The sequence below is a fragment of the Rosa chinensis genome, chromosome 6 (genome assembly GCF_002994745.2).
Source record: "Rosa chinensis cultivar Old Blush chromosome 6, RchiOBHm-V2, whole genome shotgun sequence".
Lineage (NCBI taxonomy): Eukaryota > Viridiplantae > Streptophyta > Magnoliopsida > Rosales > Rosaceae > Rosa > Rosa chinensis.
In genome coordinates, this window is record NC_037093.1 from 415,588 (window position 1) to 477,770 (window position 62,183).

General features: G+C 37.5%; 4 protein-coding genes and 2 long non-coding RNA genes across 7 annotated transcripts; 4 read left to right on the forward strand and 2 right to left on the reverse strand.

The window, feature by feature from the left end:
* Positions 1–4,773: 4,773 nt before the first annotated feature.
* Positions 4,774–7,354, reverse strand: LOC112173977. Its single transcript, XM_024311663.2, has one exon. The coding sequence runs from the start codon at positions 6,924–6,926 to the stop codon at positions 4,980–4,982; it is 1,947 nt and encodes a 648-aa protein (XP_024167431.1). The 5' UTR covers positions 6,927–7,354; the 3' UTR covers positions 4,774–4,979.
* Positions 7,355–23,752: 16,398 nt separating this feature from the next.
* Positions 23,753–24,747, forward strand: LOC121049862. The gene is made up of 3 exons (XR_005801463.1): positions 23,753–23,853; positions 24,004–24,167; positions 24,555–24,747. It is a non-coding gene; the product is annotated as an uncharacterized LOC121049862 (long non-coding RNA).
* Positions 24,748–25,409: 662 nt separating this feature from the next.
* LOC121049740 lies at positions 25,410–26,499 on the forward strand. Its single transcript, XR_005801196.1, has 3 exons — positions 25,410–26,031; positions 26,122–26,159; positions 26,265–26,499. It is a non-coding gene; the product is annotated as an uncharacterized LOC121049740 (long non-coding RNA).
* Positions 26,500–42,704: 16,205 nt separating this feature from the next.
* On the forward strand, positions 42,705–46,050 carry LOC121050255. Of its 2 annotated transcripts, XR_005802491.1 has the most exons (8): positions 42,705–42,820; positions 42,950–43,010; positions 43,463–43,529; positions 44,206–44,242; positions 44,678–44,731; positions 44,982–45,391; positions 45,501–45,629; positions 45,733–46,050. XR_005802491.1 is itself a non-coding variant. In XM_040509780.1 (3 exons), exons 1-3 carry the CDS (start codon positions 45,344–45,346, stop codon positions 45,946–45,948), a joined length of 393 nt encoding a protein of 130 aa, XP_040365714.1. In that variant the 5' UTR covers positions 44,898–45,343; the 3' UTR covers positions 45,949–46,050. The 2 variants fall into 2 exon arrangements, 1 of the variants encoding a protein (XP_040365714.1); XM_040509780.1 differs by lacking the exons at positions 42,705–42,820; positions 42,950–43,010; positions 43,463–43,529; positions 44,206–44,242; positions 44,678–44,731 and having other exon boundaries at positions 44,898–45,391.
* Positions 46,051–49,479: 3,429 nt separating this feature from the next.
* Positions 49,480–51,132, forward strand: LOC112174462 (ATP-dependent DNA helicase PIF1-like). Its single transcript, XM_024312241.2, has 2 exons — positions 49,480–50,827; positions 50,883–51,132. Exons 1-2 carry the CDS (start codon positions 49,512–49,514, stop codon positions 51,130–51,132), a joined length of 1,566 nt encoding a protein of 521 aa, XP_024168009.1. The 5' UTR covers positions 49,480–49,511.
* A 2,943-nt stretch (positions 51,133–54,075) lies between these two features.
* Positions 54,076–56,331, reverse strand: LOC112169357 (chaperone protein dnaJ 11, chloroplastic). The gene is made up of 2 exons (XM_024306375.1): positions 56,003–56,331; positions 54,076–54,328 (listed from the first exon to the last, which is right to left on the reverse strand). The coding sequence occupies exons 1-2, from the start codon at positions 56,329–56,331 to the stop codon at positions 54,076–54,078; spliced, it is 582 nt and encodes a 193-aa protein (XP_024162143.1).
* Positions 56,332–62,183: the final 5,852 nt, after the last annotated feature.

Genomic DNA, 62,183 nt, shown 5'->3' on the forward strand with positions numbered 1-62,183 from the left:
TATATTTTTTTTCTATTTCTCATTCAACTAGAAATTTACTATGCGAATGTTGTTCATAGTATAATACACTTGCTTGAAATAAGTGAGAGTTGGATGTTCAATAAGTGGTGCTATTCTATGCATTGGCGGACCTAGCTCATGCCTAGTGTGGGCTGCTGCAGTCGCTCAATTTTGCAAACTTACAAATAATTAACGTATTTACCATATATGCTATGAAAAAGTTTAATAGACAGCCCCCACTCAAAATGAAATTCAACACATAGTTATAGCTTTTATACATTATATATATATATATATATATATATATATATTCTTTCTGAATTTCATTGTACTCATCGGGTGCAGAGGCGGCCCTGGGGGTGTTCAAATGGAGCAGCCGCACAAGGCCTCCCGTTTTCGAAGGCCTCTGAATTCAATTTTGTAATGGCTTTAGATAAATATATATGTGAAGAATGTTAAGAGTTATTGAATTGTTATTAAGTTCAGTTGGCCACTTTACCTTAAGTTGTTAGGCTTGATTGGTCTTGGGTTCAGAACCCATGGGTGCCTAGCTCTGTTTAATTTTTTTATTTGCCTTTTTTGTGATCTTCTCTCTTCTTTTAATAATTTTTTTTCTTTTCATTACTAAGGCCTCTCTACTTTCTTCTTCGATCTTCTGTTATGTTTCTTGACTCTCTTTTTTTCCTCTATTTTTCCTTCCTTGTTTATGTTTTTAGGCGTCCACTATTTTTTTCTTGACTGTTTTTTTTCTCTACTTTCTTCTTCGATCTTCTGTTATGTTTCTTGACTTTTTTTTTCCTCTATTTTTCCTTCCTTGTTTATGTTTTTAGGTGTCCACTATTTTTTTCTTCTATTTATACCAAACATTTTTTCGTAGTTCTTCTAATTGAGATCGTGATTAATAAGACAGCATTTAAATTTTTGCACTAGGCCTCTTAATTTTAAAACCGGCCCTGATCGGGTGCAACACATATCAACCAAAAACCTCGCCCTAGGTTCGCCATTGATCCTATGTACTATATTTTCTTATATATCTGGATATGACAGTAAAAAAAGTATGTAATATGTCATTTGACTTAAGTTATAAAACAATCTTTACTTTAAAAAAAGGTTAAATACTATTTACTCCATGAACTTTTACCAAAAAAACATTTCAGTATCTGTCCTTCTAATTTCACACGTTTACTCCCTATACTCTCAATTTTAAACCAATAGGTCCATTCCGTTACTCTCCGTCCAAAAGTTCCGTTAAATAGTTGACATGGCAGTAATTTTGTAGTAAAATGTCTATTCTACCCTTATTTACTCTTTTTTTAATTAATTAATTTAATTTAATTTTTATTTTTTTGATTAATTATTGTATTTTAATATTATTATTATTAGTTTCTGTTTTTTTGTTCTTCCAACGCTCTTATTATTCTTCCAACTCTCTTCACATTCAACCTCTCAGATCTGACTCACCATCCAAATTCACCAAGCCTCGCCTAAATTCAAGGAAGAAGCTCTATCTGTTTCTTCAAACCATGGATGGCCGGCCATTGAAGAACTAGCTATCGTTTTTTAGTCGAGAATTTTAGATGTCCTGCACGCCATGGTCGCAATTTACATCGCCGACTGGTGAGTCTGGTTTTTGATGAATGTTGGGGTGCTGAGGCAAATGCCTCATTATCTCCACCTCATGTCTTACATCCTCGCTATCCACAGCAGTCTAAGTTGACTTTAAAATCCATTTGCTGGAGAATTTCTCACCTGATGACAAATCTATGTAGAAATAGGTGATTCCAAATTCTCCATGGCTGAGCTCCTACCCAGATCATATTGGGCCGAAATATCTTTCCCCGTCAGGTCTTTCAAAACGCACAGGTTTCCCTACCCTCATTGCCATTAACAACACCAAAATCAGTAGCAAATAAAGCAAACCCATAACTCAAATCAAGCCACACAAACATAATATAACCCAAAAATAACTCCTCGGTACCAAGTAATGTTCTGGGCCGATAAAGTCTTGAACTTGGGTCCTTAACTTAGCTTAAGGAACGTTTCCATATTTTGACCACTTTTCGATCACATATTCACATCTTAACCGTTCAGTTTTTAGGTATATATGAGTAGAGATCACTTCTACAAATTTTCAGCCAAATTGATGATCGTTAAGGTATCCAAAACTACAATTTACAAGAACAAACCAAATCTGTCCAACCTGAACTGTTCGTGTAAATTGAAGTTTTGGATGCCTTAACGATCATCAATTTGGCTGAAAATTTGTAGAAGTGATCTACTCATATATACCTAAAAACTGAACGGTTAAGATGTGAATATATGATCGAAAAGTAGTCAAAATATGGAAATCCGTTCCTTAAAGTTAAAGACCTCCTTAGCATAGAAGGCCTATATATATATATATATATATATATATATATATATATATATATATATATATATATATAAAGGAACTGGAGTTTCACCAAACAATCACAATTAATCATTCTTATAAAGAATGGTGTGTTATGGTCTTAGAGGCCTGGTACAAAAAAATTAATTAAGGTACTCAAATAATGACAAAATAATTGGTTGGTTGTTAAATACTTAAATGTATTAGCGGTGACAAAAATATCTTTAATCGATAAAATAGAACTTTTAGTGAGGAAGACTTAGTTGCGTCGCTATTAAATTTGGCGGGTTCAAAAAACTTTCCGCTAAAATTATTGCAGCGCTATTAATAATTTCGCCACTTCTTTATTAGATTATCGCTAAATGTATCAAAGGCGACGAAATCGTTCATCACTATAACTCCTCTTTTAGCAAGGAACATGTACTTTTGTCGCTATAAAATTTAGCGGATTTGACATAAATTCCCACCAAAACTATAGCGTCGAAATTATTATTTTCTTGCTAAATATATCAAAGGCGAGGAAATCATTCATCGCTAAAGGTTCTCTTTTAGCGAGGAAATCATTCATCGATAAAAGCCCTCGTTTAGCAAGGAAATCGTTCATCGTTAAAAGTCATCTATTGGCGAGAAAATCATACTTTTGTCCCTATATAATTTGGCGGTTTTGAGAAAACTTCCCACCAAAACTATAGTGACAAATTAATTATTTTCTCGCAAACTGCATCTTTGCAACCACATGTTTCCTCGTAGAACATTGACATTTAGAGAGAAACCTATAGTTTCGTTGCTACTAGATTTGGCGAGTCTCACAAAATCTTCTGCCAAACCTATAATGAGGAAATCTGTATTTCCTCGCTAAATGTAGCTTTGACGATGAAAAATTTTCTCGCTAACATCTCATATTTCCTCGCTAATAATAGAACAATTGATGCTACTGAATTATGATTTTCTTTAATGAGAAACTTAAAAATTCCTCATAGAAAGTGACATCTAATGAGGAAATTATTTTCCTCGCAAAAAATTCAACACATTTATCGAGAAAGTTAAATATTCCTCGTAGAATGTGACATTTTGAGATGAAAATAAATTTCTCACTAAAAATATGGTCGCTGAAAAACCTTTTTGTTGTAAAGCTCAGAAAAAACAAGGTAAATGTGGAAAGCCACCATCAACTCTCAAAACTCTAATATCAACATATGTCTACCGTGGCGCCACCACATAATCGTAGTACAATAACAAGGTCAATCAACTAAAATTGTGTTATCATTCAACGATATGACAATGATCAAATCCTAACCTTAATGCAAAGTTGGACGTACAAACTTGATTAGTGTGGTCTAAATCCTCATCATTTTTGTTTGCTAGATCCAAAACAGGTTAACTATGCCGATATCCTGTGTGTGCCCCGACACTACATAAACACAAGAAAACGAATACAGAGTTTCCGAGAAAGTGTTGTTGATGGCATGTTCAAATAATTGAGGGATATAAAGGACAGCTGTATCAAAAAATTTGTATTTTACATAAAAAATGGAAGATTGGATGACGTGGCTCTGTCATAAATACAAGTAGGAGTATAGTCATGTCTGATGGGAAAGGTTTAAACAGCTGAGTCCACAATAAGTTTGAATGTGCTCCATACAAAACTGTTTATGATTCTGTCTAATGTGCTATGGGGGTTGCCCATGGATCATTAAGTTTTGTTTTTTGATCTTAAAGGATCCAAATACGTACCAGAAGGAGCTGTTTCTTTCAGACATTAATGGCTTCTGGGACCATCTGTTTCTTGAGGCTGCCTCAAACATGAAAATAATTGATGGCTATGAAGAACCCGTAGAAAGTCAGATTTGCACAAGCTCGAATTGTTGAATCCTCGGTGCGATGCCTCTGCATTTTGAATTCTGTCTTCTCTAGTTCTGAGAAAGTCATGTATTCGGTAATAGGTGCAACCAGCTATGCAAGATGAAAAACATCGTCATATCATATTAAAATGTGTCATATATCTTCCGAGTCTCCGATTAGGGCTGATAAATTGTGCGACTACTCTATCAAACATGATACAAAGTGCTGAAAAGTGAAAACTGGAAGCTGGAACCGGGATCGGATCCCCAAATCCGCTTCTCCTTTAGACTAAGATTAACAAGAGAAAATAAAGAAGCTGCTCGAGTTGAGGTAGTAAGAGCATGAGCTCTGCTGTAAAAATATATCTCAGTACATCTAACATATATAACAATAGTACAAAACAAATCAAGGTTGAAACTCTACTTTGTGAGAATAGGTTTTAATCCTTTTCCCACACCATCTGGGCTTAACCACACTGTTTACAAATAAATAGTTAAATTTCTATAATTTCATTAATCTGAAAAAGAAAATGAACTAGCTAGCTAGAAATGAAAATCTATCAATGTAACACATCGAATTTGGCTTTTTCCTAAACAAAATTGCGACAGATATAGTGATGATCAGAATCACAACAATGCTAACCAACTTAGCTATGTACACCTCAAGAGAATAAAGATAACAAAACATTAACACTGCAAGTATTTAATATTCCCCTAAACAGTTAATATTTTACACCTTGATTACATCAATAAAATCCTCTTGAACCTCTGGATTGGTAAAGCTCCAACCTACTTTTGGCTTCTGGTAATAATGGTTCAATTGATGGTTCATTAGCAAGATGAGCCTGCTTTGTTGACCATTCCAGCACAATAAGCACTTCTTCCTGAGCAAGTGTCTCACTATCTGGAATATGCATGGCAATGTAACATAAAAGAACTAATGAAGGAATCTGCAACATTTGTTCTCCAAAGTAAACCAGCTGAATTAGATGCTTGGTTCCTCCTGCATCTGTAATTGCTTTACAGTGATTGACATGGAGAAAATTGTCGGTGCATGCAAACTTGATGAGTGCAACCACAGCCTCAACAGAAACCTCTGGTTCTCTTTCGTCAAGCAGCTTCACCAATGGCCCGATTAGCCTTGTTTCTGTTGCTCGAAAAGTCCTTGCCAAGTTCCCAATAGACTGTACGCAAGGTATAAGAAGCTCATCATCCGCCTTTTCTATGATTCTCAACAATTGTTCCAGCACAGCCTTGGCAGCAGGGGAAGTAGGCTTGAAGGCATTGCGCCTCAAGTCCGAATTCTGCTCTGCTACCGCAGTGATTTCCGCCAACGCATAAGCCGAATACCTCTTAACATCCTCAGTACCCTTTTCTATCAAAACCGCAAAGCACAAAAGCGCCCTTGACTCTGTGATGCTATGGCAGACAGTGACATTCCCCTTAGCAAGCTTCCACAGCGCCCTTGCCGCCATCGCCTTCATCTCAGCCTTGGTAACCGGGTCTTCGTACTCCCTCCCCTTAAGGCTATTCCCGGACAAAACATTAGCTGGGTTTTGACCGTGGTGGTGCGGCTTTGCATTGCCCTGCGCATTAGGATGATGGTGATGATTGTGAGCTGCTCCCCCTCCAGCATTAGATGGCTTATTCTTTGCCAGAGTCTGCACCAAATTCTGCATCTGATTAGATACCTGATGATTCCCTGTTATCGGATGTGGAACATGACCAGAAGAACTATGCTCAACCATATCGAGCCTGTTACTAGTATTCCCCATCACAATCGAATGAAGCGACATGTTCTGCTTACTAGCGATTGCATACTTGCTATGTTCCTGGATGGTTTCAAACGCGAGATGACTAACCAGCATTCTTATCACATTGTTCTGCGCAAACGGATCCTGGCATTTGGGATGGTGCTCGGCTAGTTCCGAAACCGCCCAGGCCACAACTGCCTGAATCTTCATGTGACCATCTTTGAGTATTTTCGCAAACACCGGGCAAACCCCAGATTGCACAATCTGCTCCACGCTCTCAGGGTCCCGGCCTAGTAAGCCGATCGCACGAGCTGCATTTTCTTGGCCCTCCTTGTTTCCCCCTTCCTTAGCTACCTTCAACAGCGGTGGAACCCCACCTTCCTCGATGATGAGCTTTCCGTATCTGTCATTGTCTCTGGCCAATGAGACCAGAGAGGCTGCCGCATCCGAGCGCTCCTCCAACGAGCCGGTGTAAAGAATAGCTATCTGCTCCCAAATGACGCAGAGGATAGGCTCGTTGGTGGCGATCGGCGGCAGGCCGAGGTACTCGTCGTCTCGGTCGTCGGAGGGGGCCGAGACGCGGAGCAGCCACGACACGTCGCCGATGGAATTCTCGAGCTGCTGCGACGTCTTTCGGAACGCCGTGGCGGGAATGATGGTGAATACGCGCTTCATGATGCCGTTGGCGCGGCACTTGATGACCAGAGAGAGGGCCTTCTCGAGGACTTGCTCGGTGTCGTCGATGATGCGACGTGTTGGACGCTCGTAGAGGTCGTTGCTCGCACGCGCGGCCTGGCGGAGGAGGCCGGCGAGCTTCTCCGTTTTGGATTTGAGCTCCATGCAGTCTTGTCGGAAAGACTGTGCCTCGTCGGCGGCTTTGGTGACTTGGTCGGCCAGCTGGATCGGCCGGGCCAGGATCTCCTTCACAATTGCCGCCATTGAAGCCGAAACAGAAAAGCTGCAAAACCGGATCAAACACCTTCAAACGAAACGAATCCACATTGGAAAATGGAGATGGGTTTTTCGTTTTGTCATGGAATGTGATCAAATACAATGTCACATTTACGTTCGTGTTCCACGTAACAATGACAACAGGCCAACGGCGTCGTAGGTTTCCTTTTCGTTTACGATGGTGGTTGTGGTACAAGCGGTGGCTGTGATGGGTGGCGCCGCCGACAGAACGAGGAGGAGTTATGAGGTATGGTCAAACGGGTTTTTCTCTCGCAGTTTCATGTAAAAAATAACTCCAAGTCTTGTTGACGTTATATATAGCAAATTGAATTGATTGGTGAATAGTAACTTGGTTTCTTTTATCAAAAAAAAAAAATGTTCACTTGTAATATCAAATGCATGAGAAAATAGAATGAATAATGGGCCGTGTAATATTGTCAACTACATTTATATCTAAATCAACGTTATCGTTCGTCATTTCAAGACTCACATCGTACATAATAACATAATTGAAAACATTATTAAAAAATTATGTGGAATGTATTCTTAAAAGAATAAAGATTAATTTCAGTTTACCCCCCTGAGGTTTGGGGGTGTCATCATTTCACCCCCTGTACTTTCAATTTTGAATTTTTACCCCCTAAACTTTCCAATTTCAATCAGCCGTGTCCAATTTCTACTATTCCGTCTAAATTGGACGTTAAGTTTGACTTTTGAGGGCTAAAATAGTCATTTCAACATAAAAAAATTAAAAAAAATTAAATTTTTTATTTTTCTGTTTCTTATTTTTTTTTTTTTTTTCTGTTTCTTCGTTTTATTTTATTTTTTTTATTCTGTCTTCAACCTATACATCACAAGTTATAATAGGTTAATAAAAACAAAAAAATACTCTAGGTAGTTGAAAGCCTCTCGCTGGTCTGCGATATTTGTGACATATCTCCGATAAAGTGAAGAATTTAGGATATATCCCCAATAAAGTGAAGAAATATCTGTAAAAAATAATTTTACACTTTATCTATAAATAAATGTGTAAAAAATGATTTTACACAAATATTTCTTCACTTTATTGGGGATATACAGATATTTACAGATAAAGTGTAAAATCATTTTTTACAGATATTTCTTCACTTTATTGGGGATATATCATAAAATTCTTCAATTTATTGGAGATATATCACAAATATCGGAGACCAAAAATGATTTTACACAGATATTTCTTCACTTTATTGGGGATATATCCTAAAATTTTTCACTTTATCAGAGATATATCACAAATATCGTAGACCAAAAATGATTTTACACAGATATTTCTTCACTTTATTGAGGATATATAGATATTTATTTACAGATAAAGTGTAAAATTATTTTTTACAAATATTTCTTCACTTTATTGGGGATATACAGATATTTATTTACAGATAAAGTGTAAAATTATTTTTTACAAATATTTCTTCACTTTATTGGGGATATATCCTAAAATTCTTCACTTTATCAGAGATATATCACAAATATCGTAGACCAGCGAGCGGCTTTCAACCACCTAGAGTATTTTTTTTATTTTTATAAACCTATTATTACTTGTGGTGTATAGGTTGAAGACAAAAAAAAAAAAAAAACAAAAAAAGGAAGAAACAGAAATTTATTTTTTTTAATTTTTTTATGTTGAAATGACCATTTTAGCCCTCAAAAGTCAAACTTAATGTCAAATTTGGACGGAATAGTAGAAATTGGACACGGCTGATTGAAATTGGAAAGTTTAGGGGGTAAAAATTCAAAATTAAAAGTAGAGGGGGTGAAATGATGACACCCCCAAACCTCAGGGGGGTAAACTGAAATTAATCCAAAGAATATTTGAAGGGCTTATTTTCTCAGAATTTTTCATCATGATATATAGAAGAAGTCTATTCAAGTGTGGGACAACTATCATAAAAGACTTTTCGTGATAGAGAGATCGGACTACAACACAACGAAAGTACTGTTCTTACAGTTCTACTATTGGATCTATTGAGACATGTGCATGAAATAATGCTGAATATATATCAATTAGTTTCTGCACATAGATGCTTCTCTCGGTTCGATCTTTCCTGATTAGTCATGCATGGAATCGAAAGCTCAAATTACATATCATTTTGATTTTTGATATACTATTAAGATATATCAACCCTGTGAATCTGTGATACGAGCCGTTCAGCCGTATTAGCCTAGCTTGATTTGAAGCTTAATGCATGAGTGAAAAAAGCAAAAACAAAAAACAAGACAGAAGGACTAGTTAATTTACTTGACATGTATCAAGCAAAATAGAACCTCAATCGCTAGGATCAGGATTAAGAGACACATTTTTTTACATTTTTTCTCAACCTTTAGAATTTAGCAACATCAAACGGCCATTAATGATGTGAGAATTAAAATATGAATATATTCTTTTTATTAAAAATACAAAACTATATATAAAAAAAAAAATTCTCTCTCTCTCTCTCCCCATCTATATATATTTACAAAATACATCAAACGGCCATTAATGATGTGAGAATTAAAATATGAATATATTCTTTTTATTAAAAATACAAAACTATATATAAAAAAATAATTCTCTCTCTCTCTCTCTCTCTCTCTCTCTCTCTCTCTCTCTCTCTCTCTCTCTCTCTCTCTCTCTCTCTCTCTCTCTCTCTCCCTCTCTCCCCATCTATATATATTTACAAAATACCTCGGTGAATATTGTTAGAGCTCAAAAGTAATTTTGGCAATATCCTTTAAGAAGATTGAGCATAGCAGGCCGATACATGCGGCTAAAAAATAAGCCTACTTAGTTTTGGGTTACAGCTTCGCCTATTCCGGAGTCTATAAGGAAAACGAGCCCTTATAAGATTCGAGTAGCAGAGACTGATTAAGAATCTTCAATCAATAATCATTCTATAGCAAGGAACAACTGAAACCCTAGGTATAAATACTAGGTTTCAAGGGACAACAACACACAACTCTTCAATCAACTAATCGCAAAGATTACCAAAGTCTCTCCGGAGCAACCTACCTTCAACCTAGTTGAAACCAGTGAAGCAAGGGTAACGCCCTCGCAACCCAGCGATGCTAAAGTCACGCATTAGCAAACTCGTGTTTTCTCCTACTTTCCAGTGATTGCTCTGCTTAACCTACAACGTTAAGTATCGATTCGGTGAATGTAAGAGATTACACCACAAGTCCTTATCCGTAAGGCGAAAGTCTTTTTCCGAAAGGCAGAGAAAAGAACCTGGTGACGAGGTTGGTGCTCTCCTTGTCAACAACGTTTGAGAAGAAGTCAAGTCAAGAGACGCTCCGACGACTACACCGCACGGTGTTGGCACACTCACACTCGCACATTCAAAAGAGACTGTTTGCTAGCCGGCCAGACTGGCTTTGGAGCCAAACAATTAATACCAAATTCGTTTATCATTTTCGATGAGATCAAATGAGATAATATGTGGGTGAACTGAATAATTACTATGCGATGATTAGATCATATGAGAAATATAAAAATTCTATGGTACTCAGTAATATGTTGTGCTTCAAAAAAGAAAAAAAATTACTGTTAAATTCGGTGAGAAGTACGTACTAGAAGTACTCAGTCTGCCATCACGCATGTTCTCATTTTTTTTACTGTATGGTTCAATGTACAATCTTCAATTAGAGCAGATAATTAACGGGCGTGAGAGCTCTATAAATATTTATATTTTTTTTACCCAAACCAAAAAATTGGAATCCAAAATCTACCACATTTTCGTCCCACCTCAGTGGAACTTTGGTTAGAGACTTAGAGCTAGTGATAATTAGGGAGCTTGTGCTGAGGACCACAAAATCTGAAATATACATGGATTGAAGAATTAATATTGGTCGGATTTACTTGGTGTTTTTACTAGTTATGATAATGGTTAATTGAGGATATTATGGTTGCATAGGGTATGCGTACGTAGGACGGTAGGAGTTATGTGGGGGGACTTGAAGCAAATTCAATATTCCCCAAAGTGAAATGACTAAAATCTCAAGAATCTATTTCATCATACCATCCAAATCAGTTGACGACAGTAAATTCGTCTTGGTATTATGGGGAAGAAATTCAAGAATATATGATCACGGGTAGTCCGGCCATGAATCACCATCTTAAATTTTGCATACCTGCAGATCTATAGTATAATACAAATCGAATGATGATTGGTGATGGTGTTGCTTTTTTAGGGTTTGTGCATGCTTTCCCTATTTTACATTTGAAATCTCTGGAAAGCGCCGTGAATATTCCAAATCAAAGGCCAAGGTAAACTTCATGTCACTTTAATTTTTTATGGGAACTATCGTCATGGATTCTTCGATTTTCAGTGTGCTAGTTGCTCGGAACAGTCAAGACGTGTCAATCATGGACTTACCAAAATGTTTCAACAATGAATGAAAACAGCGTCTATCGATATTAATTTGCCATCATGATCCATTGTCTATTTGCCTTTGTCTAGGATTCGATCAACAGAAGGATCAAGGATGTTTGATTTGCCTCCTGAAATATTTACCACATGATGAGTGGTTTTAATTACCCTCAGAAATAGGGGAAGTAGATTTTAATTTTTTTTTGAAAGGGGGCTAATGCGGCTGCCCTCAAGTCTTGATTAATGAAATTGCAGAATACAAGGGGGGACGTAGAGCCTGAACCCCAGATTACAATAAGCATAGAAAGAACATCTTGAAATAATACCAAGAATCTCCACCAAATCTATGTATTCTAACAAGCACCAATTAGCAAAGAGTGCACGAAATGCTATTCCATTTGCTTTGACATAGCGGTGACATACTGGAAAGATAACTCTATCACGAAGAAACATCATTACAAATAGTACAGCTTTCCCACTATGTTGCCGCACGGAAATAAATCCGGTGACACTCAATTTCATCATGCCACTAGGAGGTTGCATCCATTTGATCAAGCAAATGGCTCGCCGCCTCGCTAGGCCAGACAAGGCACACAGAGTGTGCATACCGGGACAACGCCCACGTCGCCTTGCTAAAAAACGATAGGGACTTATTACTGGCATAAAGCCACATCCACTTGAAAGTAAAAAACAGTAAAACATAAAAATAACATAATATGGGTCCAAGGCCATAAGCCTGGCCCAATAAGCACCAAGCCCAAACTGGAACTGAAAGCTGTAGATGCAACACCTCCTCCATCTCGCATGCTAGCCTCTTGTCAGGCCACCACCAACTGCAGCTCCACCATCACCTACTCCGAACGCTGGCCGTCTCTCCTGCCCTCCAACATCCCAGTCATGCCAGCAAGGACCGTGGCCCATCCTAACCAACCCCCTCCCCAGATCGGAGTCAAACAAACCAAATTGAATTTGAAAGATCCGATCCGATCTGTACAAAACCAATCCCAATATCGCCGTCACCCATGCTTAACCATCAGACCCTACTCGCCGTCCGCGCTCCGATCTAAGGCGAAGCGACCCTGACATCACCCTCCTTCCCTCAAGTCGCTGCGGTCTTACTCCGACAAGGCCTGCAAACACATGGAACAGTGAAGCCACCACCGCACAGCTATCAACCCGACTGGGCTTCCTCCAATACCACCCGACAAGGCATGAGAAATTCTGAGAATCATTTGGAATGATAGAGGCATTTAGAAACTCATGTCTCATATCAAGGCTTTCAAGAATAAAAAGTCAGACTTAGATGATGCCATGTCACGCCCCGGATTTTACACACATGAAAATCGATATATATAATCCCATAATTATACATGCGTGAACGTTCAGTCATCAATACAAATACCTGAAATCTTTTTCCCCTTAACTTGCACACATATTGATGCCCTGAACCCTCAAAGTTAATATACACTCGCTTCATAGAGTTATATATTACACAAGCTTACGAATTAAATTGTCAACAACAAGATAAAACGTAAATGTTCCTCAGAGCTCACTACAACGGAAGTCCAAATAACGGTAAAGTCACAAAATTTGCTTCCTACCGTTTAGCTGCAAGTATGCAACCCCAACTTCACCCACGATTTTCCTGACCTGCAGGATTAACCCCTACACCGTTTGAATGGTGCACCGGGTTGCCACACAACAAACCCGGTAAGCTTTTGCAAGCCCGTATGAGTAACTCAAACCACACACAACTCACACCAATCACGAGAATAACTCACACGAATCACGTTTAAATCAATAAACAACGCACGAGATAAACTCACTCAAATCACGTTTAAATCAATAAACAAAGCACGAGATAAACTCACTCAAATCACGAGATAAACTCACACGTTTAAATGAATAAACAAACGCGTTTCAATCAAGAAACAAAGCACGAGATAAACTCACTCAAATCACGTTTAAATCAATAAACAAAGCACGAGATAAACTCACTCAAATCACGTTTAAATCAATAAACAAAGCACGAGATAAACTCACTCAAATCACGAGATAAACTCACACGTTTAAATGAATAAACAAACGCGTTTCAATCAAGAAACAAAGCACGAGATAAACTCACACGTTTAAATGAATAAACAAGCACGGCGGACAGACTAGAGCTCTAACTGATCGTATTCACTAACCCGGCCAAAGGCGTGAAGTCCCGATTTTCCCACCCACGATCCTCAACTTGTAAGTCTTTGGACCCGCGGTATAAATACCAAAACATTAAAGGAGTCACAATGGACCCAAAATGTTACACGAATCTAAAATGAAAGATTCCCCGTAATTGATCCCTATCAATTACTCCCGGTAAAAATCCATATTTGAATAAACCACCCGCGAATTAAAATGTTCCTCAAATACACAAATCTCAACGCTTTTCAAAACAAATCGAAATCAACATTTCCACAATCATTTGTTTTCCAAAAGCCACAACCCAAAACAATAAAAAGCATCATTTCATGAATATTGTTTTCATAAATCCACAAACCACCCAAAACATATATATTTCACGTAAACACATATCTATATGTAGTCATCCGCTCAGGAATGCCTACTAATACCAACTATAGTTTGCAGTTAACTAATAACTCTCAAAACAATAAGGTATTCCCGTTCGTGAATGAACTTCGTGAGATTACTCACCTCAGATTCCCGCTGCGTCTTCTATACAGAACCGAACTAACACTATCACCAACAACTCGTCCAATTCACCTTTAGAAGCACCTAATCACCAATGATCTCAAATCAGTAACGATTCACATTTGATTAAAGTTCGAAACCCCTATTTTGAACTAAAATCCCCAAAGTGGCGCCAAATCGAGGCGAAACCACATCCGAGACCTCCCAAAGTCTCCGGAATACGTCCACGATCGATGTGACCAAACCACAAGTCGATCGGACGCTCAAATCCTCACGGATAGCATAAATCGATCGGTATGAAACTGCAAAAATCATAACAATTCCAAACGAACTCCAAAACTTGCATATTATATATCGAAACGCTCGTATCAACGAGTAGAACATATATAATAACAGAAACAGTTCCTTAAGTGGCCGGAACACCGCCGGAACGCCACCACAGACGGTGGTGCACCGCCGCCGGCCAAAAACACATTATTTCACAAAACTCCCAACATCAAAAAGCTTCATCTAAGCATGCTTGTGAACTCTCATAACTGGATCGAAGTCAGAAAACAAGCTTAAGGGATCGAAAACTACCTCACAAGACGTGAACAGTAATCCCAACTGAGTTGATCGAAGTTTCACGTGAATCGATCCAAACAAACACCAAGGATCGATCAACGAGGCTGCTCTGAGCTCAACCAAGAAGACTTGAAGCCTCGCCGACGTCGGAACAAGGATTTCCGATCGGGTCCGAAAACGTCAACCTGCACCGCCTTCTACCGCCGCCACCACCGAGAATCGGTGCTAGAGGACACCACAGGGACGACCAGACGGAGGAGAGGAACTGATCTGGAAAGTTTCGTCGCCGGAGACAGCCGCAGTTCGCCGGAAAAGTCGGGTCGGATCGTCCGGGTTCGGGTCGGGTCAGACGGGTTTCTTCGATTCTGAGGGTAGCAGCCGAGAGAGAAGAGAGAGGAAGTGAGTTTCCATATACGGAAATTATGAAAATAGTAAGTTTCCAACTTGGGAAACTTCTATTTATACCAAAATGGAAATTCCTTCCAATCACCATAACTTTCTCATACGAACTCCAATTCTCGCATTCCACATGTCCACGAACTCGTATCGACGCGCTCTACAACTTTTGTGAAGAAAGTTTTCGGAGAATCCCAACGAATAAAAAGTCAACCTTGAGCCCCCCCTAAAGTCATACCTTTCAAATAGAAATTCGTCCGAAACACTTCCGCTCCATCCACGAGCCACGAAACCGTCCAACAACCATAAATTAGATTCCGGAAATTCCTCGGAAAATAATTACGAATTTCTGGGGCATCACATGCCATCTGCAATATGCCTAACCAGGATTTGAGCTCTAAAGGTGTAATTTTTGAAGAAATTAAGCTGTTGAAGCAAGCCTTTGATAATATACTATGTCAAAAACGTCATCAAACAACAGACATCAAATGATAGAAAGCTAATTTTCTGTTGTCTGAGTTCTCAGACGACAGATAAATTAAATGTATTGTCTGATTACATTGAGAAACCATACTTGTTTCATTTTGAATATATGATCATATCCAGACAACACTTATATGTTGTTGTAAAAGATAGAAATATTTCATATCTAACCCTAAAGAATTCCCTCCAAGAAGTTTAAGTCTTTTCCTTCTTAAAGTGCCTAAACCCTAGCTGACCAGTCAATGAGGTTGATATTAAGACAACACATTTAAGAAATTGTGTTATCTGAGTAAGGTGTGTCTAAACTTTTTTTATATTTTAACTCTCCTTTTCTTCTTCTCTCATTCAACGATTGTAGTCTCGTTCTTTTTCTCTCCATCTCTCTCAGTTTCTTCCCCTAACCCCCAAAACCCCATAACCTACTGATAGGAGCATTTTTATGCGACGTTTTAATAATTATTTCCTCATATTTTACTTAGTTATTTCCTTAAATAAATAAATTTTAATTTAGTTTTTATTTTCTAGGTACATTGGAATAAATGGAGAAGAAATGAGCTGAAATGAAGAAAAGGAATTTTCCTGGTCCGACTAGAAATCCCAGTCAACGCAGAAATCCTGATGAGGCTAGGAAACCTTAAGGCATTAGGAGACCACATAGCTTGAAGATGACGTTGGAGATATTTTAAGAGAATAAATCTTTAATTGCCGTGAATTATCAAGAGAAGATTATGGAGACAACATGAAAATCAAGGAAGTGTCATGAGAAGATTACGTTGGAGATATTATTGGGGAATTAAATCTGATTTTTCCATGGGAAATTATGGAGTTAATGTCAAAAATCAAGAGATGATCAAGGATAATGATGCCATGGAGAGATTTAAAGGAGAAAAAGTCCAAAACAAGTCCAGATTCATTCCTATTTTCACTCAAGATTATTTTGGCCGAAAATTAAGAGAAAAATCAGATAAAATCTTGGGAAAATCAGCAATAATATATTTGGAAAGATTATGAGATTGCTTTTGGAGCTTTTTGATTGGTTGGATGACACAACAGAGTTGACGTGGCGCTACGTGATTGGTCGAAGCTGTGTGGTGCAACCAGAAAATTCTTTAGAAATTAAATTCATGAAGCCTTGCCTTCCCCTATATATAGCCTCTTCTCTAGACGTTATAGACCACCACACACTACCATCACACCACCAAACACCACCACACCAACCATCATCACACCAACCACAACACCACATCTCTCTCCATTAGAAAATAAACATTAGAAAAATTCTCTCAATTCTCTAGTCTTCAGAAGCTCTGCGTCTCAACCAAGGAGGAGAAGAAGTCATGCAATACATCAAGATCCTAACCGCCATCCACTCTTGTGTCGTCCCTAGAAGATTGCTTGCTTTCAAGGATTTTCAAGTTCTTCGTCTCAAGACTTTGTCATTCATCATTCATGGTGTATTTCAAACTTTCTTTTCTTTTCCTTTGTTTGATTCATAGATTTATGAATTCTAGTTAACATGACGTTAAGGGCAAAGTTTGAAGCCCGTTTATATATTTTGAAATAAAGTTGTGATTTTTATATGTTGATTTATATGTTGCTTATGTGAGATTGCTTGATTGATTTTGGATTACAGAAAACTTTTATATGTGTGTGTTCTTTGGTGGCCAACTTAGGATATATGCATGTAATTGGAGCTAATTTAAGTAGTGAAGGCTTTGGACAAAAGTCGAAATCAATTAAGGAGGATTGCAAATAGGTGAACTTATTCATAACTAGGTTGTGCACTTTGGTTGACATCCTTTCTTTGTTCTTCATGCTTTGAATGTGTTCTTGAGTAGCTAGCTTTGTAGACTACGATTCCATGTTCAATAGGTTTAATTTAGGTGCTTTCACTTAGATTAAATATTGAAGGAAAGTAAAATATGGGAAATCGTTTGCTTTCTAACGTTTCACATGGTCAACTTATTTCTCATGACATAGAAGATCAACTATAGGAATTGTGATTGGATTTCATTCATATGATTGTGGAATTGATCTTTGTTCCTTGCGTTCCACCCTTGTATATGTGTTTTTATATTTTCTTTCTTTTATTTATTTTAATTTTCAAAACTCTAATTCTTAAATCCCCTTTTATTTAGTTATTTGTATATATTTTGTAAATATTATACTTTGTATTTATTTTAATTTCTTTATTTGTCTTACAATGACAGGTGTACCCTCAATCCCCGGAATAGAACGATCCCTATTTACTATATACTAACGATGACATCTTATAGGGTTAAATTATGCGCTTACTTTTAGCGTATCACCTACCCAATAGACCACCGCAATCAACCTCTTCTCTATAGTTCCACCGCTTGTTCCTCTTCCTGCTCAACCCCCCGTTCAGATAAGTCCTTGAAAGACTTCACTTCCAAAGACAATGGTGTTTCAATTTGGGCGTTTAGGCTGTGTTTGTTTCGTGGGACTGGACTGGATTGGACTAGCTTATGTAATAAAATTAGACTTATCCCACGTTTGTCACACATGAGGACTCAATTAAATGAGATAAGAGAGTCCCTGCATCAGCTCCCGACCTTCTTACATAGACCCCCCAAAACTCACCAGACTGTGGAAGCAAGGGCTTCAACAATGCATCAGTCACTCCTCTCTTTCGCGCTTCAGCCTCGTCTCTCCATCTCTTTCGCGCTTTAGCCTCATCTCTCCACTCTCGATCGCAACTACTCGTCCAGGTTCAATTTCTTTCCCCTCTCATGCTCCTTCTTTTGCTTGGATCATTATTGACTCTTCCCTTCGACCCCGTCTACCTTCTTCTTCTCGTGTATCTACTGTGATTTGTAAATTAAAGACTATGGATTGATTTTCTATTAACAATTGTTTATGGGTTGTAATAATTGGTGTTTGGGTAGCTTGATTTGCTGAGAATTGATCAATTACAAGACTGAGTTTTTTTTCTTTTAACAATGTTTGTGTTTTTTCTTCTTCTTTGGTTGGTTGTTTTCATTGATTTTGGATGTTACTGTGAAATCTTAGATATGGATCGAAGGCAAATTATGTTGCTCTTATTGGTGGAGTTGTGGCATCTAGAGATGGTCCTGTGTGTATCGTCAAGATGCTGTGGAGCTAACTTGAAGCCAAAGATCAATTGGTCAGATTGCTTGTAGGGTTGTACTGGTAGACTAGAGGAGAATGTGCTTGTACCTTTCTGTGTTTGTCATGTATAAGTTGGTTATTGCCTTATTGGTCATGTGTGTTAAGGGTAAAAGTGTATTTTGCCAAGTCAAGTTAGACATACTGCTCTATAGTATAAATAGAGTTAGACAGCTAGTACTCTGGTTTTGTAATGTTCTCTGTTTTCTTGATTGAATACAAACGAGGTTTTCTTTCCTTCTCCTCAAGATAATATACATAGCTTTCATGGTATCATGAGCCAGGTTGTGACCTAGGGTTTGTTCTTCGAGCTCCATCGTGCTCCTTGAGCTTTGCTTCTTCTTCAATTTCACTTTCTCTGTGTTCGACCTTTGGATTTGCTACAGAGATAAGCTCTCTCTCTCTTTGAAGAATCTTACTTCATATTCTGGGAGATTATTGAGAAATTTCTAGAAATTGATTAGCTTCGAAGCTTTGGTATCTTATAAATTTTGTTCGACTTTGATTTGGTACAAGATACAGTAGTTGTTTCATAAGAAATTCTGAGCATTTGATACATTGAAACCCTAGAATTTGGGGATTTTAGTTCAGAGGTTCTCTGTGTTATGATTTGTTGATTCATCTAGAATTTGGTTGTTGATTGATGAAAATTGGTGAAAATTGGTGTTTTTTGATGTATCGTCAAGAAAACTGATGAAGTGTTGATGTCATTGGTCATGGCAAGAAAGAATAATTCAAGTTTGGGTGTCTTTGCTGGTAGTTATGGTAGATAGAGATATTGAATGTGCAAAAGATTGTTACTTAAAGCTGCTGATCATTGAAGATGATATTAAAGTCTCTTGGGTTGCAGCAGACTAGTATTCACTTTGGTCTGGGTACTGATTCTTTAAAGAATGCCTATCAATAGTGTTATATACACTTTGCAATATTATGTTGTTCCAAGGATTGTTGGGATACAGAATTCTGCATTGATATTCCTTTACATCATTGTTTACTCCAGTCTACAATCTACAATTTAGCTTGATCATTTATATTTGGGAATGAGACAGAAAGTTGAAAAAAAGAATTGAACTGTGAAGATTTGTAAGTTTCTTTCAGGTTCGTTTACAATTCTATGTTGCCTTGCATCATGGATAACAGTATAATGTTACAAAATTGTCTACTGTCCAATTTCTACAATCTCATTACAGTTCAGCTAAATGACTCTAACTATGTAACATGAAAATTTCTGGTAGAGACACTGTTAAAAGGTTGTGGCTTGATGAGATATGTTGATGGATCATTCCCTTGTCCCTCAGAACACGTGATTATGGAAGAAAATGATTATGAAAAGGAGTACATGAATTGGGTGCAAACTGATTATGCCATTATGTCGATACTTACTTCTACTCTATCCAGTGATGCTCTTTGCTTCATTATGGAAGTAAGTCTTTTAAGGAAATTTGGTGTCGACTGAAGGAGAAATATGTTGATGATTCTCAGTATAAGATAATGAATCTCAAAAACTCCTTATACAACATCCAAAAAGGCTCAGACTCTATTGACATGTACTTACTTCGAGTCAAGTCAATATGTGATCAACTTGCTACGATGGGAGTTTATATGGCTGATGAAGACATAGTAGTCTCGGTTCTTCATGGTTTTCCCTCAGAGTTTGCTACCATAAAAGCTGTAATAAGAATCAAAACACTAAGCTCCTCTGTTTCAATGAAAGAATTAAGATCTCTTTTGTTGATTGCTAAAGATGAGATTGCACAAACTGTGAAGTCTATTTCTTCTGCTCCTGCTTTTGGAGGACCTCAGCCACCGGGTACTACCTTTGATCAGAAGCCTATATTACTGAATGTTGAGTCTGTTGTTGTCCAAGAATCAAAACCACTTGCTCATGCTCCTGTGACTGCACTTGCTGCTAATCATGAGAATCACACAAGAACTAAGGCAGGGCATGGCTATCAATATTCTTCTGATACACATCTTACTACTCCTACTTTTAATGATAATTTTTATGATTACAAGCGCTTCAATCAAAGAAGAAGATTTAAAGTTCATTATCAGCAATCTAGGATATATTACAGCAGAAATCAAAATGGTCTTGGGTTCTTTGGTGGATATGAAAATTCTGGAGGATACCATCATTTTAATAGAACTAATCATGCTGGGACTTCTAGAAACTATACTAATACACATGGTTTGGTGAAGAATGTTGGAATTCATATGGTTTTGGGCAAATAGTTTGTCACCAACATAACAACACCTATAACCGTGACTCTTGTAATCAAGATGGACACACTGGAAATCCTCATAATACATCCTTCAAACCTGAATCTTGTCAAATATTTACGATTCTGATCATATTGCTCTAACATGTTCCCAAAGACCATCTCCCAGGCAGGTTCTTGCTACCAATTCTTCTTTACAATGTCAAATTTGATTTAAGACTGGCCACAATGCAGCAAAGTGTCTACATAGACATCATTATGATTTACAACCACCGACTCATGAAGTGCCTCAAGCTATGATCGCTTCCTTCTCTTCTCAATCAAGGGCAGCATCTATTCCTACTAATCTTACTTTAATGTCCAACCATCCTTCAGCTTCTATTGGGAAATCAAACGACAATGCTTGTCTTTCCGCAACTCCAGTTTCCTCTGATCTTTCAGAATGGCAGCATCAATTGATCAAGGAAATTGAAGCTTTACCAACACAAGGCAATAAGCAGCTCATGTTTACTCCTTCGAATAAAACTACACTGCATTGTAGGTAGTCCTCTCATCCTATGAAACTATGTCAATCACTGCCGCTTATTCCTCCCGGTTGAAGCAAGCATTCCTAATTGCTCTCTTTGAACTATTTCATCTGCTGCAATCTGATGCTAGGTTCCCTCCCATCAGCTTGAGGGGGGATGTTAAGGGTAAAAGTGTATTTTGCCAAGTCAAGTTAGACATACTGCTCTATAGTATAAATAGAGTTAGACAGCTAGTACTCTGGTTTTGTAATGTTCTCTGTTTTCTTGATTGAATACAAATGAGGTTTTCTTTCCTTCTCCTCAAGATAATGTATATAGCTTTCAATGTGAAGGCTGTGGCAATGCATTGACGATTGGAAGCTCCATTAGAAATTCGCTAGTTGTTGATAATGATTGTGGAGTGAAGCCAGTTAGTAAGTCAATCATCTTTATTTTTGTTTTGCCCAAAGCCTAACTTCTTCGTAGGCATATTCTTTTGCATCACCCACATGATGTAAAAAGGGCTTCAATTTGATTGCTGTCCATTGTGTAATAATAAGAGTTTAAGAATAGTTTCTTCATTAAACCTACATTCCATGCCATTGCAAGATTATGATTCATTTGCCTAAACATATAGGCTTATTTCATGTTAAGTAGGGCCTCCATCTGATGGTTAATCAACATACATACATGATTATATGAGACATCTGTACTAATAATACCTCAAATTTATAATTTTTTATTCCAATTTTCTGCCAAGTTATTCAGCTTCCTTACTTAGTGTTTGTTTTCTGCCTATTTGTATTATCTTCATTGGCAATCTGTTAAGCTTAGAAAATGGTTTTCAGTTGTTTTTCGTTCTTCATGTGCTATTTTCAATTTGCTTATAAATGGTGGCAAAAAGAAACAAAGAAGGTATATTGTTAAAACACATAAATTGATCTCTTGTTCATTTAGGTTCCACTTGTTGCTCCAAGTGAGTCCCTTCCTGAGAGACCCGGAGCGCCAGATTGTCCAGTGAGTAGCATTTCAGTTTATTTATTTTTGCCAATATGATGCGTTTAAGCACTCGCACAGCTTACATATACCCTTCCATTCTATATGTTGTAGTACTTTCTAAAAACTCAAAGATGCATATCTATCTCCTACTTTTGTAATGCGCATTATTATCTATCTATTAATGATGTTGATTTGGTTATATTCCCAAATATCTATCAAGAGAATAAATCTAGCGAAACTAAGACAGCTCTTAAGACGGAGGGAAGTGAAGTTGCTGTGAAGCCTCTTGTTTCATTCACTCCAGCACTATTGTATAACTCGAAAGAGCTTCCTGTAAGACCGGTATGTATTTAGTAGAGATGATTGAGCCTTTTCAAAATTGTGTTTTCAGCTTTATGATAATTTTGTTTTGTTGATCATATGTTTGTTGCTTCTACCAGGGTGAAACTGATTGTCCATTCAACCTGAAAACTGGAAGGTCAGTTATGTCTTATTTTGTTGTTTAATTATGATTACTATAGACTACTAAGAACTCATAATGGCTTTTGTTCTCTTAAATCAGTTGCAAGTACGGGACCACTTGCCGGTACAATCACCTTGATAGATGACATGATGAACAAGAGTGGATTTGCATGGAATGATATCAAAAAGTGCATTGAAATTGATAGTAATGAAGTATGGGATACGTATTTGTAGGTAATGAGGAAGTTTCATTGAGTTTCATTTTTAAGGTAGCTGATTTCATTGCTGCACTTTGATCGATTCATTTTCTGTTTCTGTCATAGCACAACAAAAAGGCAAAGACATGGAGAAACAAGAAGTATCCATTATTTGATAGACTACCTACCATCTTTGGGAGTGACCGTGCTAGTGGAAATGGGGCTGAGGTCCCCGCTGATATGATGGAGGAGCTGAGGTCCCTGTTGATAGAGGATCTACCTAGCTGTTGTTGCAAGATATGTTCTTTTTTTTGTTTAGACAACTACAACAGTTGTTGCCTTAACACATGTTGGACAAGCTCCTTCTTTTGCTAGATTAACATTCATTTTTGTAATTGCTAGATGGAACTTTATTGGCATGTGGAAATGTTAAATCAGTGTATCACTGTGTTGTATTAATAGGTGGACTTGTCGATGTGTAAAAACCAACTACAAAGTATGCAGATTGTGGTTGCTCTTCTCAATCTATGATTATTTTGCTGTATGTGAACTTTGCTGCAAATTACCAACTTTTAGTCCAATACACCAACAAACATGGGATATGACTATTTTGACTATTCTGCTCTTTAGTCCTAAGCAGTACCAAACATGGGTCATGTATTAACATAGCATATCCCAGACTAGAAGAGTCCTAGACTATTATAGGAAATAAGGTGGGGGATAATAGTCCCACGTAACAAACACAGCCTTAGGGTTCTTTTGGTTTTGGGGTTTATCTGGGTTCTTACATTTTGCTCATGATTATTGTTCTTGTAGATTGAAATTGGTGAACGGGGGCTGTTGGTCATAACAAGGCATCTCAGGTAAGCTATTTAATTTGGGGGTTTAGGGCAGGTTGGTCCATCTTCTCATCAGTGAACACTTCTCTCGCATATGAATTCGTGATTTTTCTTGATTTATGTTGTGGGCTTTTGTTAATTTTCCATACTTTCTTCTTTCGTGGTGGTCTTCAGTTTCGTCACAAAGAGATTCTTTCGTGCTGCTCTTGGTTGGTTTCATCATAGAGAGAGCAAGAGAGCATGTGAGTGACAAAAAGAGATAGACAGGCCCTTGAGATGGAGTGCCTCGCTGGGGTGGATTCACATGTCAACTCTCATCTTTCTTCTGTGAAGATTGGGTAATGTTTTATGTTCTTGAATCAAAATTTATGTTGTTTGGTTCTTTTTCTTTGGAAAGGTCCGATCTTTGAGGCATTTGTGTTGTTTTTGGAATTGGATGTGGCTCGGTTATATCTTTTTGGAAATTGGTTTAGCATATTACTGGTATGGCTGTTTACAATTTATGTCTTTCGGACTTCTACTTTAGATATGAATAAATCTGTATTTTGGGTTGTTCAATTTGGAAATTTCTTGCTTGGTTTAATTTGCAGTATGTGAAATGTAGAAATTTAGTTTCCATCTAGTGGCTTAATGTGCTTTTTCCACTTAGTTTGCAACTTAAAGTGTTACTTTTCCTTAATTATTAGGCTTATTTTGTTATGCTTTATTTCTTGTTTTCAACCCAGGAAAATCCTTAGGAGTGAGTTCTATATTTTTGGCACTGGTTCTGGTCGGAAGAGCAGCCTTCATTTTCCCCTCATCTTTCTTATCCAAGATAAGTTGCTGATTGGTGCTTAGTGCTTACTATAAACATATTGGTGCTTAGTGCTAACTATAAAACAGATTAGTGCAATATCAATGTACTAGGGCTTCTCTTAGTATCTTGAACTTATAAATGTTGCTGTAATTGAAATTTGCTCTTTTATTTATTTATTTTTATCTAAAGTTATATTAGGAGATGAGTTCTGTTACCAAGGTGAATAGGATAGCTTTAACTTTGTTCTCTTTATTAATTGTTAGTTTGCTATTGATAGAGTTTGCTAGTATTTAAATTAGTCTTTCTTTTCTCTTTATTTTGTTTATCAAGCATCAAGGGCTGCTTGACGTGTTTGAAACTTAGAAGCCTACCTAGCTTAAGTTTTAGGGCTAAATACTGAGTACTACCCTGTAGTTTGGGTCTAAAATTAATTCAATCCCTAAACTTCTAATTTCATCAAGAACACCCCTGCACTTTCAACTTTGATCTAATAGGTCCAATTTGTTAGTCTTCCGACAATTGAGTCATTTAACTAGTTGACCTGGCTCATATATGACCTATGTTTTATGATGTGGTGTTGAGGTGGCCTGCATAGTCAATTTTGGAGTGATTCCCACTACTAGAAATCTATCAAATAAATAGTTTTTCAACAAATAATCGAAATATAACTTGAACTCATAACAGAATATAAATGAATTGGACTTATTAGATCAAAATTGAAAGTACAGGAATTGAAAGTACAGGAATTGAAAGTACAGGGGTGTGTTTTTGATGAAATTAGAAGTCCAAGGACTGAATTGATTTTGGACCTAAACCACAGGGTAGTAACCAGTATTTAGCCCTAAGTTTTATCTCTTCCACCGTTTTGCCTTTCACTTTTTTTTTTGGCTTTTCTTTCCTATCAAGAAACTTATCTGGGAATGGTATATAGCTTTATTTCTTTTCTTTGAGACCAGGGATTGAAGAGAGAACAAGGAGAAGAATTTAGACATATGGGTTGTGAAAGAGGGTGCAAACTAAGTTTGATTCTAGATTGAGTATTAAGAAGCTCGGGTACTGAGTCAAGGGTGAGGGTTTCAAGTTTCTGTTAGTTGTAAAAACAGTAGGTATATGAATTGTGAATTTGTTGGTTTTATTGTGCTGCAATTGTTTATGGTTCATGATTCAAGATTGCAATATCCAAAAGGCAACAAATTGGAAAATTGTAGTATTGATATGGTTGAGAAACTGTGGATACCCTGTGTACTCATTTTAATCATGTAATTTTTTTGACTCTTTGAGTGGTATATATTTCAGGTGGTTTTGGCTGGCCATTTCGTCCACATGTTGAGGGCATTCTTCGTGATAAAGGAATGTTGATGAGTTCTCCTCTAGTATTAGCATCTGCTGTTAGAAACAAAAGCAAGGTAAATGGTTTTAGGTAGTTTTTTCTATCAGACAAATGATTGTGGGTACTTTTTATTTTGGTTTTGGTAATAATGCATGATTGATAATAGGGAAGCAGTGATCTTGGCCAATAAAGATTCTCTACTTGGTAATATTGTTATTGCCTTGTGATCTATACAAGTACCAAATAGTGGTTTTTATTATATTGTCCATTATGAAGCTGATTGATTTTTTTTCGTTTCTTGTGATGCAGATTTGATTTTTATTAATTCTGTTGGTTACTTGATCATCTACATCCAATAGTCCACTTTCATGTCTGAACTCGGAACCCAAGTCCCCATCTACTTTTGGTAAGGCTCTCTTCCTTTAAGCCAATACATATAAATGAAATGGTTGATTAGAGCACAGTTATGTAATGCATGTGTACCTGGCTGGTTTGTGTAATGTGCGTGCAGATTAGTAGTTTATTGTCAACTTAGTTCTTTGCTTGCCCAAATGATAGCTTTCAATATATGTTAATGTCAAGTTGATGTGTTAGTGATATGAAAAACAAAAAGGATTCTGGTTTTAGTCACTATGTTAGTGTTCTGGATTTAATGATGTTCTCTTATTGTTTCATATCTCTATCTAAGTAGTTGGTGGTTAGTCACTTGATACAGAAATAACGTAATTACCAGTCTTTGCTTCTGCTAGCTTGCTGCTATTGTGAATATGTCTGTTGGGAGAAACATTGCTGGAGGTAACCGTAACCTTCATGAGCACTCTCTCTCTCTCTCTCTCTCTCTCTCTCTTGTATGTTGATTGTCATTGCTTAGGAGTATTGAAGATGTCTAATATGATGTTCTTTGTATATTATGTATTGTTATACTTCTCTAATGGACTATAGGTAGTTCCTAAGTGCATGATATTGCGGATGGTAGATGTAGAAAGGTTTCGCTTTATTATGTACCTCCTGACTAATGGCTTAAATGCTAACCTACTGCAATGAACTTAAACATGTACTTGAAGGTTTGAAGCATGACCTAGACACAAACATTTCTTCTAATCTAGTTCTCATGCTTTGGGTCCAGGGATAAAAATATGAGAAGTGAGAGGTAGAGGGATAAGTAGGGATAAAAAGATAGTGAATGAAAACTTGACTTATTTTTGGTCGAGTAGCTTTGTAATCTTATCTATCTCTTTTCTTTTGCTACTGTTTTATTATCTTTTAAATTATTCCGAGCTGTTTTTGGGTGCAATTTAACTCCTAATGTAAATTCAGTTTGAATTTAAGGTGTAGTTGATTAAATTGGGTATATCTCTGTTTAACATCTATTTGGGTTATGCTTTGTGTATGATTTTGATTTCTTCATAAGACTGTTGATAAGTTCTGCTGAATGTGGGTCTTGCTTTTACGATACTTGTTTTTGAAGTTGCATTTTGTATAAACCCATTGTGCTTCCTCTTCCTTTGTTCTTTCTATATATCCTTACTCTTGTGTAGGGTCACCCTCTGGGTCTTCTTTTTGTATAAAAATTATGTATGGAAGTTATGGTACTTGTAGTTTAATTTTCCAACTTTCATTGCAGGAGTATGTAATTGTCTTTTAAAGAATGCCAAGCGTAAGGAAAGTGTCTTGCTTGAATTAAGAGCAGGGAAAAGGAAAAAGGAAGCTGGTCAATTGTGTCTGTACTAAGTTTCGCTCTTGAAATATGTCATCTTTGCTAAATTTCTGTGTTTGTGTTGTCAGTAGATTGCAAGAATTGTATGGAACAATAGCTGTCTTCTCTTCAAAACTTTGATGCCTCAATTAGCTGATATCTCTGGAGGATTATCTGCTTGAAGAATTAGAGCTGTTACATAATTGGCTAAATTAAAGCTTCTGCTACTTGGTTGCTCTAGAATAGTATAGTTGCTCTAGATATTGGTTTTTTACCTTATGAGTTTATTGAGCTAATGCTCATTAGGTCTATGTATGAAACAATTGTGGATGTATTTGTTGGCTGTAATGACAGATTGAATAAAATATGCCATTTGTGTAGTTTTCAGATTACATCCTTATAGGAATACAAATGTGACATCTGAAATACCATAAAACCACTAAATTAGAGCCAAAATATGTTGTTGGAGCTACTTAAGAACAACAAATTTAGAAAAAATATGTTGTTATTTTCCCACTCAAACAACAGAAAATTGTGGCCTTAAAATAAAAACAAAGACAAAAATATATAAACTTTTGTTGACTCAAAACGAAAACAACGACATATAATTGTATCTTAAATGAATGTACAACAACAAATAATTGCCTTATGTTAGCAGTTTAACTAACAGTTAACTGTTAGTTATTTTCCTATCAAACAACAGAAAATTGTGGCCTTAAAATAAAAACAAAGACAAAAATATATAAACTTTCGTTGACTGAAAACCAAAACAACGACATATAATTGTATCTTAAATGAATGTACAACAACAAATAATTGTCTTGTGTTGATAGTTTAACTAACAGTTAATTGTTATTAGAATACAAAACAAACAACAGTAAACTGTTATTGTAAGTCATTCCAAACAATAAATAACTATCGTCTGAATTCGTTTAACACATGTCTTGGGTTTAATCAGACAACAGATGACTTGAAAACCTTCTGTCGTTTGAAAAATAAGATGACAGAGGAAGTCTGTTGTCTGATACCCCCAAGAGACGGCACCGTACTAGACAACAAAATTTTTTTTGATCAGATGACAAATCTCCTCTGTTATCTGATAGCTTTTGTGGCATAGTGATATCAGGAAAGTTCTGAGGCAATGAAATGAAATAGGGCAGCTCACTTATTAGCGAGGGAGTCACTATCTATTATTGTCACCAAAGACTGGAAGGAGTATGGATCGCCATGATTTGGGGAATTCTTGTTAAATGATAAGTCATGTTGATGTTAGGGAAGTGATCATACTCTTTTTTACTTGTTTGGAAGGCTAGAAAATTAATGTTGATGGGGTCTTTTGTAAGGAAAATGGTTGTGGTGGTATTGGAGTAGTGGTCAAGAATGACTCTGGCATGTGTATTGCTACTTTAGCTAGACCTTCTATGCATATACACTCGATCCTAAATATGGAAGGGGAGGTGTGTAGAGCTGGTTTACTTCTTGGTATTCATCAAGGCTGGGTTGCTATTGATATTGAATATAACTCTACCATCCTGATTGCTGTTCTTTAGAGTGAGGAGAAGAATTTCTCAGAGTAAGTTGGATTTTAGATGATTGTAAGGATTATTTTAATGCTTTTCAATTAGTTAGGATCTGGCATATTTACCGTGAAGCAAATAGTGTTGTAGATAGACTTGCTCACCTCACTAATAGTTGTTCCATTGATGATGTGTGGTTAGAGGAGACATCTACTATCATTCAGGATGTTCTCTATGAGGATTATTGTAATTGTTTATCTGTAGCTCGGTGTACATGATTTATGTCTCGACGATGCAAAATTTTACTATTGATATAATAAATGGAACCGCGCGTTGACCTGATCCTCCCAGCTAGACTAGGTTCCAAACTCCTTTCAAATTATAAAAAATACATTGTCCAAAATTTATTATTAATGAAATTCAATTTTTCAATGAAAAAAAAATCTATGTTTCATGATCCATAATATAATGTATAAACAGAACTCTAATTATAACAATACTAAAACTCATTCACAAAAGGACAAACAAAATGAATAGTATCTTGACCGTTCTACCCCTGTTCTGGTTCCTCTTTTACGGAAGTGTCCCTTAAGATATTAAAAAAATATGTGTGTGTGTGTGTATTTAGGCTACTCTGCTAAGGAGGTCTGTTCCTTAGCTAAGGAACAGATTTCCATATTTTGACTACTTTTCGATCACATATTCACATTTTAACCGTTCAGTTTTTAGGTCATAATGTATAGATCACAAATTTTCAACCAAATTGATGATCGTCAAGGTATCGAATTCGATTAAATCAATGAACGAACCGAATCTGTCCAACCTGAACCATTCGTGTTCGTAATTGTAAATTGCAGTTTTGGATGACTTATCGATCATCAATTTGGCTGAAAATTTGCAGAGATGATCTATACATTAGGACCTAAAAACTAAAAGGTTGAGATGTGAATATGTGATCGAAAAGTGGTCAAAATATTGAAATCCATTCCTTAGCTAAGGAACAGACCCCCTTAGCAGAGAAGAATTGTGTATTACACACACACACACACACACACACACATGTATAAAATCACCTGCAGCAACGACAACACCCACCGCTCATAAATAATTTAGTTAAGAATAAAGTTCTTAAGTTTGTAAACAAGTATGGCCCTGCAGATAAGTTAATGTCTTTTTTATATCATATTTATATAACATATGCACCATGGACGTAAGCCAACAAATTTTGAATTATAATCACTACTTTATTATGTATAAAATTTATAAAGAAAAGAGACCCGCAGCATCACGTGGGCTTCGTGACTAGTATACGTATATATTTGTATTTATCTTGTCTTTTTTTCCCTAAGAAAATTACTATGTGTAAAATGTAAATAATTTATGACACACTTATCTAAATCTTTTTTATTTAGTATATTTAAATCCCATGATTGAAATTCTTTTCTAAATCACATTTTGATGATCGGCAATGCAAAAAAATCTCTTAAATTATTAATTGTTTAGCCATCACACAAAATAAAAAAGTAAAAAAATTATGGTTTCTAGAGCCGTTAGTTTATTTGATACAATTAGATGACTGTAAAAGTAAAATGGAAAAATTAGTCTACTCATTTCATTAGATAGTCCCTTTATATAGGGTGAGGATTACAATGGTAATAGCAATTACAATAATGACAATAATGGATGATTGAGCTGTAAACGCTAATTCCCTAATTCCATCTTCGTCAGTTATTTTGACGAAGGCACATAATGTGTTTTTCCTTTAGCACTCCCCTTTGTGTCAAGTCAAAGACAAAATGGTGCATGGATTGTTGCCTCACTAAAACCCTTGCCAAGTAACAATAAAAATCGTGTGGGAAAAATATACCTTGGTTGAAGGAGAAGTGCACAATGCACTTATTACATTTGATGATGATATGTGTGTGTTAGACCCCCCTTGAAGTCTACACCTCCTCCTAATCCTTACATCAGTCAAGGGAGCTTGGAAAGTCTTCACATTCCTATGTTTTTCACATGTTTCTCAAATATGGCCTTAGGGAATGATTTGATAAAAAAATCTGCCCCATTCTCCTCAGACCTTACTTGATTCACTTAAATCTTAAGGAGAGCCTGTTGTTGCTTATTGTAGAAAAACTTTGGCGATATGTGTTTTGTGTTATCATCCTTGATATATCCTACCTTCATCTATTCGATGCAAGCTACATTATCTTCATAAATGTAAGTAGGCTCTTCAGGGGTAGAACTCAAACCACTAGTCCCTTGAATATGTGTAATGATAGCCCTTAACCATATACAATCACGAACTGCCTCATGTAGAGTAATGATCTCAGAGTGGTTCGAGGAGGTAGCCACAAGGGTTTGCTTGGTTGATCTCCAAGATATCGCCATGTTGCCAATGGTAAATACATAACCAGTTTGGGAACGACCTTTATGTGGGTCAGAGAGGTACCCAGCATCAGCGAAACCAACCAAAATATTATTTGGGGTTTCGGTGTAGTGGGTGGGTGTCGCTTTCGCCATCAACATTTCCTTTAGGGATTGCAGTTTCGTCTGCTGTTCCTCTTGTCTCTCTATAGGGAAAGAACAATCTCAAGTCAATGGTTCCTTTTAGATATCAAAAAAATATGCTTGATACCATTTCAGTGACACTGCGTTGGCGCTGAGCTAAATCTAGCTAACAAGTTCACTAAAAATGCAATGTCTAGTCGAGTGCACTGGGTTAAGTACAATAATGCTCATATTGCACTTTTCAGCTCATAACATCTCTTCGTCATCTTCATTTGGATGAAATGGAACCTTCCTTGCATCCAAACTTCGAACGATCATGGGAGTGCTAGTAGGATGCGCTTTCTCCATGTTAAATCGCCTGAGCATCTTTTGGACATACGCAAACTAGTGGATTAGTATTCCACAAACTCGGTGTTCTAGTTCAAGGCCTAGACAGATTTGAGTTTTCCCAAGATCCTTCACCTCAAATTCGGATTTCAACTAGCTCTCGGTTTCTCTTATTTCATCAAGAGTACCTATTATGTTCATATCATCGACATATACAGCTACAATTGCAAATCCGGAACTTGTTTTCTTTATGAATACGCAGGGGCATAATTCATTGTTCTTATATCCCTTCCCAATCAAGTAGTCACTTAGACGGGCATACCACATCTGCCTAGATTGTTTCTGTAATACCCCAGAAATTTATTATTATCTTTCGAGGATTGTTCCGAAATTTAATTAGTAGTTGTTGGACGATTTTGTGGTTCGTGGATGAAGCGGAAATGTTTCAGACGAATAATTACTCGAAACGTTATATTTTTAAGGGATCAAAAGGTTGACTTTTTATACGTTGAGATTCTCCAAAAACTTCATTCACGAAAGTCGTAAAGCGCATCGATACAAGTTCATAGACATGCAGCACGCATAAATCAGAGTTCGTATGAAGAAGTTATGGTCAACAGAAATTTCTGCCATTTTTGGAAATTACTATAAATAGAATTTCTATTTTAGGATTTCATTAATTACATTTTCGGAAAGTTTCCGAAATAGGAAAATCATAAATGCTTTCTTCTCTCTCCTCGAGCCCCAGAATCAGGCGGATATTACTCGACCCGACCCGGCTTTTTCTCTTAACTCCGGCGACCTCCGGCCTTGAAACCTGCACACACATCTTCGCCTCCTCTGTGCGCTCCTCTCTGTGGCATCCTCTAGTGGCGATTCGCACTCACGGCGATGCTGCAAGGCGGCGAAGTTAGAGGCAGATGAACCCGACCGAAACTTTCTCCTTTGGCTACGGCAGCGGCTCAAACTGAGCTTGTTAGCTTCATGGGAGATTCCCCTGTCGATCGTTGGTGGTGGTTTGGAGCGATTCTCGGTGTGGAGTTGCAACTCGAGGTGAACAGTATTTTTCTAGATTTGGACAGCAATCGACGGCGATCTAGGTAGAGTTGGCTTGAAACCCAGGTATTAAAGTTGTTCTACTTGGTGTTCTTGACATTTTGGACGGTTGGATTGTTGTGGTTTTATGTTTTGACCAGCGGTGATTGTGGTGGTTGTGTCACCGCCTGTGGTGGAGCTTTGGCGGCGTTCTGGCCATGTAAGGGACAGTTTCTTGTGTTATTTATCATCTACTCGACGATACGAGCATTTCGATATATAATACGTAATTTTTAGAGATCGTATGAGCATGTTAGGGTTTTTGTGATTTTGAACCGCTCGATTATTCGATCCGTGAGATTGACTTGTAGTTTTGACATATCGATCATAGAGGTATTCCAGAGACTTTGGGTGGTCTCGGATATGGTTTCACCTCGATTGGCGTCACTTTTGGGGATTTGAGATCAAAATGGGGGGTTTCAGACTTAAATCGCTTGTGATTAGTATACTAAGTTGAGTCCGTATATGATTAGGTACTGGATGAAGTACTCTTGATTAGATTTTTTGGGGTTGTGCTACTTTGTTATGTATAAAAGACGTAGCAGGAATTTCGAGGTGAGTAAATCTCACAATATTCGTTATGAATAAGTTATAATATTATCATGGAGTTATTTGTTTAACCATGACTATAGTTGGTATTAGTGGCATTCCTGAATGGATGACTACGTATGTATACATTTATGTGAAATATATATGTATTGGTGCATTTGTTGTGATATGAGCAATATATGATGTATTGGGTTCATTATCGTTTGGAAATAGTAAAATTGTGTATTGAGTGGCGATTGTAGAATTTCATTGTTGGGATACCATGGGTCTAGTATGACCATCTTAATGGGGATTTAAGATATGGTAGCTTGTGTAGGATTATCTGTATAATGATTGGTGGAATAAGCAGTGTGATGAATCTTTGTGATGATTACCATGTAAAGCTTGTGTAGGAATATCTGCATGATGACCGGTAACATATGTGTGATGATCCGTGAGATGATTTCTATCTGTGTGATGACCGGTGACATCTGTGTGACGATCAGTGTGATGATTGCTCTGTAAAGGAGTTGAATTGTTATTAAGTTAACAACGATTGAAAGGATTGCTGTGATGGTCGGTGCTACCTATAGATATCAGAGCATGTGTTGTGATGATTTCTATGACTTGAATTGTTTGGTTTAAAGTAACCTCCTGAACTAAACTATACGCAGGGGCTACTATGAATTGTTTTACCTTTATTTGATTGGTGATTTCCTTGCTTTCTTCTTGGTCTGACTGTTAAGGCTTTGAATGTTTTGAAAGGCCATTGTGTTGAGGATTGTTCCCTATGGGGAGGATAGGAAGGTGATTTCATTGATTTTCACCTTTGTTGTCATCGAATGACAAAAGAGTTCTAGTGGGAAGGAAAGGAGTGTGATTTTTGTGATTCGCCGTTTTGCGTTTAAAATGGGTTCAAACATTACTTGTGGAGGTTTTGTCTGACTGGAATTTATGTAATTGGATGCTAGGTTGAGAACCTGAACATGTGGTTTTAGTCACGAGTTGACTTACGTAAACATGATATGGAAGGATATGAAATTGATGGTTGTAGTTGTGAGTTTGTGCTTATCGTCATTTAGGTTGAGGTGACTTAAGATTGTGTTTCTGCTTTGTGGTTTTGAGTTTACTCATATAGGCTTTCATAAGCTTACCTGGTTTGTTGTGTGGCAACCCGGTGCACTGTTCGATGGTGTCGGGGTTGATCCTGCTGGTCAGGGAAATCGTGGTTGAAGTTGAGACCTTGTAGCAGCTGATCAAGTAGGAAGCTAACTTTGTGGCTTTACTGTTGTTAAGACTTCAGCTATGTAGTAAGCTCTGAGGAATGGTTTCTGATTATATTGTTAACACAATTTAGTTTGCAAACTATGTGTAATGTAATATGTGACTCTAAAGAACGAGTCTGTATTCACATTGTGAGTTTGGGACATAGTTAGTTGCCTTTGTTTAAAGGAAAATTTTCTTAGCTGTTTTGTTTGATGTCCAAACCATCACGCCCGGAGTTCTTGTGTTTGGAGCGTGACAGTTTCAATCCATAAAGTAAGTATTTCAACTTAATTGCAAACGCACTCCGTGGTTTAGAATCACTTGACTTGGGTAATGTAAGGTCATCAGACACCTTCATATATATATATATATATATATATATGAATCAAGATCCCCATAGAGATATGCAGTAACCACATCTATGAGCTGCATTTCCAGTCATTCGAAAACTACCAGGCTAACTAAGTAGCTGAATGTTATAACGTCCATTACGGGAGAGTATGTTTCCTCGTAGTCAATTTCAGGGCGTTGTGAGAAACCTTGAGCCTCAAGGCGAGGTTTGTACCTCATGACTTCATTCTTCTCATTACGCTTTCTGACAAAAACTTATTTATGTTTTACATGCTTTACATTTGGTGGGGTTAGCAGTACCGGACCAAATACCTGTCTCTTTGCCAGAGAATCTAGTTCTGCCTATATTGCTTCTTTCCATTTAGGCCAATATACTCTTTGTTGACATTCTGCAACAGAGCGTGGTTCAATATTATCGTACTCTATGATTTCTTGAGCAACAGTGTTTACAAATACATCATCAATGTGTATGGAAGATCTTTCCATCAACACATACACACTCTCATAATCCATTGAGATTTCTTTGTTCTTTAGAATCATTTCAAACATCGGAGCGTCCTCTAGTATTGATTCATGACATAACTATAATAAGAGACAATCTCATGAGAGGGATTCTCTACATTGATGATTAATAGATCGGTTTGTGCCTTACTCGCCCTCTTCGTTCTTGGGTGAGTGTCAGTCGAACCAAGTGGCCTCCCCATCTTCCTTTGGGGAGCCACAACCTAAACCACACCTCCACTAAGTGCAGTTGCAGCACCTCTATCTGCGGCGGCGTGCCCCTTATTGGTGATTTCTAACCTTGCAGACACATTTGCAGCTGGTATATATGATCTCGTCACTTTTGCGATATCAGTAAACGCATCTAGCATTGAATCTGCTACATTCTGAAGATCGATTATTCTTTTCACTTCACTTTCACATTATGAAGTGCGGGGATCAAAATGAGAAAGAGTGGGGACAAACCACGACAATTCATGTCGTTTCCTTGAAAAATCCTTTTTCCTATCTCCCCCTGACGACGGGAAGACTATCTCATTAAAGTGACAATCTGCAAATCTACCAGTAAAAAGACCGCTTGTCAAGGGTTCCAAATAGCGGATAATTGTTAGAGATTCGTATCTAACATAAATACCTAATCGTCTCTGAGGACCTATTTTGGTACGCTGTGGGGGCGCAATAGGCACATATACTGCGCAACCAAATATGCGTAAGTGTGAAATGTCAGGCTCATATCCAGTTACCAATTGGTATGTAGAAAATGGTTGGCTAGCAGTGGGTCTGAAAAGAATAAGTAAAGCTGCGTGCAATATTGTATAAGACCAGGCAGATATAGGCAAGTTGGTGTGCATAACCAGTGCTCTAGCCACCATACGTAGCCTTTTGATGGTGGCTTCTGCAAGACCATTTTGTGTATGCACATGGGGTACAAGATGCTCGACATCGATCCCAATAGACATGCAATAATCATCAAATGCGTTTGATGTAAACTCTCCAGCGTTATTAAGCCTTATAGACTTGATAGGGTGATCAGGGTGATGAGACCTTAAATGTATAATCTATGCTAGGAGTTTTGCAAATGCAGCATTTCTTGTGGACAATAATGCGACATGTGACCAGCGTGTCGAAGCATCCACAAGAACCATAAAATACTTGAATATATGGTCAGCATTTTGGATGGATAGGTCCACATATCTCTCATTGTATCCTTTGTAAGAATGGAATGTTTGGTTTTGTATCTTTAGCATAGGAAGGTCTCGATCCTATTTTTGCTAAAGAGTAGGCTTTGCAAAACGAGTGATGTGCCTTTGAAATAGTCAATGAGGCATAATAGGAGGGATGTATTAGGACCAACACCTTCTGGTACTTTAGAAGGCAATGGCTGCATTTGAGCAGTACTATGACCGACACCTTGCAGTGTAGAGGATTTTTGTCCCATTATATTTTTCATTCGAAAGAAGGGATGTCCGTATGAGTTCTTTAAAATACGGATCATCATGTCACGACCAGGGTGCCCTAGGCGGTCATGCCAAAGCCTGTATTTCATTAATTATTTGTGACAGCATAAGATTCAATGATCCGAATAATAGTGAGGTACAGTCCACTAAATTGACTCATTAGTTTCTCTAAAATGTGTTTACTTCCACATTCATTAGAGGTAATATGAAGGTATTCGGTTCCATTCTGACATTGGGTCTCTATATGATAACTGTTGGCACGAATATTTTTGAAACTTAAAAAGGTTCGATTAGCTCTTGGTGCATACAGAGCGTCTGTGACTTTAAATATTGTATCACTAGGCAGCAAAATTTGGCATGTCCTCACCCTTTTATTTCTTGTGATGATCCCATCATCATAGTCATAGAGGAATTATAGGATATTAATTCAATGAATAATTGCCTATTCCTTAATATGGTGTGGGTAGTCACACTATCAACTAATCACTCAAGTTCTCCTCAATTCATTCTTGGTTTCGAGAAAACAAAACGATCCTAGCGCACGCACGTGTTGATGCAGGCGTGTGTAACGATCTGAGGAGCCGATCCAGATCCGGTGGGTTCTGTGCTCTGAGCTAGGCCATGCGGCTTGGCTTGACAGATCTGGGTTTTTTTCCTTTCTAGTTTTGTTTTCTTCTGGTGTCGATGGGAAAAAAAGATCTAGAGTTTTTTTCCTCTTTTTTCTTGGCTATTGGCTCTGAGGGTGCTGATAACGTGTAAAAGTAAAATGGGAAAATTAGTCTATTCATTTCATTAGATAGTCCCTTTATATAGGATGAGGATTACAATGGTAATAGCAATTACAATAATGACAAACCGCTAATTCCTAATTCCCTCTTCGTCAGTTACTTTGACGAAGGTACATAACGTGTTTTTCCTTTAACAATGACTAAAATGTTTTTGTATACATATTTTTTTTTTGAAAAAAAGTTTTTTAGGGGGTGTCATTCCATTAAATGCAATAGTAGGAAACTTTGTAAAGAATGCTTTACTTGAATAACCGTGTTACAACATAAATGAGCCACGAATGAAAAGTCTAAAGAAAAACCCTAGACTAAACAAACATAATGTAATCATAGGATTAAGCTCCATGTAACCAAGTAAACTTGTCACTACTAGGGAAGTCTTCGAACGCATGTCAAGAATATTCTCCAATATTATTTATGTACCCCAAGAAGCACCCTGCATAGACGGGGTTTCCCCAGAATCAATGAAAAAATAAGAAATAAAAATAAAAATTGGAGGTCTAACAACCCAACTAATACAAGCCAAGTTGAAAATAATGTACTTAAAACATAGGCCATAGGCCCATAGCTAGAGCCCAATGCCCAAAAGCAGTAACAAGGGGCCCAAAATCCAAAACCTAGCTGCCCACGTCCGATCACTGCCGCTGATAGACACCTCTAGGCGCAGCCACCAAACCTGTCTAACCATATCGATATAACCTGATCTAGCGCCACCACAGCCACTAAACAACAACCATTATCTCCACGGCCTGGACCACCACCAGCACAGCAATGCCCGCTAACACTAGCAGTTATCGCAACAGCAGATTGCCAAATGTCATCCCCACCACAGTCAACAACAGCAAACCCCAATCTATCCAACCCTTTATCGCCCAAGAAGGAAGAAGACTGACGATCATCACAGAGATTCAAACAGTTGCCTATCGCCATCCTATTCCCACCCACTGTAGAAATAAAATGAAGGAAAAAGTGTGGTTGAGCCCACCCATACGCCTGAGACCAGCCGAGGCTACCATCCTGAGGCCTGCTGCCATTATCCTAACACCCGCTGCCACCGTCAAAAGGAGAAATGAGGGCTAGGGCAAGGAAACCCACCCTGAGAGAGAGAGAGAGAGAGAGAGAGAGAGAGAGAGAGAGAGAGAGAGAGAGAGAGAGAGATTTACTAACTTTTATCTTTGTATACATAATCTTAGAAAGATGATTTTAGAATATGCATACTTGCAATTTCATTATGATGCTAAGGGAGAGTCTCTAATAAGGACTAGTTGAGGTATTTTCGATTAATGGTTGTGAGACCTATTTTTTTATATTACATTTCAGTAAATCAACCATTACATGTTTAGATATTCATGAGCAGATCACTTCTACAAATTTTCAACCAAATTGGAAATCGTTAAAGTATCGAACTAAATCATATAAATGGACGAACCAAATCTGTCAAATTTGAACCGTTCATGTTCATAAATGATAAATCACTATTATAAATGCCTTAATGAATTTCAATTTGGTTGAAAATTTGCAGAAATGATCTGCTCATGTTTAGATATTTATCTAACGGTTGATTTACCAAAATGTAATTGAACAATGGGTCTCACAAAAAAGTCCTTAACTAGTCCTCATTAGACCCTCTCCCATAATGCTATAATGTCTACAAATGAGTGAAGAACTGTGTCAAAATAGATTTAGATAAGAATATCCGCAATTTAAAGATAAGCCATTCTACTAGGACATGACTATGAAAAAAGAAAACTTCTTATCTCAACCGTAGCTAAGAGTAATATTCTTAAAGGGCAATGATAGAGGGTGCCTTAAATAAGGACTAAAATAGAGGGGGCCTTAAATAAGGGGGAAAATTTTGCAAACAGTACACCAACTAAATACCACTAATAATTTCTATACATAAAGTTTCAAAATAAGAATTTTGGTACAAGAAATCTAAAATCCAACTCACTATTTAGACACGACGTCATTAACACCATTTATTCTTTTGTCATTACTCATTTATCAGAGGGTAATTTAGTACTTTTACCTTTCTCTTTCTCTCCTCCATGGCCGTGACCGGAATTACATACGTTTCTTACGTTTCTTATTTTATGTTCTCTCACTCTCTCCAATTTGCAGACTAACCCAGCAGGCAAGGACAATTTTTGTTGGAAGTTTCCATTTTTTTGAGGTGTAATTTGATGGAAGAACAATTTTCCCTATTCTTCATCAAAATTGCATCACTGTAGTTGCCAAAGATTTCATATTTTTAGCTGGATCTTCGGCAAAGATTTAATCAGGGCGTTGTTGCGGCCCTGATTGATCCCGGAAAGAAACCCTCTTTCTTCCATTTTAGGATTAATCCAACCTAATTTAGTCCTGGCAAGCGTATTCGATGCCAGGGTTTCCAATGAAAACTTGCAATCCCAATACCCAACATCCATTCTCCGTCCCACCATCAAATTACTCCAACCTCCATGATCGGACCTTTCAAGTTAATTTGACCGGCGATTCAGTTATGAAGCTCAGGGACAGCGTCGACGAGAAGCTTAAGGAGTTTATGGGGATTGGGATTAGAGGGAGTTGTCAGCGCTCATTGAACTTGAAACCGGAAGGGTGGCTCCGAATTTGGATCTTTTTTATGGATCTGAGCTTCAATTGGATTGGGATTGGGAGAATTAATGGTTGTTGATTGACTTGATTCAGCAGATGTGAAAAGCTGTGGATTGATGGTAATGGTTGGAATTGCAGAGGTGATCGGAATTGATAGGGGGGAAGAGAGATGGGTGCCCATAGAGAGAGAGAGAGAGAGAGAGAGAGAGAGAACGTCGGGTGCCCAGGGAGAAAGCCGGGTGTTCAAAGTAAAAAATCTGAAGAGACCATATTACCCCTCAATTTAACGGTGTTAATAATGTCGTGTCTAGATAATGAGTCGGGTTTTAGATTTCGTGTACCAAAATTCTTATTTCGAAACTTTATGTATATAAATTATTAGTGGTCTTTAATTTGTGTACGGTTTATAAAATTTTCTCTAAATAAGGCCTTAATTTTGGGGCTGAAAAATTCTTCAAGAAAATTTAAAAGAACTAGTTCTTATTATTCTAGGCTGATATGCAGTGACTAGGACATAGATATACAACTTGCTCTGCTTATCTTTATCAAAAAAGAAAAGAAAAAGAACTTACCCTGCTTATCCACGAGTCTACGACATTGTCGTAAAGTGACAATATTAGGCTATATAGAGCTATTGCATGGCCAAACCTTGAAGCTAATTAACTCAACAGTACTAGAGGCATGGAGATCCTGAAAGTTTGTCAGAGTCAGAACTTTCCTCTCCGCCTCTTGTCGGCATTTTGCTGCAATGGACCATTAATGTACAAGCCAGAAACCAAAATTGATGAACTTTCTTTATAAACTCATGCTTGTATTTTAGCTCATGAGACAGATCCGGCCATCACGTACGTACAGTTCTACAACCTGATTCTAATTTCCCTTGCTAGGGAAATGAAGAAGTACGTACAGACAGAGATTTACAGCCAGGTCGATCTTGCTTTTTTACTCATTTAGGCATATAATATATATTTTTCCTTCCAACTTCAATCTCCATCCTTCAATCAGTTGCTTGCAAATAGTTCGCTGCGTGCGAATATCGATCTTACATATTTTGGATTGTACGGCATGCTATGTGGTTTGTTTTCTTTACCAATTGGCCATATGGAGTTCAATTCTGATTTCTGTTCCGATGCAGTACGTGCTGTATCTGTAAGGAAGGAATCTTCCCCATTACTCTTTGGAGTTTGAACTTCACTTGCTTTTTGCACTACGTTTGTGCATGAATAGAGGGAACGTCTTCCATGCTCCGAGCTTTCCATGCTCGAATATTTGGGCCCGCAAACGTGACCTGCACGTGACATTTTGTGAACCAGAAATGTAGGTGGAAAAGGGTAAGCCCTGTTCCCGGTGACGAGGGGTTTTACCCAGCTTGAGTTTTACCAGTCATTGATCCCCTTCTTCCTCAAATCTCTCTAATTACAGGTTCATCAAAAAACCTTCGTCAGATTCCAGAAAGAGATGGGCGGTTGGTTGAAACAAGAGAGGGTAAATCTATCATCTGTTTTTCATCTTGTTCAAACTTTCACCCAACCATAACCAAACTTCCAATTTGAAACCAGAAGGATGAACTCCAAACAATGGGCAATCCTTGAATTGATTGATCACCAACCCCGCCGAGATCCTCTCCGATTCAAGAAGTACCCGAGCAAGGATCGGCTCATAAGTCGAATATTCGGGTGAACATATGGGAAACAAAACCGGCCCCAATCAGTTGAGATTATGAATTAGAGCAAGTGCACCCGTAGTCAACAAAAGACAAAGTCGAGAAGTCAAGAATTCGACCAGTCAAGTTACTATTCACTGCCACTGGGCATGGGTTTACACCCGTTGTTTTTCTTGTCCGGTCAACACTGTTCATTATTATATAATTGGGGTCAAAGGCTTCACCAATTTTTTGAAGTCTCCAAATTGTCCCCCACAGATACAATGTTCACTAAAAATAACAGAAGAGGGTTATTCCTGTAAAGTACCAAAAAATTGAAATAAAATATAAATACGGAAACTATAGCATTGTGTGGCAGAGAAAAGAAAAGTAAAAAACGAATTGCATGCAGTCGCACACGATCTAAACACAAACAAAGATTCAGATGACGTGGGAGTTGATCGTACTCCATATGGCTCCATCAATACTCATCCCTCACTCAATTTACTGTTCAAATAGAAAGAGGAGCAGAGCAAAATCAAATAGGAGGAGAAAATTATTATCGAGTCGGCTGACAGTTTTGCAGATTCACGTAAGGTCAGACTTGATAATTGTCATTGGATAATTTTCAGATTTCGATTTTCATATGCACTTCTGGAGTTTTGATGGGTTTGTGTTTAACTTTTGGGGTTTGGGTTTTCAACACCGTTAATGGTTTTCTGGCAGGTACACAGCGACGACGATACTGGCATTGATGCAGGAAGTGGCTCACTTTTTGAGAACAAAGGTATCCCTAAATCTATTATCTGGGTTTCATTTACCTTAAGTTCAATTCTGGGTTTTAACTATTCTTTTCATTTTTTTTCTATTCAGACGTGTTTGATGCTCAGTTTTTCTTATTCTTTTGTTTCAAACAACTAGGAGTGATTAACACCGTGTTCATTTTGAATCCTTTGTTTTTTTTTCCCCCATATGTTCTATAAATGAACCTATTTAGGAATCACATGTTCTATACATCTCTATAATGTTGTATTTCTTAAGTACTTTAGTTTGGTAGTAGACGTGTAATAGGCTTATTGTTATTGATTTCAATTTTGGATTCTGAATTTGCTTTCTATTGTATGATTATGAGCACTTCTGAAACATCAATTCTTTAGTTTTGAATTTTAGTTCAAATGGGTTTCAACTTAGCATGATTTGTTTGGTTAACCACAATGCTTGAATTTTCAATATTTTCAGGGATACTGGTGGATTGCAACAAGTGACTTTCAAACTTTAGTTTGCAGAGTCCACTCTTTTTGTTGAGGTAAATTGACGTACTAGGATTAAGTGATTCCATGAGTTTGTAGTTAATTTAGATTCTTGCCATGCAAGAGCTTGAAATTAAGTTTAGTTCTCTTTTTAGACTGAATTTACTCATCTAAATTTAGTCGGATGAGATCATAAGCTTGAGAAAAAGTAAGGAAAAGTAGTGTGGAAGTTTTAAGTAACTATGGTGATTGCAATTTTGCAAATTTTCAATACGTTCAATTTGTTTTGCTTTTTGTTGTTTATTTTCTGATGCCCTATAATACTGTTTTGCATTTAGTTTTGGCTTTTGAGAACAGAAACTAAATGTTCATAATGGCTTCAGTGATAATAAATGTTCTGAGAACAGAAACTAAATGTACAGTAGTGGTTTTCTTATTCTTATTCTTATTTTTTGCTCTCTTTTTTTTCCATCTATTAGGCAGTTCGTGTATTTTATAAGATTGTGATTGAACGAGCAGGTATAGCACTGCACCTAGCAACCTTGCTTAACTAAAGCTCTATTTAGAATTCCATATATATGTTATAATCAGGTATCTCTGTGTTCAAGTTTTTTTTTTGGTTTGGTTGACCTTATATGGACCTCATTGAATCCTATATCCTATATTCCTATTAATGCAATTTCTACAAAGTAGTTAACAGTCTCCTTTTTTTTTTTTTTTCCTTTTTGTTAGGTTCAGGTCTGAAATGCAATTTTAGGGGTGCACAGAGGTAAGTCTATTGGCTTTTTGTTTAATTTTCCTTATAGTTTGTCCTTTTGGTTCGAGAATTTATGGCTATACCGATTTCTACAGTTTTAGAGTATTGATAAACTCTATAGCTTATAGTTCTGTCAAATTTTGGGTACTGGTGTTTCTTTGCCAGGAAATTCAAACTAGAAACAAGTACACTTATTCCTATAGTTTTGCTTTGTGCAATGGTTCTTTTAGATTTAAATGGTTTTCATGAAAGCTCTATTCTTTTTCTGTGATAATGGATATGAAAAACTTACATTTAGGGTATGAAAATCTTTATTCGGTAATCGGTACAGACTTTGAAAGATCAACATTCAGGGTGAAAGAAATTGTTAATTGGATGATTATAGTATTTTGTTTATTGATTTTGGGATTTCCTATCTAATTGTTTTGTTTCGTCTATGCTTTTCAGGAATATTGAATATTTGAGGAATTACTGTATAACGTCAAATTTCTTATATTCCAGGTTTGGTTTGGTTTTTTTAATTTGAAAAAGAGTGGCTGGCCAAAATGAGGTATTGTTCTAATCGTCTTAGTTCATCTTACTTCATATTCCTACTCTAGCTTAAGCATAAAAACAAAAAATTTAATTTTGAGATACAAAGCTGGGTAGAGAACAAACTTTTCAATTAGCCAATTAAGAACAAAGCGTTTATATGAATTGTGTTCTTTTTTGCTTCAAATAATCTGTAGACATTCTTGAACGAATTATTCAGCAGGAGAACATAGGAAGTAGCTGGCCCTTCCCCTATTTTTGTGTCTAAGCTATGGATTTGTTTCACTGAGCGGGAGGCAGAAGAGCAATCTGGGCTTGAAAGGTTGTGAAAACAGTGGTTTCTTGAGCAGGAGAAGATACGAAGTGATTCTATTGTCTGGCTTCTGTTTGTTCTATCTCACTCTTTTTCAATTTTGATGTTTTCTGGTCACTATTTCAGGTACCAAAGGGGGATCAAATAAGAGATTTTCTTCACTCTGTACAACAGGAACTAGCACAAGAGTTTTGAGAAGTTCGAACTACCTCAGTGGAGAATTTGCTATATGTAAAAGAAGATCTTATCATTTTACATGTAAGATTATTATGGGACAGGTTTCTTCATCACGCTCTCACCCATCCAATGAAGGCCAGGTAGATTAACATTATACTTTTCTTTCATTGGTAGATAAAGTTTAACAACTGATGGAACCTTTTTTGATTTATGATTGTGTTTGGAACTTAATATCATTCTGGACTACAGAGACCATCCCATGTTCATGCGCCCGACACAGAAAGGCAGAGTACAAATACCTCCCAAAGACAAGGAAGACAAGGAATGAGTTTTGCACAAGCTATTTCATCGCAGTCTCACCCATCTGAGGAAGATCAGGTCAATTTGCATTATACATTGTTTCATTTGTTAGATGTTCTCAATTAGTGGAAACCTTTTCTACTTTATTTTTATTTTTATTTTTTATCAATTTCCTATACAGGGACGCAACCGTCTTCATACACTTGAGGCTGAAAGACAGCGTAGAAATAATCGTCAAAGAGAGAGGCGACAGTCATTAAGTTCTTCACAACGAGCAGAAAGTTTAGCCCGAAGACGTGCTAATTACCACTTACGGCGGCAGATGATAAACACAAGTGTGGAGGACAGAAGTATGGCAAATCAATTAGGAGCAATGGCCGGTAACTTTCTACTTTGAGTCTTACAAAAGACAAACATCTTCAGCGGTAATGTATAACTATTTGGAATAGAGTCTTCCAAGGATATATTCTTATATATACCTGTGTTAAAAAAACAGAAGTTGAAAGCACTGATTGTTTTTTTTTTAAAGGGATAATTTTGTAATGTTGACAATATGTCGCCAGGTGTTCTCCAAACTAGAAGAAAGTTTAATTGCAAGATTTCGAACCATGCGGCATGACATGGAACTACAATCATGTTAATATCTATCTAACTTGATGTCATTGTTAAAGATAAAAACTATAGTTTACTAAAAATGAACTATTTTTTATTTTGGATGTGTTGCTCTAAACACTTTATATTTTTCTTAGACATTTTAAAAACCAATCCATTTTATTTACGTGCAAAACATAGGAGTTCAACAAGAGAATCAATCCAATCACCATATTATACCATCTTCTCAAAGAGACAGTCAAAGAGTGCAATGGCGAACAAGTCAAAGCATTTGGAGAGCTTCAATGAATCCAGAACAACGAGATGAGTATTTAGCACGACGACGAGCCAATTATCACGGTGATCGAATTCAATCTCATGATACAACTTCTACAGTGCAAACATCAAATCATGGGGATAACATTCAAGTTCCAAATAGAATTCGCTTAAGCCATATAAGGCAACTAGCACGGTCGAATAGGTCGGAAGTACCTAATCATGGACTTAATCAGAACTCAACAAACAATGGCGATGTCTTGGCAGTGAATGAAGGTAACAAATATTTAACATTAATATATTCTTCAATATTGTTTCAGTAATCAGTACAATTATTGACATTGTTGTTTATAACAGGAACTTCTAATAACCTGATTCCTCAAAATAACGGTGTTGCGCATATACGTCCTAGAGCTAGAGGTTGCGGATCACATAATTGTGCCCGAAATTTTCATGAGAGCATTGGAGTTACAAAACTTCATTTGCCAGCACCAACCACATGCCCATATTGTCTTGCCCGCCTATTTCATCACGAAAGTAAAGATATGTGTTGCTTGAATGGAAAGACTGTCCTTCCTCCAGTACAATCTCCTCCAGAAATGATCGAGCTCTTCTCTGCTCAAACTCCACAAGGCACCCATTTTAGGCAAAATATTCGGGCCTATAAACATGTCTTTTCATTCACATCCATGGGCGTGCATGTCGATCAAAATCTAGCGACATGGGGTGGTACTTTCACATTTCGTCCTCAAGGATCTATATATCATAAGATAGGAAGTCTTCTACCAGATGGGGATAATAGGCCAAGATTTCTACAATTGTATATATACGACACAGACCATGAAGTGGACAATCGTATGCTAGAGAATGAAGCATTGCATAGAGATGTTGTTGAAAATATACAATAAGTCTTGAATCAACATAATCCATTTGTACATACATTTTATCACCTAGCTCAACGCCAAGATTTACAGAATTGCAGACTTATCATTAGAGAGCAAGCTGCAAATCAACGTCAGTATACATTGCCTTCAACGTCCTAGGTTGCTGCAGTAATAGTGGGAGCAGATGATGTGGAAAATCTTAGGGGTCGTGATATCATGGTACAAACAAAACAAGGTCAACTACTAAATATCCAAGATTGTATTGGGTACTATGATCCTTTACAGTATCCATTGTTGCTACCATGTGGAACGTACTGTTGGGACGTGAATAGTCAAAATAATAATGGTTGGAAATTGACATGTCGTGATTATTATGCGTATATGTTACAGGTGAACAAACAATTCTTTATATTTTCAATGTCAATTAGAATATGAATACATATATATATATATATATCATGTTTAATGAAATACTATATCATTACAGATCCGTGAACATGATGATTCACTTTTACTACGAGGGGGCCGCCTGTTGCAACAATATGTCGTTGATAATTATATCAAAATTGAAACACAGAAATTAAGATGGATTCGTTGCAATCAAACTTCTATTCGACGCGAGTTGTATGATGGACTACAAGACTCGCTAAATGCTGGTGAAAATAATGCAGGTACAAATCTTATCACATACTATAGTAACATTTAAGGTTGGCTTTAGTATAGTTACAATGAAAATATTCATGAAATGTTACACTTTCAAATAGGTAACATTGGTCGCAAGACCGTCTTCCCATCATCATTTATTGGAAGCCCACGTGATATGAACCAGAGATATCAGGATGTAATGGCTTTGGTCCAAAAATATGGCAAGCCGGATATATTCCTTACAATGACATGCAATCCGAATTGGGAAGAAATAAAAGCAGAGTTATTACCTGGTTAAAGAGCACAAGATCGTCTGGATCTAACTACAAGGATATTTCGTGCCAAATTTGAAGAGTTAAAGAATGATGTTATCAAGAAAGGAGTCTTGGGTATAGTGGTTTCATATGTATATGTCATAGAATTTCATAAACGTGGTCTCCCACATGTTCATATGCTTTTGATGCTAAGTGAAGATGATAAGTTGGCAAACCCTTATGATTATGATCATATTGTTCAGGCTGAAATACCAAATCAAACTGAAGAGCCAGAGTTGTATAGTGCAGTATTGGGGCACATGATACACGGTCCATGTGGACCGCAAAACCGAAGATCCCCCTATATGAAGCATGGGAATTGCAAACGAGGTTATCCAAAGCCATTTTCAGCGAACACATTTCAAGGAAATGATTCTTATCCTGTCTACCGTAGGCAAGACATTCAAGCACATATGCAGTCTAATCTTAATGAAAATACACCAGTGGATAACAGATGGGTTATTCTATACAACCCTTGGCTACTCACAAAATATGATTGTCATAGCAATGTTGAAATTTGTTGCAGCATTAAGAGTGTCAAGTATTTGTACAAATATGTCTACAAGGGTCCAGACAAAATAACATTCGAAGTTCGACATGAGGATAATCAAGATGAAATAAGAAATTTTGTTGATGCAAGATGGGTTTGTGCACCAGAAGCTTTGTGGAGGATATTCAAATTTGTGATGAACAGAATGTATCCATCAGTGCAACGATTGCAAATTCATCTTCCCAATAGACACAATGTCTTCTTTAATCCCAACGAACCTATAACAGACATTCTGGAAAATGACAGAAACTCGATGACCATGCTCATTGAGTTTTTTACCAAGAATTTATACTATGAAGGTGCGCGCCAATACTTATATCGAAAGTTTCCTGAAAGATTCAAGTGGGATGGGAAACACAAGACATGGGAAGTAAGGGAGACCAACCAAAAAGTAATTGGAAGAATATATACTGTGTCGCCTTCAGAGGGAGAAAAATTCTACTTGCGTGTTCTTCTTAATCATGTTAAAGGACCTACCTCATTTGAGGATTTGAGGACAGTTGATGGCATATTGCAACCAACATTTAAAAAGGCAATCGAACAACGAGGTTTGTTGGAAGATGATGATAGTATCAGACAGTGTTTACTTAAGGCCTCCAATATATGTATGCCGTCATCCTTAAGGAGATTGTTTGTCACCATCTTGGTTTATTGCTAGCCACATGGGGTACGAAGTTTGTGGCATGAATTTTATCCCTTCATGATAGAAGACTATCCGTCTTCAAGCACCACGGATAATACACATATCACAAATAGACTTTTACGAGACTTAAACGGATTGCTGGTGCAACATAGTAAGTCTATTTCTCATTATGATTTGCCGGAAATGACTGAAGATCGTGGTGCAAATTCAACATTGCCAAGGGTAATAGAAGATGAAGTTTCAGTTATCATCCCACAAGAGGACTGTGATGCGGTTCATCATTTGAATGAGGATCAAGCTTTTGCGTACAACTCGATAATATCTGCTATTCAATGTCGTGAACCTGCTGTATTTTTTGTCGATGGTCCAGGAGGAACCGGAAAAACATACTTATATCGTGCATTGTTAGCAACCTTGAGAAGTAATAATCATATCATATTAGCAACTGCAACTTCTGGAATAGCAGCAACAATATTGCCTGGTGGAAGGACAGCACACTCCCGGTTTAAAATTCCACTCAATCTTGATGCGTCTTCCACATACTCGATTAGCAAACAATCTGATTTAGCAGAGTTGATAAGAAGATCATCAGCAATAATTTTGGATGAAGCACCAATGATGAATCGATATGCCTTTGAAGCTCTCGATCGAACTTTCAAAGACATAACAGGCATAGATTTGTCATTTGGAGGAAAGGTGATGATTTTAGGGGGAAATTTTCGACAAGTTCTTCCTGTTATCTATAAAGGTATGAGGTCTGAGATGGTGCAAGCCAGTTTAATTAATGCTTCCTTTTGGAAGGATGTGAAGATCCTTCATTTGAGACAAAATATGAGATCTATCAATGATCCTGAGTTCTTAGAGTTCTTACTCCAAGTTGGTAATGGAGAACGACAGACTGTGATTGAAGACATGATACAATTACCTTCACCTATGGTCATACCATGGGAGGGTGAAGAATCAATCAACCAATTAGTCAATGAAGTGTTTCCTAATTTGAATTGCCATGTTAATGATGTTTTGTATATGGTTGAAAGGGCAATAATTACTCCAGAAAATGATGATGTGGATGTACTCAATGAAATGATCATAAAGCGGTTTCCGGGACCAGTGCGCATCTTAAACTCTTTTGACTCTGTTGAGGATGACACAAGAAATATGTACCAAAAAGAATTCTTAAATTCAATTTCCCCTTCTGGTATGCCGCCACATCAATTGACGATAAAAAAGGGTGCTCCTATTATGCTTTTGAGATATATTGACCCAAATATGGGGTTGTGCAATGGTACGGGATTGACTTGCCACGGATTATATAACAATCTCATAGATGCAGAGATTCTAACTGGACAATTTGCGGGAACAAGAGTTTTTTTTACCAAGAATCACTTTAAAGAGTGCTGAAAGTTCGGGACTCCCTTTTGAGATGACAAGAAAGCAGTTCCCTGTAAAGTTGAGTTTTGCCCTTACTATCAACAAATCACAAGGACAAACAATACCAAATGTGGGTATTTACCTTCCTGATCATGTGTTCAATCATGGACAGTTATACGTGGCTTTATCAAGAGGAGTTTCAGAGGCCACCACCAAAGTTTTAGTCAAGAAAGGCTCATTCGAAGGCGAGGAAGGGGTGTTCACAACTAATGTTGTCTATAAAGAGATTTTACTTCCTTCCGGTTAATGAGATCTTATAAGGTACATATAATATTATTGTTAATTTGTAAAGGTAATTTTTATCGAGCTAAGAAAACTCTATATTTAAACTATTTATATCACTTAGTAGATCCATTTCACTTTATAGTAAAAAACCAAACGCATTATCTTATGTTTTTTTATTTTTTGTACTCTCAATTAGTAGTTTGGGCAACGACTGATGACAAATGGATGGCTGAGATGGAGTTGATTGGAGCATGTGGACTTTACTTTATTGAACAAATATGTATATAGGCACTTTGTGGAAGTTTCTTTTTTAAAAGTATGTTTCTATTGTAAAGATTTGTATATATCGGTGCATGTTTTATGTTTTTACTAATGGATTGCTAAAGATATATACAATATTTTATAATATCTGTATAGTGTAAGAGTTAAGTAATATGCAACACAGAAATTACAATATCGCACTCATGAGTAATATTTCAAACATGTGTAGCAAGAGAGGAAGGAAAATACGCACGTGCGAGCGCGGCCCTTCTGCACGCTCATCACGCGTGCAGGAAGGCTAGTAGAAAAGAAAGTCTTAAGCACTTGAAGGCATAACTGACATACATATAGAAAAGAAAGTCTTAGGCACGAAAAAAGGAAAGATTTGTGCTCATGTTTCTCGTGTGAATGGTGTGTATCATATGACACAAAAGGTCCTTTATATAGTCATACAACGCATTTAGGGTTAGTTTCTTCCTTAAGAGCATTTCCAGGGGAGATATCTTTTGCCACGTAGAGCCCAACAACTATAACTGACAAATGAAAACCAATTCCAACTGAGATGTTACTTGCCACGTGGATGACAGATCGAAACCTATATGTCAAATTTGACAACCACAAAGTCTCCTGTCTTTTCTTTTGTTACTCTCTCTCTCTCTCTCTCTCTCTCTCTCCCTTCCTTCCTACCGAGACCAAAGTCATTCATAACTCATAAGTCTCTCTTTCTTTCTCGTTTTACTGCCTACCCATAACAAAATCATTCATGAATCTCACAATTGAAACATTAAGAACATCTCTCTAAGACAATTCAACAAAACCAGTACAAACTTAAAACATCGCTCTCATAAATTGAACATAAAGTGCTCACAAATCAGACAAACCTCACTCATAGATCATACCTACTTCTCTGGAGAGTTGGGGTCCCTATTCTTCCCTAATCCAACAGTGGCTGGAATTTGTACTGCATCTTCTGGGCTTCTTCTTCTTATCCATGGTTGATCGTAGAAACTGCTCTCAAACTGGAAGAGATGTGCTTGCTTATAGGAATTGAGAGAGAGAGAGAGAGAGAGAGAGAGAGAGAGAGAGAGAGAGAGAGAGAGAGAGAGAGGAGAACATAGGATCAGGATTAATATATATATATATATATATATATATAATATATATATATATATATATATATTTAACTAATGGGTTGGAGGAGAAATGTTAATAAAATGTCAATTGCCATGTCAACCTTCAAATTTAAATCTGACACAAGCCATTTGACATCTCCATTGGAGATACTCTAAGTTTTATAAGAATTATTTCATTGGTCAAACACCTTGGGAACTTGCTAATATGCGTAACATCATTCTTAGCATGGACATCCTTTAGAGCAATCTGGGCTTTAGAACTTAGATTCCCATCAAAAATCTCAAATTTACACATAGGACAATTTTAATTTACTAAAAAATGACCATAACTTTTTTTAGAAAAATGATATTCATTTTTGAGAAATTTTCATTATTATGTTAAAATTGACTGATATGCACACCTAAATTTGGCGATTACACTTTTGTTTTAATTCTCTTTTGGGAAAAATTCACTAACGTTGTCTGGACACATTAGTGACTTTCAGAATGATACCTGAATTCTGAATGTTATCAATGTGATACCTAGACTTTACTTTTCGTATTATCGTCGTACCTCTGGCAAACTTCCGTCACGTCTCCGTCAACTGTGAGCATGTGTGACTCACGTGAGCCTAAAAATGAGGGCAAAAAAGACATTCTGCCCTCAGTTTGTTTTAGGAAAAAAATTCACCAACGGTGTCTGGACACTTAGGGGACTTTCAGAATGATACCTGAACTTATAAAACTGTCAATGTGATATCTGGACTCATTTTTTTTATCAACGTCGTACCTACGACCAATTTCCGTCACGGAGCCGTTAAATTTTGCACGTGAGTTACTTAATGAAGACAAAAAGACTGATTTACCCTCAAATTTTTTTTTTTTGCTTTTTTCTTTTATTTCTTTCTTTATTCTTCTTTCTTTCTTCATTCTTCTTTCTTTCTTTCTTTCTTCTTCTTCTTTTTTGGTTTCTTCTTCCCCTGATTTGAATCATCAAGATTCAAATCATCTTGCTCGTCCGATTCCCACAGCCGATTGTTGATCAAACACCGCCGCTATGTCTCAATCCACCTTCATGCACCGCAGATGTTTATGGTTCCCCCCACTTCAAATCCTACAGCAAATTGAAATTGCACTGAGGCTTCTCCGCTCACTCCGAGTTCATCCCCGCCGCCGCCGACGACTTAGCCACCACCACTCTTGTTCTCTCCTCCGACCCCCTTTTATACACCATTGATCAGAAACTCAGACCCTGCCAGCCCTCCACTCTCAAATAACAGCTCCAATCCCACCCTGCCATCCTCTCCGTCGTTCCCGACATGCAACACCACCTCCACACCATCCTCACCTGCAACTTCATCGGTCTAGCAGACAACTTCGGCCTTTAGCCAAACTTCTATCAGAAGTAATTATAGGCAGCCAAAGATTAACAACTTCGGCCTCCACACCATCCTCACTTGTAGAAAATTCGAGCTGTTCTGATTCACCAGCTCCACCACTTCGCTGCTACCCACCATTGCGCCTCGCTGATTAGCAAACAAAGAACTCGGAGCCTCCACCATCGAGAAATGGAGGCTCGCGTTCTGCGTGTCCTACGCGGCGGATATTGGCACCGTCAGAGAAGATGTTGTCTGAACAGAAATTGAGTTCGGGTTCCACTGCGGCAGCTCGTTGAGCTCGTCGATTGCTGCCTTGGCTTTCTTGATGACCCAATCAACTGCCTTGCTGGGCCGGTCGTATCCGAGCTGGTCTTGCACGTCGTAGAATTGAATGGCGGTGTGGGCGGTGAGCCGGACGAGGTGGTCCCTGGGGCCTTTGGCGGTGTAGACCTTGCTGTGGCTGTCCCTTCGGTCGGTGGCCCTTAGAATGTGGCCTCGAGCCTCCACGATTTCGCTGGCGGTGGAGGAAGAAGCAGTCCTTATACCCAAACCCAATAGAGAAGCAGCGAAGGACGACGTCATTGCGCGGTGGTGGAGGTTGTTGTGGCTCTCTCCCATTTTTCTTTCTGCATATTCCATGGTGGGTTCTCCGAAAGCGGTGGTGTTGGCAAGGAGAGAAGGAGAGAATAAAGAAACCGAAAAAGAAGAAGAAGAAGAATAAAGAAAGAAAGAAAGAAAACAAAAGGAAAATAAAAACTTTTGAGGGTAAATTAGTTTTTTTGTCTTTATTAAGTGACTCACGTGCATCGTACGTGCAAAATTTAACGGCACCGTGACGGAAATTGGTCGTAGGTACGACGTTGATATGAAAAAATGAGTCCAGGTATCACATTGATAACTTTGTAAGTTCAGGTATCATTCTGAATGTCCCGTAAATGTCCAGACACCGTTGGTGAATTTTTCTCGAGGGTAAATCGGTCTTTTTTGTCTTCATTAAGTGACTCACGTGCATTGCACATGCAAAATTTAACGGCTCTGTGACGGAAATTGGTCGTAGGTACGACGTTGATATGAAAAAATGAGTCCAGGTATCACATTGATAACTTTGTAAGTTCAGGTATCATTCTGAAAGTCCCCTAAGTGTCCAGACACCGTTGGTGAATTTTTCTCTTCCCTTTTTGCTTACCTTGTACGATGAACTTTCTAAGAAAATATATAGAAGATTTAACTAAGAAAATATATAGAAGATTTAACTAAATGTGGGACCAAAGCCCAAATAAAAGGGGACACAATCGAGCCCATGTGACGCAACGGAAGATGTCAGACATATGTCTGAAAGGGAGATACTTCCATGTCAATTTATGCCTGTGTGTGATTTATAGTTGGTAGTTAGTCATCTGGCCTGCAACTGTTTGATTTCTGTCCAGAAACGAAGATATTGCTTTTTTATTAGCATTTCTTTATTCATATCCACTATTAATAATGCTGCTGTGCTCTTGTGGCTCTTGTTGCATTTGGTCTGTCATTGATTAACAAATTTACACTTTCTGATTTTGTTAGCTACTTAGCCGGTGGTATGATACGACAGTTACGACAGTTGAGTTATCGATTCATATGATGAAATTATAACTGGAAGGATAAGATTTAGACTTTTTATTTTTTCTATTTGGTTATAAATCGTTTCAAGAGATATTGCAATGTATTCTTACGTATTTTACAATATAAAACTCTTGACTCCACAATTTGTTGTTGTGGTCTTGTGAATGCTATATTGATTATTGTATACAACTATTAAGTACTACGTCGAATGTTACGTTACATGATCAGATTTACATGCAATTTGAAATAGTTTAAAATTTGAAAACACTGTTCCAGTGACCTGATGCATTCCAAATCATTAGAAAAGAAGCCAAAATTATGGAAAAATGAATAGAAAAGCTAATAATTTTAAGTTTTAAACTAACGATACATTTCCAATGACTGCAGACTAAAAAGTTTCAATGCACAGAAAATAGGAATCCTCTATCCCCTGTTTCCTCTGTTTTGAAAACAGAGGTATGAAAGACAGGACTTAGCTACCAGCACTGGTAACTTAGCTATATAACTATATATACAACATATCATGCAGTAACTTAGCTACCAGCACTGGTCAGTCTCCCAGTTCCGGTAAGTATTTGCTGCCGCAGCTGTTGCGGAGGAAAGTGAAGACGAAGACCCGAAAGGCCGAGCACACCGGTAAAGACCCCTATCGTAGTTTGCTCGTTTTTCAGGGTCCGATAGGGTTGCATAAGCTGCATGAATCTTCATGAATTCAGTAGCAGAGGTTTGTTTTTGGTTCATGGCCACAACATCTGGGTGACACCTCCTTGCTAGTCTCCTATAAGCTGCTTTGATCTCATGACCACTTGCACTCATTGGAAGGCCAAGAACTTCGTACAGCGATGAAGTTGGACTAGCTGCAGTTGCCATTTCAATTCTCTTAATTTGACTCGGCCGAATGTGAAAGCAATTTGGGGAATAGGGAAAATATTAAGCTGGTATTGGAGTGGAGGTTTTAATCTTGAGTAGAACAAAAATGGAAGAGTCTTTGGGTTTATATAGCGGTGGGAGAATATGGTTGATAAATGTTGATGCTCAAAACTTTGTCGGCAAATGCCTGGTGATTGTGTATATTGAGTTCTATCTTAAATACAGGCAAGAGAATAGATTGTGAAACTTTTCGTGACAGAGCAATAAAAGCAATGAATGTGAATGAATTGTAGGTATTGAGTTTTATCTTAAACACAACAAGAAAATGTATTGTGAAACTTTTACGTGATAAAATAATAAAAGCAATGAAAGTGATTGTGCGTATCTTATTTAAATTAAAATCGATACGAGAATATAAAAAAAAATCGTGAGTTGTTCCATGAAAAAACTAGCCTAATATTATCAGAATTTAATAAACAAATTATACACAAACTTCCTTTTGTTCATCTTCGTTCTTTATGATGAATCAAAAATGTTGTTCGTGTCATTGTGACACGGATCATGGCCTTATCCAAATAGGATACTGTCCTATGATGACTCAGTTAACTGTTCATATGGATAAGGGCTACGACCTCTCATTTCCATTTGACACTGCTTATATGGATAAAACTGAGCCCACATCCGTCTCTACACGTGTCCATAGTCCACTGATGTGTGTTGTCAATTTTTCATTGGTCCCCTTCCTCCTTTCTTCGATCACCATGATTGCAGGAATTTGGTCCTGCTTGGATTGAACATATTTTTGAGAGAACCATTTTTAATATATGTGAATTCTGGGTTCATACAATATTAAAGTCCTACTTGATTGTATTTATTCAAACCAGATCTATGTGTTTAGCGTTTCATGCTTCTGGTGTTGTGTTTTCTCTTCTTGATTTTGAAGAAATTTGCCTCTTTTGGATTGAAGTGTAAAGTTTTCTAATGCACAAGAACAAAAAGGATAGCTGGATTTTGGGCTCAAACTATATTGAAGTGATTGGTGATTGCTCAAGTGGTTGATAAAATGGTTTGAAAAGTAGTATAAAACCCTTTAAATTAGTTCGTATGCAAGAAAGAAGCTTTATGAATTAAAGCTGATGATGACAGTTCAGAAAATGTGTGTAGTACGTCAATAGCCAGTTCCTTCCTCGGAAGAGTCCCTACAACCATCTAACATTCAAAACAACCAAAATGTGACAATCTCTTGACCACAGATTTCATTGACACTCACTTCTTTAGTATATCGAACATGACAAACTTTAGTTTCATGTCATATGATCGATTTCTCAATAACAATGAGCAATTTTAGCTTTGATCTCTTGATATTAGAAAATATTATGAGTTAATCTCTTTATGCATGGCTTACAAGTCTGAACTCAAGTTGGTATGTCGAGAACAAATGCAATTCTAGATAAATGAAATTTACATGACCAACTTACCCTATGTGGCTATGTCCAATCACTCGGTGCAATGAGATCAATCCCAAGACTAACCGGTTTTGGTGGAATGGTTGAGATTGTGAAATGAATTTGCATTTGAAAGTTTGGTCTGATCTCTGTATTCAGAAGAGAATGGTGGTCTGCTGGTCTTGGTTTCAGGTACATTCCTTCAATAAGACTGTCCTAGCATAACATTGTTGGAGGCTACATATCAAGAACACACTACCAAAATACACCAAGATGCTGTATGGGTGTCCTCGGCAATTAATATCAAACTTTGGGCCGATAAATGGATCACTAAGTAGAACTCATGTCCCTAGCTAGTGACTGACCGAGTGTGGCAGCAGGCACATTTGACTGCTCATTTGCTGGAACATTCACTCTTGATTATGGGTTTAACCTTCGCTGGATTTACCCTGTTCCCAGTAAATGCCATAGTAGAAAAGATCGATCTTCTGGTCTAAAACAACGCCTTTTCAGCATGCAACTCAACAGAATCAACATGTCATATGCGTGTGGATCTGTTGTGGCCTTGTGGGTCATTGTAATAGGTATCTGTTGGGTCTTCCCAATTTTTAGTCTCATTAATTTGTATTCTTTATGATAGATGGTTCTTACACTTGCCCTACGGTCCCTACCCTCCATTCTCTATGTAACTTTTTTTATTCACTTAATAAATTTCACTCTCTTGGTCCACTTCTCATCAACAGAAAAGAAAGAAAAAAAAGAAGTGTTCCATGCAATATGCCAATTCCCGGCAAGTAGTAACTCTGTTTATATCTAATGACCCTGAAAATTTGTTTTGGGAATCTGTTACAAGTCTCAGTGTTGTGGTAATTACAAAAACAGTAATGCAACAGTTTCAGTCAGCATAAAATTCAAAGAAACATCCATTGGTACAAAGCTTGCACCTGCTGCAGTGTTTTACAGAATTACAGTTAAAGAGGTCCTTCACCAAGTGATTAGCACCAGGGTCATTCATATGGCTGCTTCCAGATGTAGAGCGTAGCAGGTCAAATTGGGTACAATGTGATGTTACCAAGTAACTAAAATGTGATCCCCGGATGTAGCTGCCGGACAACAGTTGGAATACAACTTTTGACTGTGCTGTGCTGATAATTTTAAATTCTGCCCTAGCTGATAATTTCAAATTTTGCCCTAGCTGATAATTTCACAAGTAGTAGTCATTTTGTGACAAAAAGTGGACAATTTGAGTTTCGACTTCATTCGTCCATCTAGCTGCAGGTCTGATCAGTGCTAACCGAGCACTTGAACCAAAATTAACATGCATATCATGCAACATACGGATTGTTAGGATCATAACTAGTGAGATGAGTTATGTATTAGGCTTGTGTTGCTTATATCTATTTGGGCCTGATAACAAGGAAAGTATTGAGCCCAAATAGATATAAGCAACACAAGCTCAATACATGACCGATCTCACTAATTGTGATCCTAACAATCCTACCCCCCTAAAAGAAGGCATGTCCTCATGCCTTGGTAAAGAACAACATAGAACGGAGGTTGTAATAGCTCTTGTATCTGTATGGTGACCAAGAGTGTTGTTATGGTAATAGCTTGTGAGCGTCAGCTTCTTGTGGGTAAAAAGAGTGTGTGTCTCAGCAATTGCTCTCTTATGGGAGATGAGCATGGGACTAATCAGCTTTACTACTGAGAGGTCAACACCATTCTGCAATATATATAGGGAACTGCCATTGTATCCGAGGGTCTGAAAATGCATATTCTAAGCCTAAACTTGGTTAATATTTGATTCTGAAGCAATAACCAACCAAATTCCGAGCTTTCCCATATATTGAGCTTCCATGATGTCTACAGACAACCACATTGCTTCTGATGGACGCTCACTAAAAGAAAACATGCGAGCAGCTGAATTGGTATTTCTCATATGTGCACCAAACTCAAGACTAGTTCTAGTAGCGTCAAAAGCTCCCACAGTAGTGTGAAATGTTGTATCAATCTTTGCCACTTCTTTGAAACTTGACCATGCCTCAATGATCCAAATAAGAAAGATGGCCATCTCATTATGCGGCATGTAATTCCAAGGGAACTCCATTCTTTGCTTCAAGAGACGTATATAATATTTGAAGACACAATTATGCCTTAGTACACATAAATGAACACCCACATGTGAATTAGAAAAGATTCTCAAGGCTTCTCTATTGGTACCCTGTAGTAGATGGCTTGAATTCACAAATTCAATTGCCTGGGAATGTATAATTCTCAACAACCAGATAAGCAAAGGAGCTTCATTTGACTGAATAGATACTGAAAAGTGTTCTGAGGAATTAATGCAAGATCTCCAAAGTCAATTGCCACAGAGGTGAATTCGAAAAACCATGCAATCATGAAATCAGGTAAGAGAACAGCTCACAGAAGAATGATAATTTCCATTATCAATATTACCATGCCCAATTTCAAGGCCTTGTTTCTTAGACTTCAAAAACATCAGCTCATTCATAGAGACAACCATCATAATTCCAAAGATAAACTGTGCATCTTCTCTCAATATGTCGGCCAAAAGTGGCTGTAATGAATGGATACCAACCATAGGTGATAAAAGAAACAGTTTCTTCACAAGTTCATGGAATGGAGGATAAAAAGTGGAAGAGCACGTTGCCATGAAAAGCTCATCACTATGAAGATGTCCCACCATGTATTGAAAAAGCTTATGCATATTAGTCACAAAGCCTACACAATTATCTCTTGAAAGAAGTGGATCAGAAGAGTACCTCTGAAAAAATAACTTTGAATTGCTTCCAATAAAGTCAATAATTTCATCAACAAAAAACCTCCTTGGGTGCCAGATAGATTTAGTTTGGCAAAGGAAATGAAGTACAGCCACGTCAAATAGATAAGTATTATCACCAGTAACATCTTTGATAAACATTTTAGCCACAGGGAGAGAGAGTGCATGGACATACATTATAGGTCATGAATAAATAGTCTAGTGCATGTTCATGTGCATGAACAAGGCAAACCCAGTAATGAATAAAACTGAGCATTGCAGACCAGAAATCAAACTATCCAATGGAGAACGTAAAAGAGAAAAATACCGCAATATTATAGAAGCTTCCACAACCATAAAACAATGCTGATAAAAGGTGTAAGCCAAGATTATATGTAGTCCAGGGCACAAAGCTTGGGCTACTGCAGTGAGAGATTCCCTAATCACATCAAGAGAGAGTGGAGTGGCTTTTGTAGCTAATTTGTGCAAGGCCAATGAACCATCATGTTGCTGCTTCAGGCTTTTAGACTTAAGAAGCCCCAACAGCTGCTGCATTCCTTTGTGTTCAATGAATGACAATCACCAGGCTTAAAAAGACGAGCAAAAACCATAGCTACTCGACTTTGAACAGCCTTGTCAGCAACCCGTCCAGAAATCTTCCCCTCTAATCTTTTCAATGTCTTTTCAACAGAATCCTTAGTTTGTTGAACAAGGAATCCTCCCTCTTGCAATTTCTGAACAATTCCAAATTTAATAAAAGCTGCAATGTTATCCTCCTTATCTGCAAGACCATATAGAGCAAATGCAGCATTGTGGTGCAGAGATTCATTTATCAAATTAAGTAACTTGAGTAGAGGCACTATGCAACCATTATGAGCAATGCCAGCTTGGTTATGTGTGTCTTGTACCAACATCTCAATTGCAAAAGCCGACATCTCCCTGACCTCTGAATCAACATCTTAATTAATGGTTGTACCACACTCCTTTGAACAATGTGTGCCTTGCAATCTAAATCAGCGATAGCAAACCTTCCACGTAATAGAGCAGCTTCTCTTTGGCTTTCCAAACAAGATAGATGAACTCAGTAAATCAATAACAGGTTGTAAAGGACTAGCCAGGAGAACAAGTTTCTTGGTGCGCAGAGAAAACTGAGGCAGCTTAAGCTGCGCCACTTGAGGCAAAACTGCATCCCTTTGAATTTTCTCAAGCCAAGCAGCAAGAGGCAAACTCATTTGCTAGTAAGCCGAATTTGTCAGTACACACTCTAAATTGGAAAAAAGATTATAGCCAACTTTGTTGAATGCATTATCATTCTCCAACACATCTTGTGAAAGATGGTAACTTACAGCTTTGGAAAGACGATTGTAATGCTCCATATGTTTTAAAAGCAAAGTAGATACTGCTCTAAAAAAGTGACAATTATCAAATAGAGAAGTGAATACCTCCACCCACTAGCAGTAATTGTTGATGAAACCAGTAGTAAATGTAACATATAGAGGGACACATGGGGCAGGTGCAAAACCAGTGGCAGAAGGAATGTGCTGCGTAAGCTGAATAGTCTCCAAGCAATTTATAGAATTCATGGCAGGACTACGACTTGAAAACTTCTCATTCTTCTCAACAATCAA

Coding starts and splice junctions, on each gene's coding strand:
- LOC112174462 (XM_024312241.2), top strand. CDS start 49,512: ATGATAGAAGACTATCCGTCTTCAAGCACCACGGATAATACACATATC. Junction 50,828..50,882: donor GCGGGAACAAGAGTTTTTTT/TACCAAGAATCA, acceptor TTTTGAGATGAC/AAGAAAGCAGTTCCCTGTAA.
- LOC121050255 (XM_040509780.1), top strand. CDS start 45,344: ATGGGACAGGTTTCTTCATCACGCTCTCACCCATCCAATGAAGGCCAG. Junction 45,392..45,500: donor ACCCATCCAATGAAGGCCAG/GTAGATTAACAT, acceptor TCTGGACTACAG/AGACCATCCCATGTTCATGC. Junction 45,630..45,732: donor ACCCATCTGAGGAAGATCAG/GTCAATTTGCAT, acceptor TTTCCTATACAG/GGACGCAACCGTCTTCATAC.
- LOC112173977 (XM_024311663.2), bottom strand. CDS start 6,926: ATGGCGGCAATTGTGAAGGAGATCCTGGCCCGGCCGATCCAGCTGGCC.
- LOC112169357 (XM_024306375.1), bottom strand. CDS start 56,331: ATGGCAACTGCAGCTAGTCCAACTTCATCGCTGTACGAAGTTCTTGGC. Junction 54,329..56,002: donor TGGGAGACTGACCAGTGCTG/GTAGCTAAGTTA, acceptor CACCGACCGAAG/GGACAGCCACAGCAAGGTCT.